General features: G+C 49.1%; 2 protein-coding genes and 1 long non-coding RNA gene across 3 annotated transcripts; 2 read left to right on the top strand and 1 right to left on the bottom strand.

Moving 5' to 3' along the window:
- Window positions 1–19,433: 19,433 nt before the first annotated feature.
- On the top strand, window positions 19,434–64,922 carry MRPS6 (mitochondrial ribosomal protein S6). The gene is made up of 3 exons (XM_021546342.3): window positions 19,434–19,539; window positions 49,348–49,487; window positions 64,295–64,922. The coding sequence occupies exons 1-3, from the start codon at window positions 19,495–19,497 to the stop codon at window positions 64,473–64,475; spliced, it is 366 nt and encodes a 121-aa protein (XP_021402017.1). The 5' UTR covers window positions 19,434–19,494; the 3' UTR covers window positions 64,476–64,922.
- On the top strand, window positions 33,074–41,109 carry SLC5A3 (solute carrier family 5 member 3). The gene has a single exon (XM_031505831.2). It carries the CDS (start codon window positions 33,089–33,091, stop codon window positions 35,234–35,236), a length of 2,148 nt encoding a protein of 715 aa, XP_031361691.2. The 5' UTR covers window positions 33,074–33,088; the 3' UTR covers window positions 35,237–41,109.
- LOC110479229 (uncharacterized) lies at window positions 55,283–59,160 on the bottom strand. Its single transcript, XR_002466892.3, has 2 exons — window positions 58,547–59,160; window positions 55,283–55,805 (listed from the first exon to the last, which is right to left on the bottom strand). It is a non-coding gene; the product is annotated as an uncharacterized LOC110479229 (long non-coding RNA).
- Window positions 64,923–69,596: the final 4,674 nt, after the last annotated feature.

Here is a 69,596-nt window from a genome sequence, read left to right as displayed (position 1 = left end):
CACCGAATCCAGCTGGAATCTCTCTGGGGGTGTCACAGCCCAGGTGCTCCAGGCCTGGAGATGGCAGATCCAGAGTGGAAAATCCGTGTGATGCTCAGCCAGCCTCCCTCCCCTCTCCTAGTGCCCCCATTCCTTTCCATAGACGAGCTGGTGGAGAGGAGAAAAAAAATAAATATTTTGGGCTAAGGCTGCTGAGTCATTAACCATGTGATGGAAACAATTCCTGCAGTTCTCACCGCCAGCTCCACCTCCAGCCTCCCAGGAGCTGGGGGCTGCTGCAGTGCTGTCCCTCCTCCTCCTCCTCCCAGCCTTTTGTGTTCCCAGTGCTCTGTCCACAGGCAGCAATGGGAATCTGCTCCATGACTCATCCCTGGGCACTCTGATAACGCTCCCTGCTCAGACCTTTCACATCTAACACAGTTGGGAGAGCCTGAAATAAGGATTTGGGGCAGGGGAGAGAGATTAGCTCCCAATGGCTTCTCTTTAGTGCATTTAAATCTATAAAAATATAAATATAAAATATGTATTTAAATGAGGAGCTGAAAACTAACTTTGAATGAACGGACCTCAGCTTGGCCTCTACAATTGCAAATGTGAATTTTCCATCTCTCCCTGCCCTTGCACCATCCTGGATAGAGGTGGGGACATCCTGCAGAGGTGGTTTGCATAGAGAAAGGCTGTTTGTGCACTTCAGGAGGTGCAGGAAGAGCTTTTGTGCATGCAAACCACCAGCTCCATTTGGCAAATGTGTCATTAAGTGGTGGTTTGTCACAGCTTTTTTGCCTCCCTCCCTTCCAAATGCCTGTGTACACAGGATTGAAATGCTCTGAGAGCTGCTGGGTGGAACAGGATTTTCAGATTCTCCAGAAATTTATATTTACTTCCATCTAACAATGAAAATTGCTTACAGTGCACAACTTCCAGCCTATTATGGATTAAAATGCATTTTGGAAATCTCTCCAGATTCCTGGCACATTTATTACGACAACTCCAAAGTACAGAGCGTTTGGAATCTTTAATCTTCCCATTCCTGTAATAAGAAAAGTTGTATAATCCATCTCTGAAGGACAAATCCATATGAAAATACTGGGAGTGAGTCCTGAGAGCAGGATTTCTCCCTCTGAAACCTCTCATACTTATCCAGCCAGGAAAAGCCTCTCATTTTCTCCCATTATCACATTTGCTTGCTCGTGCAAAAGCCCTCATGGAATTCAGAAGTCTCTTCCATTTTCCTTTTCCACAGCCCTTTTTCCTTCCTTTTTCCTTTGGGGTGGGCAGAGACGTGGTGGGGATGAGGAGCTGGGGCTGCCCCTGGATCCCTGGCAGTGCCCAAGGCCAGGCTGGACACTGGGGCTGGAGCAGCCTGGCACAGTGGGAGGTGTCCCCATGGCAGGGCTGGGCTGAAATGAACTTTTAGGTCCCTCCCAACCCAAATGGGTTTGGGATTCCATGATTCTATGAAAATGCCATTAAACTTTAGAAGTTTGGGATGGAAAGGGCTCTGCCAGAGAAAGGTTCCTCCTGCTGGGACCACAGTAAGTTCAGCAAACAGGGAAGAGGAGGAAACTCCATTCTTCAACTCTGCCTTTCCACCAGCTTGTCCATCCCTGGGCTTCAGCTCTCCCCCCTCTCCCAGGTCATGAATCATGGAGTGCTTTGGGTGGGATGGGACCTCAAATCCCACCCAGTGCCACCCCTGCCACGGCAGGGACACCTCCCACTGTCCCAGGCTGCTCCAGCCCCAGTGTCCAACCTGGCCTTGGGCACTGCCAGGGATCCAGGGGAATCTGGGAATTCCATCCCAGCCCTGCCCACCCTGCCAGGGAACAATTCCCAATTCCCAATCTCCCAGCCAGCCCTGCCCTCTGGCAGTGGGAGCCATTCCCTGGCTCCTGTCCCTCCATCCTTGTCCCCAGTCCCTCTGCAGCTCTCCTGGAGCCCCTCCAGGCCCTGGCAGGGCTCTGAGCTCTCCCTGGAGCTTCTCCTCTCCAGGCTGAACATTCCCAGCTCTCCCAGCCTGGCTCCAGAGGGGCTCCAGCCCTGGAGCAGCCCCGGGGCTCCTCTGGGCTGTCTGCAGCTCCTGCTGTGCTGGGGCAGCTCTGCAGGTGAGCTCTCACCTGAGCAGGGCAGAATTCCCTCCCTTGTCCTGCTCCAGCCCAGGATCCCTTTGCCCTGCTGGGCTGTCAGAATTTATTGCCTCTTTTCCAGCTCACCTCCAAGAACTTGGCCCCTGCAAATCCGACAAATGCGCGGAGGAAAATTCCACTGAACAAAGGGGTTTTCGCTTTCTCCTCGCTCCAAACGCTGCTCTCAGAGCAGGTGGTGCCAAGTTACATAATTACAAATATTGGTCCTCCTTCTCCCATTCCTGGGTCCTGCACAAAAGGGATTTGTGGTGTGGAAGGGCAGCTGGAGAGCAAGAAACTCAAGGATCGTTCTCCAGGGGGGAGAACAGCTGGAGCCGGGCTGGGGACAAAGAGAAAACAGTATTTTCTGGAGAAAACAGTATTTTCTGGAGAGGTGGGTTGTTCCAGGATCATCTGTGGAGGGATCTTTGGATGTGACACAACATAAAAAATGTGCAGCTTGGATTCTCCCAGGCTTCAGCCATTGTGTGTTGCCCACTAAATTTGGGAAATCAAAGGGAATCTGCTGAAACTGGAACAGTTTCCCCTGGGTGAGGTGATATTATGGAAAAAACAAAACAAAACAAAACAAAGAAACAAACCTGGGATTGAGCCTTGCAGGACTTCAAAACTTGGAGTGCCCTTTGCTGTGTGATATTTGTGTTTATAATTTTATCTCGAGATAGAGCCAGAGCTGTTTCTCTCCCTGCCAAAGGAAACGATAGATATAAGTCATCCACCAAAAAGTGAGGCCTGGGGCCGTTGTTTATGTGATATGGAACAATTTCATTATTGTTAATTATTTATTTTGGCAGGGCTACAAAGTGGTAAAAGCCCTTTTTTTTTAAAAAAAAAAAAAAAGGCTAGATAGCAAACTTCAAGCATTCCAGTTTCTTTGGCATTTTCACACTGGTCAGTGTTCAGATTTCATGTGACAAGCCCAGGAATGGAAGCTGAAAAAGGACAAATTTTATCTTAGCCCTCTGCTAAAGGGCATTTGTTGCTTCCTGTGGATTTCTAAGGGCAATTTTCCTGCTGTTTCCAGTGTGACTCTCAGAGCCCATCAGCAAACAGGCCAGAGCTGCTGCTTCTTGCAGGAAATGAAATTCTGATTTCTTCGTTGCTGTTACACTGTGTGCTCATCACCTGCAGCATCCTGACCACCCTTGCAGCAGGTGGAACACGGCTCCACCTCAGTTCAAGCCACCAAAAACCAAAATTCCCGTGGTGCTGCAGTCCCACAGGTGATGCTGATGCTGCCACCAAAGCTGTGGCAGCTCCTGGTCTGTGCTGCTCCTTCACCCTCTTCTCATTCCACCCATCCCTGCTTGGTCCTGAAAATGAAATAAGGCCCAGAACTCCTCCAGGAACACAGAATCTTGGAATAGCTTGAGGAAATAAGGACTTGGGGCAGGGGGGAGGGATTAGCTCCCAATGGTTTCTCTTTAATACATTTAAATTTATAAAATGGTCCCCCCTACAAGGCACTTGCAGGATCATCAATCCCAGCCCAGACCCCACCAACCCCACCCTGGGCATCCCTGGCAGCACTGGCCAAAGGCTCCTGCAGCTCTGGCAGCCTCGGGGCCGTGCCCATTCCCTGGGCAGTGCCAGCACCTCTGGGGAAGAGACTTTCCCTAAAACCCACCCTAAATCCCTCCAGGCCTAGCTCCTGTCAGCTCCCAGGGAGCAGAGATGGGAGCTGGCCCTCAGGAGGAGCTGCAGCCCCTGCTGGGTCTCCCTCTGCTCCAGCTGGACAATCCAAGCTCCCTCAGCTGCTCCTTGTTGGCTCTTCCAGGCCCTTCCCCATCTTTGTGGCCTCTCCAAGGCCTCTCCCTGTGTGTGCCAGCACAGCTGTGCCACATCTGCCTGGAAGTGACGGCACAGATCCCCCCCAGGCTGCAGCCCTGTCAGAATCTGGGGTATTGATGATTCCAGAATTTAGGAAGTCTCTGTCTGTCAGCCCCACTGCCAAAGCAGAAGCCATAATTGGTCTGTGCTGGTTTCCAGGTTGTTTATTCTGTTTATCTCTCACATGTTCTGCTGCCCTGCCCAGCTCTGTCCTGCAGGGCAGCGTGTGGGGCTCTGCCCTCAGTGGGATGTGACAAACATTCAATACCAGAAACTCCCTGGGCTGCATTTACAAGAACGTGCCAATATCTGTCACCTACGTTGTACAGTGTGTCCCCAGCCTGAACCAACAGAAAAATGCCAACACCACAGTGAGACATGGAGGGCATGAAGGAGGAGAAAAAGGACAAGGCACACCCAATTTCCTCCATCTTGTCCCCTTTGGACCCCTTATCTAGAATCCTCAAATTTTACTTTTGCACTTGTGCCACACTTAATTATTACTGATATCAAACACTCAGAGCTGGTAATTAATCCTGTGAGATTGCAAACTCTTTTCCATGGCCAGAGATCACAGCCAGTGTCTCTGGGGGCTCTGTCCAGGGGGTTCTGACCCCTGCCAGGGTCCCAGGGCAGCCAGAGGGAAGCTCTGGATTCCCACCCAGCCCCAGTCACCCGTGCACAAAGGGTCTGGCCTGTGTCTCGCTGCCTCTTCCCGGAGCTCCTGGCACAGCCGGTGGCATTGCCACGGAAATGCCCGCGGCCAGCCCCGACAGCGCTGCCACTCCATCCCCTGGCACCTCCTGCATCCCTGTGCCGGCAGCCAGGGACGTGGCAATTGTCACCAGCCACGTGTGGGCACGGGGACCTGGGCAGGTGAGGGGTGAGGGGCTGGGGCAGCACAGACAGCGAGTCCTGGCAGGGTTGTGGCACCGCGGGGACGTCGCCCGCTGCCCGTCCCGTGCCCCAGCCCCGGGCTTGGTGTGGCCACCCCTCCATGGCTGAGGAGACAAGGTGTGGGCTCTCAGTGCCCAGGCTGGTGGTGCCAAGGGAAAGGTGCCAGCCTTGCCAGCTGCTGCAGCGTTGCCAGGGGTTAATCCTGGGCTTTGCTGCCCCAGGAACGGGAGGGAGGTGTTGGGGACTTTCTGTTTTCTCTGGGGTTGCCATGAGAACTTGGGAACGGGGCACGTTAGGGAGGCACCAGCAAAAGAAGTGATGCTGGGAATTGCTGATGGTGGGAGATCCTCCAGCTCGGGACAGGGAGGGAACTGTGCAGAGTCCCCAAACGCAGGAAGGAGTTGCTGTTACTCCCCGAGTTCTTCTGCTGAGGAAAGCACGAGTTGTTCTGCCTGGCAGCCTTGGAAGTGCTTATTACACAACACAGAGGGTTCCACATCCCATAAAGCAATGCCACAGGTCATTGTTTCACTTTTTGTATCTCATTTCAACATGGGAACTACTAAAATATTCTCTTTTTTTTTTTTTTGGTGTATCAGCACTCACACCATCTCTGCAAGGGGGTCTCTGACTTCCTGCTTCCCTGCAAATGTTGCTGTATTTTCCACAGGTTGTTTTGCAGATGTATTTCCTGCAGGAATGGTTCTCTGTTTTATTTAATTTGGGAGATAAATCCCCACATTTGGAACACACAGAGTTTTGTTCTGCTTCACCTCAATTTCGGTAGCATGGAGACCACAACTGCCCTGAACTCATTGCAAGTGCCAGTGTCAGGTGGATCAGCTTCCACTAAAATAAAAATGTTTGGATGTTTTCCAGACATTGTAGCCACTGAAACAAGTCAGGAAAATCTGTATTTTAATATTTTAACAGGATGCACTGCTGAGGATCATTGTGGTACCTCGTAAAGGGAATTATAGCAGCAGGAATATCCTGCAAGGGACCCTCAGGACCATCCTGCCCTGCACAGACACCCCAAAACTTCCAGGCTGTGCCTGCTGAGGGACAGTCCCCTGCCATTGTCCCCTGCTGGGCAGCGCAGTGGGAGTGTTTGGGCACACAAGGACACGCCTGGCAGAGCTGGGCTTTGCTGCCAGGCTGGGACTTGCTTCCCTTGGTGAGCCAGGCTCAGCACCCCCTGCTCCTGCCAGGCCTGCTGGGCTGGGCAATTGGCTGTGAAATGGCCCAGCAGGGCCAGCAGGGCTGCAAATGGAAAGGGAATCCTGATTTTCTTGGAAGTTAAGGAGTGAGAGGTGCTGGATGTGGGATGGTGTCAATAGGAAATGATGTTGGCAATTGTTTTCATCTGTGGGAATTGTACAGTCATGGAATGGGTTGGGTTGGAAGGACTTTAAATTCTACCCAGTGCCACCCTCACCATGGCAGGGACACCTCCCACTGTCCCAGGCTGCTCCAGCCGCAGTGTCCAACCTGGCCTTGGGCACTGCCAGGGATCCAGGGGAATCTGGGAATTCCATCCCAGCCCTGCCCACCCTGCCAGGGAACAATCCCTAATTCCCAATACTCCATCAGATCCTACTCTGAAGCCATTCCCTGTGTCCTGTCCCTTTATCCCTTGTCCCCAGTCCCTCTCCAGCTCTTCTGGGGTCCATTTAGGCCCTGGAAGGGGCTGAGCTCTCCATTGTTGGCTGTATAATTTTTGGTGGGTATTTTTTTTTTTTTTTTTTTTTTTTTAAGGTTGAGATCCTGAGAGAGGTTTCTGAGTTTTTATTTGGAGTGTGGCAGAAAGAGCTGAGCCTCTGGCCCTGGCACAGGTGCCCAGAGCAGCTGGGGATGCCCCTGGATCCCTGGCAGTGCCCAGGGCCAGGCTGGACACTGGGGCTGGACACAGGGACAGTGGGAGGTGTCCCTGCCGTGGCAGGGGTGGCACTGGATGATCTTTAAGGTGGCACTGGGTGGGATTTGAGCTCCTCCCAACCCAAATTGTCCTGTGGTTCTGTGAAGCTGATTTTTACCCACTCACATTTGCCTGCTGCATTTTTCCTTTGTTGCTTCCCAGTGAATAAAAACTCCAGGCTGAGCTGGAGCTTTCTCCCTCTTCCAGATGAGCCAGAGCTCATCCTGCACTGCCCTGGAGAAACTTTTCTGCAAATTCCTGGGAAAGCTCAGGTGCCATCAGGGCACTGAGGCTGGAGAGGCCCCTTGGGAGGAGCTGCAGCCCATGGTGAGCTCTGACCTCAGTCCTGAACCCCAAAACTCCCAAATCTTTCATATCTGGGAGGGGGGTTCAGCACAATCTCCTGCCTTTTACTTTCAGCTTGGAAGCCTGGCTGAGTGGGGGGGTTGAAGCACTCTCAAAAAGATATTTTACTACTCAATTCCCATCCAGGCAGGAACAGAAATTACCAGAAATTTTGGAATGGTTTGAGAACAACTGTGATTAAGTTCTCCAAGCTGCTCGAATTGCCAGGTGATTTAATCCCCCAGGTCGATGATATCAGTGACATCCAACACCTGAGCTCCTGATCTTTGTAAAGCAGAGTATCTTTGCACAAATGTTAGCTGGAGGAATTAACACCTGCATTAATCACCAGCACAAACTGAGTTGGAGGCTTCTGATGATATTCTGTGGCATCTGCTGCAGGTTGAACATGCAGGGGTAAATGGATTATCCACAAGATTTTAAATTATTCACTTTGCACCAAACAGTTTCCTTAATATACTGTTGCAAGGACTAAATTCCTTTGGAATGTGACTCCAGTGAGCTCTGTCCACTGACTTGGGGAAAAACATGGGATCCTGTTTGTCACTTGAAATTTTAAATTTTGAATTGTCACCGTGTAATAAAGAAACCAAAAGTAACAGCAAGGCCTTTTGTTGGCCCCAGGATGATTTTTTTCTGCCTGGCAGCAGCAAAGGAGATGCTCAATGAATCCACTTTATGTCATTCCAAGAGAGAATTCCTGAATCTTGTGGAATCAATGATGTGGGATCTGCAACTCTTCTCCAGCTGGGTAGTGCTGGGCGGACTGGATGATCCTGAAGTTCTCTTCCAATTTTGTGTTTCCAGGATTTCTCATCTATTATTTCCACCATCTCTACACTGACCTGTGGAGGTTTCTTTTGCTTTTTTTTTTCTGGGGATTTCTTGGACAAAACCACTTGAGGGTGTTCTGGATCATGGAATATTTAAATGGAATTGGTCTTCAAATGAAAATCCAAACATTTCCTGTTCCATCAGAAGTCCTGCACAAGGGGTGAACTCTTGGAAGCACCAGGCTCACTGTGCCTGGAGCATGGAGGGACCTGCAGGTGGGCAGCAGCTCCATGAGAGCTGGAGCATAGACACAACTCCAGATGGATTTTCCAAGACCTGAAAATGCTGAAGAAATGCCTGAAATCTGCATTTTCTGCCCAGACACACTTTTTGAATGTAAAAAGAATTTTTGAATGAAAAAAAGAATGAATGTTCAGGAAAACCTGCTGCAGAAATTGTCTCTGTAAAAAGAAAGGAGAGACAGAGCCTGGGTGAATATTCACCACTTCAATAAACTGGAATTTGGGAAGAGCCACCATGATCAGGGAAGCAGAAGCCAGGTGGGATCCACTGGAACAAGGGAGAAATAATTTTTCTTGATTTTTTTTTCTTTTCTCATGTATTTCCCACATTCTGAGCATTTCTGCTGGATATCAGCACTATGAACAGCAACATGGCTTTTGCATGTGTGATTTTCTAAGGGTGAAAGGATCAAACCTCCTCACTTTTCCAAATTAATCTGGGCTAGGGATTCCTCAGAGAAAATGTAGGTTTAAACTTGATTAAATTGGATCAGTTGATTCATGATCTTCTATTTGCACAAGACAATTTATGAGCAGCAAATTCCTGCCCAGAGAAGAGGACAAACAGCTGGAAAAGCAGAGAGAGGCTTCTGGGGGAGGCGTCATTTTAATTGCAGGAATTCCATTATCACATCCCCAGCACGGGGAGGATTGCTCAGCATGACCTCAGAGCCCTCTGGAAGGAGCTGCAGTGGCAACTCAGCCAAATTCCCAGAATCCCAGAATCCCAAATCCCTGGGGCTGGCAAAGCCCTCCCAGCCCAGGGAGTCCCAGCTGGGCCCCATGCCCACCTTGTCCCCAGCCCAGAGCACTCAGTGCCACCTCCAGGGGACACCTGCAGGGATGGGCACTGCAAAGCTCCCTGGGCAGCCCCTGCCAGGGCCTGAGCACCCTTTCCATGGGGAAATTGCTGCTGCTGTCCCAGCTGAGCCTGCCCTGGCCCAGCCTGAGGCCGTTCCCTCTCCTCCTGTCCCTGTTCCTGGAGCAGAGCCCGACCCCCCGGCTGTCCCCTCCTGGCAGGAGCTGTGAGAGCCACAAGGTCCCCCTGAGCCTCCTTTGCTCCAGCTCAGCCCCTTCCCAGCTCCCTCAGGAACTCTCCAGCCCCTTCCCAGCTCCCTCAGCCCCTCCTGGGGCTCCAGCCCCTTCCCCAGCTCCTTGTACCTCTGCTGCTTTTCCTTGCCTTGGCTCTTTTACCTCCTAAATATCTGCAGAGGGATCCAACCAACGCCATTCCTCAGGTTCCTGACCAAACCTCTCGTTCCCTGGCAGAGCTGCAGTGCCAGTCCCTGGTTGTCTCCCAGGTGATGGGATTGCAGGCTGCTCTTGCCAGAAATGCACAGGATGCAGCCTGCCTTGGTTTAGTTATTTATTTCTCTGTCTTTTTTTTTTATTTTTGCACAAGGCACCAACACAGCTTAACATCTTTTTTCTCACCTGCAGCAGGAAAGCACTGAAGCAGAAATTCAGCCATTCTGGCACCGTCTGTGTCTGTTTGCAATCACAGAAATTATCTGGGACTCAGAAACCTTTCAATGCTTGCATCTTAGAGCTGAATTTTCTCTTTTTTTCCTGCGTTGGGGTTGCTGGAAAGAACTTCCTGGGAGCTGAGGGATGCTTCACCCATGGACAGCACCCTCAGGATGTCTCCAGCTCCAGATATCACCTGAGCTTTTCAAATCTATTTCTGCAGCTTTTTAGGTACATTTGTCTCAAAGCTTCTTCCCTCAGGGCTTCCCCAACACACCAATAATCTGTGGTGCTTTTTCCAGCTGCATTTAATGCCCTCAATGCCTTCAAGGCTTCCTTAACTCCCTAACTAGGAAGTTTTCCCTTAAATCCAGCAGAAACTCTAATTCTGGATATTTAAGCTCCCTGCTCCCCTCCAAGCATTGAGATTTCCTGCTGCCTTCTACCTGTTACATATTTGAAGACTCTTCTCATGTTTCTTCTCTGTCCTATTTTCTCTTGATTAAAACAACCAAACCCAGAGCTTTGAGATTGCCCTCCAGGGTCAGCGTTTTTACAGACTTTCAGCACCTTTTTGTCACTCAGGGCTTTCCCTAATTGGCCTGGTGAGGAAGTTGGAGACCAGAATGGGGTTTCTCGAGTTCAGTGACCAAAGGGAATTGTTCATTTTTCACTTTCAGGCCTCCCCAGGGCTGAGTGGGAGTGCAGGGATTACTCCACACGTCCCAGCCAGCCTGTTTAGACATTTCAGGACAATCCTTGCTTTCCCACATCGTCATTAATTCCCAGGGAGCTCAAGCTCTTCCAAAATCCCCACAGATTTTTGTCCAGGTTTTTTGCGTTGTTGGCTCCTTCCACTAGGAGATTTATTCTTATCTAAAACTGAGTTTACGCCTGCACTGAATCCTGCTGTTTTTCTTCAAGGAAAATTCTTCAATTCTTCAAGGATCAAGATGTTAATTCTGGAAGAACTTCCCCACTCAATCCTTCATCCTCCAAAAAACAAGGAAAACGGGGTATGGCACAAAGCCAGTGCAGGGCATCTGCAAGAATTCCTTCCATCCTTTTTCCACACCAACAGCAATCCCTCTTGGAGGGTTTTTGATGTTTCAAACAGCTGAGTTCACCTTACAATGGTTTCATTTTAGTTCCCTCAGCGGAGGCTGTGCTGAAAGCCTCGCTCCAGTCAAGATATGCAATATCTATTGTCCATAAGAGCTGCTACTTGTCAGGGGAGGAAATGAGCCTGGCTGGGCAGGATTTGTTCCTGGCAAATCATTCTTGGCCTCCACTTATCATTTCATTATTTCCCAGGCACAAAAGAAAACTTTGTTTCATTATTTATTTCCAGAAATTTCCAGGAATTCAAGTTGGGCTGTTTTCTCCTCCGACATTCCCCAAGCTTTTTTTTTTTTTTCCACTCTGCAGCACCTGTCCCTGCTCCTCTTCCCTTTTCCAGGTGTGGGAAGGGATTCCTTGTGGATTCCTCTAGGATTCAGTCAGTCCTCCATGTCCTCTCAGCTGGTTTCTGCCAGGTCTGGCTGACTGGAAAAACCCCAACTCGCCGAAATGTTCTGCTCTGCTCTCTCTGTTCTTCGTGGTTACTCAATGGACCATTGTTCATTCTCCTTGCTGAGGAGTGAGGAGAAAAAGCCATCAATCATTTTGGCATTCCCTGTCTCACCTCTTCCCATCCTGGAGGAAGAGCACATCTGTTTCTCACAATTTTCTTGCTTCAGCTCCTAAAGAACAGCCACACCTACCTGGAATTCTCTCTTCCCTTTCCTAATTACATCTATTTTATTAGTTTTCACTCTTACAGGCTTCTGCTTTTATTGCTGTTCCCAGTTTGCTGGAGTGCCTGCTCACACTGGAGGTAATGAGCCACTGATTGGGATTTAATTGAGTTGTGGCCTGAAGATGGGACACAGGAACCAAAGGTGTGCCTGGGGTGGCCCTGCAGCTTCTCCCAGTCTCCCTTTGCCTAGAGCTGTTCCCTCATCAGGGAACAATGGAATGGTTTGGGTTGGAGGGATCTTCAAGTTCATCCAACCCCGTGTCACAACAACTTTCCCAACCATGCTGGGTTTAGGTTTTTTTGGGCAGGACACTTATGGGATATCAGGATAAACAGCAGGAAGGTGCCCCTTCCTCCCCTTTCCATGGAAAAGAACCATCAGCCATAAACAGGTTTTGTTTCCTCCTGGGTGTGATGGGTTTGAGATGGGCTGAAATTACCTGCAGTTGAAGATTCTGGTTCCTGAGTTTGAGACAGTGAAGAGTTCAAGTGAATATTTCAAGAAACTGCTGCATTCCTCATTCAGAGCACTTCACAAGTGTAGCACCAATTGAATTTATTCCATCTGGGATCATTCAGCACTTCTGCAAATGAGACCACAAAATGTCAATTCAGACACTCAGAAACTGGGAGGGTGAAATTCAAGGCCACCTGCAAGAAGTGTGGTTTAACTGACTCGTGCAGCCCCACCCGAGTAAGGAAGGAGGGATTCAATCCCTTCCTAAAACACATCCCAGCTGGTTTAAACCCAAGAGCTCATCCTTTTCCACATAATCCCCTGCAAATTCACTGCTCATCTTCTGTCTGCTGAAACAAATGTGGAAAAACTTCTGGAGACAGCAGCCTCCTCCACTATGTCATCCTGACACAGCTCCAGAGCGGCTCCACCCTGAAAAATAAATGTGGCACAGAGCCCATGGAAAAGAAAAGTGGGCAATTATCTACTTTGCATATGCAGATGCAAAGGAGAGGAAGGAGAAATAACGCTCCTCATTATGTGGTATTGATTTTGCAACCTAGTCCTCATTTAAAGCAGATTGGATGTGTGCAATTATGCAGCTTTTTAAAAGTAAACAGCGAAAAGAATCCAAACTCCTTCCATCGTGTGCAAGCATCACATTGTGGCAGATGGACACAGAGCTGCTGGAGCAATTCCAGAGGAGGCACCAGGAGGAGCAGAGGGATGGAGGAAAGGCTGGGAGAGCTGGGATTGTTCACCTGGAGAGGAGAAGCTTTGGGGTGACCAAAGGGAAATGCCTGAAGGGAGGCGACAAGATCCATGGAATGTTTGGGCTGGAGGGACCTCAAATCCCACCCAGTGCCACCCCTGCCATGGCAGGGACACCTCCCACTGTCCCAGGCTGCTCCAGCCCCAGTGTCCAACCTGGCCTTGGGCACTGCCAGAGATCCAGGGACAGCCCCAGCTGCTCTGGGAATTCCATCCCAGCCCCTCACTTCCATTACAGGGAACAATTCCTTCGTAATATCCAAAATAAGCCTTACTTCTCTCAGTGTGAAGCCATTCCCTGTGTGCTGTCCCTCCATCCCTGGAAATTGTCTCTCTCCAGCTTTCCTGGGGCTCCTCCAGGCCCTGCCAGGCCACCCTGAGCTCAGCCCAAAGCTTCTCCTGTGCAGGTGAACAATCCCAGCTGTGCCAGCCTTTCCTGCCAGCAGAGCTGCTCCATCCCTCTGCTCATCCTGGAGCCTCCTCTGGACACACAAATCCATGATTCTTCCTGTTCTCTTTTAGCTCATTCATCTTTCCCTGTCCTAATATTTCCCAAATCTAACCTTTCTTCATCCCAGTCTTTTTCCCTCTCTTCTCCTCCCTTTCCTTTTCCCCTCTCTTTCACATCCTCTCACTAGACCCTGAATCCTAAACCCATCTGAAATGGGTGGTGTTTAAGGGAAAAATTCCTGGAGAAGTGAGGAAACAGCAGGGAGAACAGGCCTGCACCTGTCCCACACCCCTGCCCACAGCCAGGCAAACAAAACCTCACCCAGCAGTGCAATTCCTCTTTCCACAGGCAATTCCTGTTTCCTACCAGCACCTCCAAATATCTCTCCTGACCTGGGGCTAGAGATAACCAGCGTCCTAGCCCTAAACCTGTGATAAATTTTGATTTTATTTTGATATTGAGTGATGTGCCATAGGTGGAAATTAAAGTTTTCAATCAGAGAATTGGCTTTCTGTGGTGTAGAAAGGCCCTGGTGCAAAATGAGATTTTGTACAGTGTAGTCAGGAGACTGCTAAAACCAAAAATAGCTGTGGTTAGAGAAGTTCTGAATGGTGATTTTGAGCTCCTAGAAGTGCCAACTTTTGTCTTTCATTTTCACCCTTAACTACCATGCTGAGCCAGCTTCTTTGTCAGGAGCCTCTGAGATACTGCAGGACATATTTCCATGGAATCTCAGAATTACTGAGGTTGGAAATGCCCTCCCAGATGATCGAGTCCAAGCTGTGAGCCCCTTCCAGGGCCTGAGCACCCTTTCCATGGGGAAATTGCTCCTGGTGTCCCAGCTGAGCCTGCCCTGGCACAACCTGAGGACATTTCCCCTTGTCCTGTCCCTGTTCCCTGGGAGCAGAGCCCCACTTTGCTACAAGCCTCAAACATTCCCAACATCTTTCCCAAAGAAAACCTTGGCATGTGCATATGGAAGGCACGAGGACGTATTTTTATCTTGTGCATTATTACAAAGGGTGATGTATTAAGGGTGGAATTTCATCCATGCTCTCTGTGCTGCTCTTTGGGATAGGGATGGATGGGATAGACACCAGGATGCAGAGAGGGTGGCTGGCCCAAATTGCAGCACGAAAAAGCCAGGACATTTTGCATGACACTTATTACTTAAATAAAGTAAATAAAATCTCTGTTAGGGGAGTTTTTATTTCCTTATTGAGTATTCGGGGCACAGTCACGACTCGTTGTTCAGACCATCCTCTCTAACCTTGTGCTTTTAAATATTAAATATTACATTTCCTACAGTCTTTGGATGCTTTTGGAGGAAAAACCAAGCTTGTGAGATTCAAGGGAGCTCGGAGATGGTGGACACCTTGGATTGGTGGGGAAAGATCTGGGGATCATCCTGAGCTTCCATAAAGGGATGGAAGGGCTGGAATGTGTCCAGGGAAGGGACTGGAAAACTCCTGAGGGAGCTGTGGGGGCTCAGCTTGAGAAAAGGAGGCTCAGGAGGGACTTCACTGCTCTGCACAGCTCCTGACAGGAGGGGCAGTGAGGGGGTCGGGCTCTGCTGCCGTGTCCCAAGGGAAAGGAGGAGAGGAAATGACCTCAAATGGCACCAGGGGAGGCTCAGGTTGGAAATTGGGAAAGAAAATTTCCCTGGCAGAGTGGCCAGGCCTTGGGATGAGCTGCCCAGGGAGGTTTGGAGTCACTGGAATTGTCCCCGAGGAGTCTGGATGTGGCCTTGGGGACAGGGTTGGGGTGATGCTGGTGGGGCACTGGATGGTCCTGAAGAGCTCTTCCCACATTCCTGGTGATTCTAGGATTCTGGGATGCTCCATGAGGTGCCCACACACGTGTGACAGACAGGTGTAGTCACTACCTGTTTTGCTGATGTGCACAAGAGACCCTCAGACACCCAGATCTCATTCCAGGGATATCAAACACCCACCTGGGAATGGGTTTATGAGGTCTCAGAATCAAATGTTTCTGCTGGGAGAAAATCCCATCACGGACAAAAATGGACTTGGGCTCAGGCTGATACTTGGGGAGTCTTGAGACAGCTTTAAATACAGCTGGGGGGAGATTCCCAAAAAGGGGAGGAGTTGTTCATGCAGATGTGTATTTAGGGAGATTCCATGTGGAATGGAGTCAGGAGTGAGACTGAACAGAAACTGTAAATTTACATCCTACTGGGAATCCCATATTGGCATTTGAAAGCAGCACTGAGAGGATGACAGGGACAGGGATTGAATGTTCCCTTTTCTTCTGCCAGAGGAGTGTTTGAAGGAGGTGGAGCATTGGAATAACTGGGAATTAGAGCTCCCCCCACTCCTTCCTGCCCCTGGCCAAAATGTGACAGCTCCAAATGTGACAAAGAGAAGATCACAGGTCACCTGTGGCTGCAGAAGGAGCACCTGGAGGGTGGGAATGGCTGATGTGGGAGCAGCAGGGATACCTGGGCATTCCCACCTCACCTGGATTTCCTCCTGAGCTTGCCAGGCACATGTTCAGAATAAGGAAGAAGCTCAGGCCAGACAGCAGTGTACTAGAAACCAAACAGGGAAGCAAAGTAAAGGGAAGCAAACCCAGGGAGGGTTTGCATTGTGAACACCAACAGGCAGTAAATTCTCCCTGTCAGCTGCCTGGCAATTACTGCCTGAGCACGGAGGGCTGGGAGCTTGGGAATACCTGTAAACACTTCTGCACGGGCAATTTGTCTTGTAGCAGTACCCAAAACAGCTCCCAGGACTCGCACAGCCCTCGTGCCTGGAGGGCACAGGATGCCTGGGGAACCACGGGGAGCTCACACCTGCCTGAGATGAGGAAGGCCCACAGCAGCACCAGGGCTGGCTGAGCTGCAAGTCCTGCTGAAAAGCGCTGGGAGGAGTTTTCCACTTCCATTCCTGCCCTCGGGATCCGTGGCACCGACTGTGGCAGCCTCCCCGTGCAGGCAGAGCAGAATTCTGCAAACATCCCTGGCGATGGAAAGGGCACAGCTGTGTCACCCAGGGAAGGTGTTGAGGCCTCTCTGGGTGGGCTGGGGCTGGGAATCCGGTGATATTTCATTAAAATTGTTTAATTTGAAGATCTGTTGCTTTCTCTGCTTCCCCTTGGGCACGGTGGGGCCACGCTCTCATCCCTCTTTCCTGAGGATGGGATCGAGCAGTGAGTGCTTCAACAGCTTGGGCAGAAACTCGATTGTTTCCGAGTGCTAAGGGCTGTGCCAAAGCCAGCTCGTTGGGCATCGGTGCGAGGGAAGGGAGGGACAAATCTGTGCTGTGGGCAAGACAAAGAGCGTTCAAACAAAGCCCCAGGCCCCTCAAAAATGTTCTTTAGTGGGAGCAAGTGGTGCAGCCTCCAGCACAGGGATCTGTGTCACTGACCTTGGTGGCTGCACATGAGCACCGGGCCAGGGGCGCGTGCCAGGCTGGAAATGCGTGTCCAGAACCTCCCTCGCGGGGAGGACTCGGGCACCAAGGCCAGACATGGAGCTTCTCCTTCATCCTGCAGCTCCTCGGGCCTCCTCACCCTGGCACATCCACCCGAGAGCCGCTCACCCCATGGCTGTGACTGCAGGTGTCCTGAGGATGGGTCCTGGGTGCCCTGAGGATGGGGCAGGAGCTGGGGGTGACCTGAGGATGGGCAAGGTCCTGGGTGCCCTGAGGATGGGAAAGGTCCTGGAAGTGCTCTGAGAATGGGGCAGGAGCTGGGGGTGCCCTGAGGATGGGGGAGGTCCTGGAAGTGTCCCAAGAATGGGGCAGGAGCTGGGGGTGTCCTCAGGTTCTGTGAGGATGGGAAAGGACCTCATGGTGCCTTCAGAATGGGGAATGTCCTGGCTGTGCATTGGGGAGTTCTGAGGATGGGGGAGGTCCTGGGGGTGCCCTGAGAACGGGGAAGGTCCTGGATGAGGACTGAGGTGCACTGAGGAGCTGGGAACGGGCATGTCCTGGGGGCGCAGAGGTGCCCTGAGCATGAGGAAGGTTCTGGAAGGTGCCAGGTTGGCCGCAGCCTGACGTAACCTGGCCCCGTGGAAGGTGTCTGTGCCCACGGCAGCGGGTTGAACGGGGTGATTCTGCATGTCCTGTCCCACCTGAGCCTTTCAGAGCGGCGGTGACATGGGTGGGGTGTCCCACTTGTGTGAAGTGTCCCAGTGACATGAGTGGGGTGTCCCACAGGTGCAGGGTGTCCCACATGAGTGGGGTGTCCCAGTGACACGGGTAGGGTGTCCCGGTGACATGAGTGGGGTGTCCCACATGTGTGAAGTGTCCTGGTGACACGGGTGGGGTATCCCACACGCATGAGGTGTCCCGGTGACACAGGTGGAGTGTCCCACATGTTCAGGGTGTCCTGGTGACACAGGTGGGGTGTCCCACAGGTGCAGGGTGTCCCAGTGACACGGGTGGGTGTCCCAGTGATGACCCGGGTCCTGCTAACACGGGTGAGTGTCCCGGTGACCTGGGTGGGTGTCCCGGTGCTGACCCGGGTCCCACTGACTGACCCGGGTGGGTGTCCCGGTGACCCGGGTGGGTATCCCTGTGACCCGGGTGGGTGTCCCGGTGCTGACCCGGTCTCGGTGACCCAGGTCGGTGTCCCAGTGTCCCGGGTGGGCGTCCCACTGTCCCGGGTGGGTGTCCCACTGTCCCGGGTGGGTGTCCCTGTGACCTGGGTGGGTGTCCCGGTGCTGACCCGGGTCCCGGTGACACGGGTGTGTGTCCCGGTGCTGACCCGGGTGGGTGTCCCGGTGCTGACCCGGGTCCCGGTGACCCGGGTGAGTGTCCCGGTGCTGACCTGGGTGGGTGTCCTGGTGCTGTCCCGGGTCCCGGTGACACGGGTGGGTGTCCCGGTGCCGACCCGGGTGTGTGTCCCTGTGACCCGGGTGTGTGTCCCGGTGCTGTCCCGGGTGCGTGTCCCGGTGCTGTCCCGGGTGCGTGTCCCACTGTCCCGGGTGTGTGTCCCACTGTCCCGGGTGTGTGTCCCGGTGACCCGGGTGTGTGTCCTGGTGCCGACCCGGGTCCCGGTGCCGTCCCGGGTGGGTGTCCCGGTGACACGGGTGTGTGTCCCGGTGTCCCGGGTGTGTGTCCCGGTGCTGACCCGGGTGTGTGTCCCGGTGCTGTCCCGGGTGTGTGTCCCGGTGACACGGGTGTGTGTCCCGGTGCTGTCCCGGGTCCCGGTGCTGTCCCGGGTGTGTGTCCCGGTGCTGACCCGGGTGGGTATCCCAGTGACCCGGGTGTGTGTCCCGGTGCTGTCCCGGGTCCCGGTGCCGTCCCGGGTGTGTGTCCCGGTGACACGGGTGTGTGTCCCGGTGCTGACCCGGGTCCCGGTGCTGTCCCGGGTGTGTGTCCCGGTGCCGACCCGGGTGTGTGTGTCCCTGTGACCCGGGTGTGTGTCCCGATGCTGTGCCGGGTGTGTGTCCCGGTGCTGACCCGGGTGGGTGTCCCACTGTCCCGGGTGTGTGTCCCGGCGCTGTCCCGGGTGTGTGTCCCGGTGCTGTCCCGGGTCCCGGTGCTGTCCCGGGTGTGTGTCCCGGTGTCCCGGGTGTGTCCCGGCGCTGTCCCGGGTGTGTGTCCCTGTGACCCGGGTGTGTGTCCCGGTGCTGTCCCGGGTCCCGGTGCCGTCCCGGGTGTGTGTCCCGGTGTCCCGGGTGGTGTGTCCCGGTGTCCCGGGTGTGTGTCCCGGTGCTGACCCGGGTCCCGGTGCTGACCCGGGTGTGTGTCCCTGTGACCCGGGTGTGTGTCCCGGTCCGACCCGCTCCCGCCGCTGCTCTCCCTCAGCGCGGCGCGGCCCGAGCCGCCCCGCCGCGCGCGGCCCCCCCGCGCCGCTCCGCGCGCGGCCCCGGCCGGCAGTGAGCGCGGCCCGCCCGGGCGGGGGGGCGGCGCAGTGGAAATTTCCACTCCCTGCAGCAGCAGCGGCGGCGGCCGCGGCCGCTCGGGCGGCTCGGCGGGGCCGGGGGCGGCGCCGGCCGCGGGGGCAGCGCGGGGAGGGCCCGGCCGCGGCCGCGCGGGGGTCCCGGCCCTCAGGCCGCGGTGCGGGGCAGCCCCGGCGCGGCGGGGGCGGCGCTTGGCGCGGGCAGGGCCGGCGCGGCCGAGCGTGCGCAGCTCCTGCGCCCTTTAAGCCGCGCCGCCCCTGCCCGTACGGGCGTCTGAGCCGCGGGAGCCGCGCGGGAAGGAGCCGCCACAGCGCCGGGACGCGCCTTCCTCCACCTCCTCATCCTCATCCTCCTCCTGTCCCCCCCGCTCCTCCTCTCCGGCCTCGCCGCAGCCCCCCTCCTCCCCACCCGTGCCCCGCTCCTCCCGCCACTGCCAGCTCTGAGATGCCCCGCTATGAACTGGCTTTGATCCTGAAAGCCATGCAGAGGGTGAGTGAGGGAGAGGAGACGGGAGGAAGGGAGGGAGGCAGGTGGGACTGGCAGACCCCCGCCCGATCCCAGCCTCGCCCCGTGCCGTGGCCGCGCTGTCCCCGCGGTGGCCCGGCCGGCCCCGGCCCCGCAGTGCCGCAGCGCGTCCCGGGCTCCGCGGGGCTCGCCCATCGCCGCGTCCCTGCCCTCGCAGCCTCGGCTGAGCCGCTGCCCCCGAGCCGCAGTCCCCTCTCCCCCTCCCCTCCGCTCCGCAGGTAAGCAGATCCCACGCTCTCCGAGCGGCAGCGATGCGGTTTTGCTCGCCCGTCCCCTCCCTCCGTGCCCGGAGCAGGTGAAGCCGGCCCTTGCCGTGCCCCTGCCGCCGCATCCCCCTCTCCCTCTGCAGCACCAGCGCTCTCCATCCCCCTCCCCGCACCTGCGCTGGTGCGCACCTCCTCGGCCGCCCTGGGCTCCGCGAAGCCTCGGGGCGAGGGGCAAGCGGAGGATTCGCTCCGGCCAGCTCCCAGCCGCGGGGTGCCACCTTCCCCCCCGTGTGCCAGGGCAGTGCCAAGGATGGGGTTGTGCCCGCAGCAGTTGAGCGGGGCCGATAGGCCGGGGCCGTATCGCCCCCGGGAAGGGGCGCTGGGGGTGGCAGCAGCCGTTGCCGCTGTTTTTTGGCAGCGCGGTGATAACGGAGCTCGGTTAAATGATGCTCTTCCCATTCGGCAGGAGCTGAGTCAATACGTGGGGGAAGGGGGGGTGGTGGGAAATGGGGGATGTGTGTGCGTAAAAATAATAATAAAATAAGGCCATCTCCGTGTGGATGGGAGGTTTATTTGGTAAATAACAGCTGATACTGGCCCTTCTCTAGTACCTTCTATAGCCTTTGTTTATCTGCTACTTTCCAGCTTAATATGCGGTGCTGGTGTTGGAATGTAGCAGCATTTACGCTGGGCTGGAGCCCTCTGATCCAGCCCGGCGTGGATACTCTGCTTGGATTTACCCTTCATTCCCACCAGCACCATTTCCCACCGGGCAGCAGCTCAGCAGCGTGGCCGTGGTTTTTTGGGAATTACGGAGCACGTCTGGTGTGCTGCATGCACTAGTACATTTCCATTCATTTTACATGGACCATCCACATGTCGGGGCTGGCTTTTTTTCTTTTTTTTTTTTAATATATTTTTCCCCGTGGTTTAGCTGCAGAAGCTGTAGTAGAGACATCTCACCTGGGTCCTCTAGTGGAGAAACGCAGCAGCAGGGAGAAAGCCGAGTGACATTGCTGCACCAGCTCACCCGGGCACAAAATACGCTGCTTTTCCACTTGCTTGTCAGCGTATCATTTCTGTCCGATTTTTAATTTTTTGTTCCTTTCCACACCTCTCCCCTTGGGTGGATGAGGCAGAGATGCTTTTTGTAGCCGTGCTGTTGATGGGGGAGATGCTTTAAGCCAGGCGGGCACTCGCAATGCAGGACAGGACAGCAAGCGTAGCAAATCTGCCATAATACTGATGCAGGAATAAACTGACTTCTCTGAAAGGATGCCATGGAGTGCTCTCTGCTGGAAAGGCTCTCTGGTTTCTAGGATCTGGCCACGGAGATGCAGGGATAAGCTTTTAGCTGTAAGATGCTTCTAATGAACATCAGTGCACTCAGGATTTAACATCTGCAACCTTTGCCTCTTTGAAGTTGGACTCTCCAGCATGTTCTTTCCACATGGATGTACCTTTAAAGGGTTTTTTTTTTTAGCTCTGTGATTATGTCTAAACGTTTCAGTTTGTGCTGGTGTTTTTAACCCACCCTTGTTGTAAGTCTAAAATTTAGAGTCTGTCTGTAGGTGCTGCTATTTTCATGCTGTTTTCAGCACACCGGGTCTGGGTGCTTTTTCATTTCCCAGTATTTTGCTGCTCCTGCCTTTCTTGTGCCCTGAGAACACTTGGAAATATTTTCTCGAGTGGTTTTATACTCCATGGTGCTGCTGGACCTTGGCTGGGGGGTGCTCTAATGACCCCTGTAAGCTGTGCATAATCCTGGCTGTAATACTGAATTAAATGAGGCAAAATATAAGGATCATAAGCCAGTCTGAAATAGTGGAATGAGTCCGTAACTCATTCCTGTAGAAGAATAAACATTTCTTTTCCACACTGGTGACAGCACCTGGGCAGGTGTTCCCTGTCAGTCCCTCTGCATGTCCTGGTGCTATCTGAGCAAGTCCTGACTCTTCTTTTGGTGTCTGTGATGTCCTTCCTCACCTGTGGCAGGTCCCCTGTCCTCCAAAAAGAACCCCAAACCCTTGTCACTTGGCTTTCCTGTGCCTTAGGGCTTGTCCTGAACTTCTCGGAGCTCTCTGCCGTGCAAACCTCAGCCTGGAGGCTTTGCTGCCTCTCTTCAGAGGCAAACTTGGTGCTTCTGTAGGGTTTCCCCCACCTACAACTTTCTTTTAATAGTTCCCTTGGCATTCTCAGGGATCCAGAATAACTCCCTCCAGTTTATTTTTGTTACTTTAAGCCCTGTTGTGCCCAGCCCTGCTCGTGTCCAAGTCAGGGATCCTTTCCTGTTCTTCTCCTCCGTGTGGCATCTGTTGGGAGGGTCCCAGGGCAGCACACCCCATCCATCCTGCCTGATGCTCTCCTCAGGCTTGGCAGGCTCCAGAGCCTCTTCAGTTCTCCTTTTGTGCCTTAAAAATGCAGCACCCAAGAGCTTTGGGGATGGGAAAACTTTCACTTTGCGCTGGTTCCACTTACCAGCCTTTGTCTCTGGTTGTCTGCATGGACTTGCCACAAAAAGTCAGGATTTTATTCTAAAGTCAAAGCTGGGCAGCTCTTCTTTGTCCTGATTTGTGAGACAATGGAATTGGACTAAAATCACTGTATTTTTATATACGAAAACACAGGATATTTTATATACTCTTTATATATAATTTTTCATCAACAGAGCCTCCAGGTAGTGACTCTTAGGAAAAGAACAATAAAAGCCCTAAAAGCCACCCTAAAATAAACAAATCTCCTTTCTCTGTGGTGTATTTGGAGGGTGAGGGGTTTGTGTTGCTGCTTGTGAGTTCGAGGAGGAGATGCTTTGGGCAGAGCAAGGTGTGAGCACACGGAGGTGAAATGATTCATTTTGCCCATTGTGTTGCTTTCCACACTGCAGCACAGAAAGAACAAATGCTGGGGGGAGCTTGGTGGCAGATTTGTTATCAGCAGTGTTGTCCAGGTGTTTGCAAACCAAACCTTTACCTGCCCACAGCAGCCCCAGCCAAGCCCTGCAGCTGTGCTGGAGGGGAAGGTGCAAAATGAAGACACAGCTGTCCATGGCCTGAATTCCCTGTTCATAACCAAAACTGAGTTTTTAAGAATTCCTGATTTTCTCCCGTCTTCGGCTCTGAGTGGGGGATTGTGGTGGAGCAGCACCTTCAGGAGGGAAGGGCAGTGAATCCCCAGGAGTGAATCTGCAGGAATTCTCACTGGCTGGAAGAGCAGGGCTCTGCAGGGAGCTCTGAAACTCCCTGGGAAGGAAGGAAGAGCTGGAAATGGTTTCCTGCTGCTCCAAGGCTGTTCGTGCAGCGTGACTGTTGGGTGGCAGTGCCAGACCTCCAAGGAGGCTGGGACACAAGAGTGGGAATCCCACAGTCCTTGAGCTTGGAAAAGACTTCCAGGATGGAGTCCAGCCTTTGACTGATCCCCACCTTGTCACCCAGAGCAGAGCACAGGGACACCCGTCCTCAGCAGCACCCCTTTGTAACTGGAACTGATGGGCACTTTGTAAATAGCTCACGAGTATTTCACTAAAAACTAGGAAATTCATCAATATTTTATTAGCAGTGTGCTCATCTTCACCTATGACGAAGTTCAAACACAGAGTCATAATCTAAAACCTAACCACTTGTTTTTCAGCAAATACCTGGACTAGGAGACCCATCCACCCACTTCTGGAATCCCAGAGTGGTTTGGGTTGGAAGGGGTCTTAAAAATCACCTTGTTCCACATGGCAGGGACACCTTTCACTATCCCAGGTCACGGCAAGCCCTGTCCAACCTGGCCTTGGACACTTCCAAATAATAATAATAATAATAATAATCCTGCAGTGAATGTGTGCTCTCATTTCTCCAGCCATGTTCTCACAACACAGCTTGTCTTCAGCAGCTGTTTGTTGCTTTTGGAGTGGGTTGCCGTGTTTCCAAAATTCCCTACCTGCCGTGTGGAGATTGTTGGCTATTTTGGGAAGGCCAAAGTAAATGGGCAGTAGTGTTGCTTGACATCTTGACTATTCCACTTAATTGCTGTGTAGGCAGCTGCAGCAACTGGGCTTTTGATGTCTCAGTTGCCAGGAAGGAGGGGGAGAGAAGGAAGCAGGAAGATACTGGGTTTATTTTATTTCCTTTCCTTTCTGGTGAACCACCTGCTCTTCCAATGGAATTGTGCATCTTCCCCACCCCTCTTCCTAGATGAGCAAGTTAAAATGACAGACACAAAAGTTTTTTCCTCTGTTCCCACTGGCATTTTCAGTAGGCTGGAACAGGCTCTTGAGCCTGGCAGGGAGGGATCCTGGAGCTGGGGGTGGTGCTGGGAAGGAGACCAAAGCCTTGGAACTAAAATCCAGGATCAGAAAGCAGCAAGATCCAGCACTGCCTCTGCTGGAGGAGTCACCTTTTTGTTTTCTGCCTTGAACATTCCATAACAAGAACTGGGTTTTGGAGAGTGTGGTGTAGACAGCTTTTGGGAACGATACCCTCTTGCCTGATATTTGACATTTTCAGTCTTGGAAGAGCTGGAATTTTTGCCAAGTGTGGCATACGTGCCTGGGACTGCAGAATAGTTGAAGCCTAATTTCAGTTTCTTGCAGGCCCCTGGTGGGATTTCAGTGGGGTTTGGCCAGTCCCTCTTCAGGGGACAGCAGTGGGGGTTAAACCTTTGACTTGAAACTTCTCTGGGCTGCCCCTGGTTGCTCCTCAGCAGTGAACTCTTTGCTCCTGGTTGGGTTTGGTTCCTGCTGTGAACAGGGAGGTGTTGGTAACTTCAGCGTGAGCAGACTGTGTCCCTGAACTCTTGGGAGAACCCTTTGTGCTGAGCAGCATTAATCTCTGATTGTTGGAAAGCCCTGAGACGTGACCGACTCCTGGAAAAGTTGTCCATTGTAGCACTGAGGAGAAACTGCTCCTTCAGCTCACATGTGTCTGTGTTTTCTGTCTCCTAACTTCATCAGTTCCATGCTTTGGAATGATGGAAGCTCTGCTTTTCTCCATGTGTTCTTTCAGGAGCTGATTTCTCCAGTTCCCTTATCCCAGAACCATCATTGCCACACAAAAACTGCTTTGGCAGTTGTTAAGTTGTTGGTTGTTGGCAAGTAATTTATCTTCCTTTTTTTTTTTTTTTTTTTTTTTTTTTTTTTTTTTTTTTTCTTTGCCCAGAGAAGCTGTGGCTGCCCCTGAATCCCTGGAAATGTCCAAAGTCAGGTTGGAGCAGCCTGGGACAGTGGAAGGTGTCCCTGCCATGGCAGAGGTGGCACTGGATGGACTTTAAGGTCTTTCCGACCCAAACCATTCCATGATTTTATGATTTGTCAGGCTCCATCTATGGCAGGCTGATATCTCCTGGAGCCACAGCCACCCACACCTCCCTGATTGCAAATGTGGGATGAAGGAAGAGCTGTTTGTGTGGAAGCAGTTGCTTGGTAGAGCTTCATGTCCCACCCTCTGTGTCATCTGAGGGCAGCAGGAACCTCTGGGCACCAGGTTATTCTCTGGAAAAATTCCTGCCCTGTGGAGCAGCAGCAGTATTCCCAGTGGGCATGGTGGAGCTGATTAAAAAGGTGAATGCAGGGAAAACTAAAAATACAGAAAGAGATGCAAAATATGACTAGTTATGGAGAAGTGGAACAGGAAATATTGGAAATAAATATGTGGAAAGTAAGGCAAGATGTGAAGACCTGTCCTTCCTGTGGAGCACTGGTGCAAATATGGGTGCTGAAAATTAGATTGTAGAGAAAATTCATCACCCTGGTGAGGAGAAGGGCAGGAAGGAAGTGGATGGTGTAAAGGGAGGGTCGTGAACCCAAGAAATAGCATGGAGGAACTGCAGAAATACTGTTGTTCTGCTATTTTTTACTCCTGGTTTGTCCACTTGCAAGGCAATCCTTGTGTTCAGTCCGGCAAATATCTAAGGAATAATTAAAAGCCAGGTCCATGCAGAGGAGGGAATGAGTTCAGTGGAGTTGGTGTTTTTGAAAAAGAAACCAGTGTTCAGTAGCTTTTAATAGATATATTCTGCATCAAGCTTTGTAATTAGCATTAATTGTTTTAGAACCAACAGAATTTTATTGAACTCTGGTTTTGGTGTCTTGAAATCTCTTAAGAAGGATCACAAGTCTTGAAACAGCACCCAGCTGACTGGGAAGCGTGGAGAGCCTCAAATTCTTGGCCTATGTATGTTCCTGAACTTCTGTCTCACCTATCAATAATCCTGGGGGTGCTTTATATTCTTCCAAAGATTGTGGGCAGCCAGAAATGTGATGGGAATTTGGGGAAGTCTTAAAGAAGCTTAATGAGTCTGGGTTTTTTTGGGTGGTGGTGGTGTTTTTTTTTGTGTGTGTGGTTTTTTTTTTTTTCTTCCTAGAAATTTGAAGAAGAATTTCTTCCTGGTATCTTGCCCAGTTTCATGAGGACTGACACTTCTCCTTTCTCATTTCCCAAGTAACTTCTGCACTGTCCCAGCCAAAATCCTCCTCAAATGGGATGAACCAGCACATTTTTTAGGCTGGGATTATCCAGCTCCTGCTGAGTGATGATCACCACCAGCTGCATCACAGCATTGAGCTTCCAGCTGAAGGAAAGGGCATCCTCAGTAGTGGCAGAGATTTTGCAGCATTTCTGATATTTGCTTCTGAAAAGGTGATAACCTTGTCCAGAGAACTGAAGTGGTCCCAGTTCCACTCCTGAAATCAAATTCTTGGCTGTTGAGCCTTGTCTGACCCATTCTCTTGCTGCTGCTCTGGTGACCAAGTCTTCATCTCCTTCATCCCTGCCATGGCAGTGAAATGTTTGTGCTGCTGCGTTTTGGGTTGCCAAAAAAACAGGATTTGAGCCTTGGCACTCAGAGTCTTGCTGCACCTTCCACTGCAGTGTGACCTGGCAGGGAAATCTTGCCTGCTGCTGTGTGATGCCAGAACCTTCCAGTTTTTGCCAGCCCCTTCCCACTTCCTTGGAAATGTTTGGCTTTTTGCCCTCTGGTGCCCTTGGTTTTGCTGTTGTCCACGTGGCTTCTGGGTTGTCTCTGCCCCTTTTGCTTTCAGTTCCTGTGGAAAAGAACTGTGTCCTGTGGAGGGGGATGTCACCTCTCTGTGGTTTCCTTGCTGGGCTGGGCTTTGTGGTGACAAACTGAGCTCAGGAGGGCCCTGCTGGAGCTGCAGCCGAGGCAGGAGAGGTTCTGCAAGGCCAATTCCTTGGCAGCTTCTGCTCCCTTCGCAGAATTCCAGAGCTTGGAAAAGCCCTCTGAGACCATGGAGTCCCAGCTGTGCCCCATGCCCACCTTGTCCCCAGCCCAGAGCACTCAGTGCCACCTCCAGGCCTTCCTTGGGGACTCCAAACCTCCCTGGACAGCCCCTGCCAGTTCCTTTCCATGAAGAAATTCCTCCAGATAACATTTGTCACCCATGGAAACATAAACCAATTCTTTGGGCAGACAAGGGGCAAAGGAAGGTATTAACTTCTTATTTTCTTTAAATTGATAATTGATGGATTAATCTCCTGGGTATGATGGTTATCCTGTCTAGGTAGGTCTGGAGAAGACAGAATTTCTCTCTGGTATCTCTGTATTTTAATAGATAAAAAGGGACTTTTTGTCTCCTTCCCTCTGTCCCCAGCTTACCCCCCTTGCCCTGTAGGTGTTTGGAGTTCTGGGAAAAACAGTGGAAGCAAATCAGTTCCTTATTCCTGCTGGAGTGCTGGGGACTGGCTCTTGGCAAAGGGAACCAGCCAAGTGTGAATGTCACAGGCAGTGGCACGAAGTGGCTCGGGGAGGGTGATGCAGATTCTGCAAACATCCATTTTCTCTTGCTTTGCAAGGCTGGAGCTTTTCTTGTGTCCACTGACTGCTGGAGTGTCCTTCCTGTGCCTTCTCCCCCTCCTTCATTTGTGACTTGGTAGGACACTGAAATAGGTGCATTTTTTTGGGATGAGGGGGGGAAATGGTTTAAAAAACCCCAAGGATGACAACTAAATGATGTCCTGCTCTAACAGTGTCAGTCCCAATGCCCTTGAGCTCCAGTTGGCCTCGCATCACTCCAGGTCCTGCTCTGTAATTGTCCACTGCACACCCCATTTCTGACTGGCACTCAGTTCTCTGTGTCTCTTGCTCTGGGGTTATTTATTTCTCTCATGTCTCCCTCAGCAGTTGTGTAGAAAAGAATCCAGAAGAATTTATGCTGGAACAAGCTGCTTTTTTGTGCTGCTGCAGTAAAACGAAGACCAGAGCTGGAGTGATTCCTGACCAAAACAAAAGTTCCTTGCGTGTTCGTAACAGCTCCTTTGAGTGAGTGACTTGTTCCTTGCACCTCAAATTGGATTGTTTTCATAGTGGTGATTTTTGGAGTTGGTTCCTGAGTTCTCCAGACCAGCAGGAGGTCCATGTGGTGGTGATGCAGAGTGTGACCAACAGGTTCAGCCAGGTGGGCTCAGGGAACCTGGAAATGTGGCCCTTCCCTGCTGCAGCCTCTGGAGTTCAGGGCTGGCCTGGCATCCCCAGCAGCTCCAGTTATTTATTGGGTGCTCCAGGTCAACTTCTGCCTTCCCTGTCTGCCCCAGGGGGGTTCCTGGCACATTCCTCTGCCCCAGCTCCTGATTTTCAGGGAAAAGCCTAGAACTGCTGCCCTGGATGCTGAGGGCTCTGTTGAGCAGCTGCCAAGGATAGCCCCTGCTTCCTCAAGGGCATGTGCTACATAATTTATGTATCACTTACTCCATGAAGAGCTTCAGTGCTCCTTTTTTTGTGTTCTGGAGTGCTGCAGTAAATGGAACAAAGCTTTTCCTCCTTTTTTTTTTTTTTTTTTTTTTTTTCCCCTAAGAGATGTTTTTCCTTCTGTTTACTGTGGAGCAGTGGATAAGTAAGAACTCACTGGTGTGTCCATGGCCAGAGGTGTGAGGAGCCTGGAAAACACACTCAGGGGGTTGCACATGGTACAGACCCCACTCAAGGCACGAGACTTCAGGTATTTATTAATTTTTCTGTGGCAGAGGTAATATTTTCCACCATCCTGGCAATCTGGTCAGATTTCTTCCACACAGCAGAGCTGTTCAGTAGGTGAAGTGCTGCAGACCTGATTTCGAATACTCTTGCTGGGAGGTGGAGAGGGAAAATGTTGGTCCCAAGAAATAATCTGAAAACTGTGAGCAAAGCACTTAATTTGCTAACAGTGGACACTCCTGTGGGATAGGTGGGCATCTGCATCCCTAAATTAACCCTTAAAACACCAGGATTGGTGAGGAGAAAAGGAAAGTCAGCTCAGACACTTCCCATCTGCCAAAAAGCCAAGAGAACTGAGAAGAAATAGTGGCTTCAGAGCTGGAGCAGTTGGATCCTGGCATGTTTTAATCACCCATTTTATTAGAAAAGCACTGTGGAGAAAGTTTTCCTTTAGAACAATCGTACAAATTTCTCCTCAAAATCCCACCCTGGGTCTGCTTCACATTATGAAATCTCTCTTCAGGGACTTGCTTGGGATTTTTTTTTTCCCTTAAGGAACAGGCTGGGTGTTGGAGAGACATATGCATTGTTTCACCAGAGCTGCAGCCTCTATTTCCAGACAAGAGGGAAGCACATTGTTTTGTGTCTTTGATATGATCCAGCCAGAAAACAGCCTCAGGGAAGAAAATTCCCAGTCCTTGGCAGCAGCACTGTCTTTCTGCCTTTTTTTTTTCCCTCCCTCTGTCAGTGCCACAATGTTCACTGTTCTAATAACTCAAGACTAAACTCACATGGGGCATCTCAAAAGTCCTTTGTAAGACTTGAGGTCAGAACTTGCTGAAAGTTCAGAGGGACGAGTCTCATTTTCCTAATGAAGAAAAGTTCCAGGGTTATTTTGGAATTAGGTCTGAGAAACTGGTACAAGAAGCTACTTCAGTGCTGTAATTTAGTGACAGTGCAGCAGATTTGTGGTGGCTGCTGAAAACTTTTCACCTTCCAGCTCAGGCAAACTGAGCCCTGCAAAAAAACCCCTCAGGTGTTGGTGACAAAGGGCAGGGTTCAGCTCTCTGAAATTTGATTATTTCAGGTGCATGGTCTGGCTGTATCATCCTATGGAAGACACTCCAGGAACTTCACTTCTGGTTTATTTTGGTTGGAATGAGCCCCCTGGAGCTGAAGTGACTTTATTGAGGAATGTCACAGTTTATTTGAGGGCAGCTGCATCTAATGCTGACACACTTCTCAGAGAGTCTGGATGCTGGAATTACAGAAGGTTTGGATTCCCAGGGACCTCAAAGCCCATCCAGTCCCACCCCCAGGGCAGGGACACCTTCCATTAGCCCATCCAGCCTAGCCTTGGACATTCCCAAGGATCCAGGGCAGCCACATCTTCCCTGTTAATATCCTGTTTATAGAAACACTCTGGATACTTCTGGTATGAAACTGAATTGATTTTAACAGATATTTTTGTGATTTTTTCCATATTGCTCTGTAGGATATTTGTGACAGGTCACTGATGAACCTTCAGGGAAGATGGTGGGGCGTGAGCTCAAGTTAAAATCAAATATTTTTTAGTAACGAGAAGGACAACAGAACATTAAAAATATTAATTATTACAATTTCCTTATCTGGCTGCTCTTCTGGTTTTCTGTATAGCGGATTTTCTTTTTTGTCAAATCTCTTCTTCCCTTTGTCTTAAAATATTTATAGTTTTGGTATAAACATAACGTAGTTGAAAAATTAGCTGAATATAGCAAAAGACACAACACTATTAAAGTGTTGCTCCAAAGTGCTTAAAACTAAGAATAGTCCATTAAACTTGGCTCTGGTTGCATCATCTGATGTGAAGTGTTTATAATTTTGGGTTGGATTAAGCTATTAGACCATTTAACTACTCCTGTATTTGCGGGTGGGGAGAAATGTGAATTATTCTGTGGAAGAATTGAAAATACATCTGTGGTTTGAGGCTTCTAAGGAATGATAAATTTAGCCCAGTGCTGTAATCAGTCCGTTTTGTGCCATTCTCCTTAGTCTCTCATTATTGGCTGTAATTCCAGCAGAAGGAATATCTCTATTCTCAAGTGGGTTTGTGGTGCTGGGGGGGAGCCCTTATTTTTATTTTTTTAAGTTTTTCTCCTGAAAACCAGCTGAACCATACAAACGACACAGTGGTGGATTTCTCCTTAAGTTTGAAGGTTGAAGTTGTGTCTTGCTGGGAGCTATTTTTACAATCTGTGAGGACTTGCACGTTTTTACCTCAGCACCGTTGCTGCCTTTAACACAACATGTGCATTTTCAACCTTAACTGTCTTGGAATCTGAAATGGTTTTATTGACCCTTTAAACAAACCCAATATATGGCAGGGATACTAAATATAAATATCCCTAACAAAGAAACCAACCAAACATTAGAATATGCTATCAGGCTGTTTGTATTAATGATTAATTAATGGGGGAATGGGAGCTTCAGCCTCGTGCCAGAGAGTGAACTGGAAAGGGGATGCCTGGAGCTGATGCTTGTAGGATTTGTGAGATTTTATGGCCAGAGAAAAAACCCAGTGTTGGTTTTCTTGTGCTTTAACCAGTGTGTGGGAAAGAGGAGTGGAGTCGGACCCTGTTCCTCACCTTCTGTAGTAATCTCATTATTGCTACTAAAGGTTTGTGTTCTCATCTTTAGACTGACCCTGTTTTTTTGCTTTGGTCTTCCCTTCCCATAGCCCTTGGGTGTAGGAAATGGAAGAATCCCATGTCCAGCTCTCTCTAAACCCATTGGAAGCCTCTGGGTTGGTAGAGGGCACTGAAGCCCTGGCACAGGTGCCCAGAGCAGCTGGGGCTGCCCTGGATCCCTGGCAGTGCCCAAGGCCAGGTTGGACACTGGGGCTGGAGCAGCCTGGCACAGTGGGAGGTGTCCCTGCCATGGCAGGGGTGGCACTGGGTGGGATTTGAGGTCCCTCCATCCCAAACCATTCCATGATTCTGTGGTACGTCCCAAGGCGTAAACAAGAGCTGGGAGCACATCCCAAATCCATGAGGGAGCCACCATGCAGCTCCTCAGTGCCCCTTCCTCTGCCACCAAGTTTTCATTTTCCCCTTCCCTCCACTTCCAGCATTTTGGTCCTGCTTGCCAAAATGTTTCCTGATGTGTTTGGGAGCTGACAGGTGGGATTGGGAATTCGGGAAGAGCGCGACAGGGAAGGTTTTGCCTCCATATCTTCCAGCTCTCTATGATGGGATGGGAATGGATGCTGGAAGGGCATTTCCTGGCATCCTTCCAGCTGCCAGAACCCACCCAGTGTTCCCTCCTGTGCCTCTGGTGCTTCCACAAAACCCCAGGTGTGGGTGTCCAAAGGCACTGGCCCTAAAGTGGGATGTCAGGTGGAGTTTTGCTTCTGCCACTTGCTGGAATGGGATGTTTTCTCCCCTTGGATCACGTGGATGTGTATGGAGATCTTTCCAAGTGAAAAATAACCCTGTGATTATCTGTACCCCAGACAGGAGCAAATGCACCTCAAAACCTGCAGAATAACCCTGGTTCTCCAGCTGATTTAAAATGGATGTTGGTTTTTGACAGTGCTGTGACCTCACTTTGATTTTTCTAGCAGCCTGCTGGTGTCTCAGGTGCTTTCCTGTGGTGCCAGGATCTCCCAGGACTTGGGGGGTGCAGTGCAGGAAATGCTGAGCCAGGTTTGGGCTCCATAGCCATTCTCATTTGTTTGGTTATTTTAATTTTATTTTCCTAAGATTGCTGGAAAGAGGAAGATCTGGTTAGTGGCTTGAGAAGGATACTTGTGAGACACCAGAGTAAAGAAAAAGAAAATGTGTTTTTGTTGCTTGCTGTGTTCTGGGGAATTTGGGTCACTCAATCCTCCCGAATCGCTGCGTCTCTGAAGGTACCTGTAACCATTGAAGTTAACTTGTGAAAGGCTTTTACCACTTTAGCCCTACAAATATTGAATGATGTCTGTTATGGATTGCAGGAAATATAAAGGGGGAAAAATCTGTGGTGTTCAGTGATTTGTTTTACTACACTTCAAATTTTTTCTCATTACTTCATGAAATTCCTCTCTAATTCAATCTTTGTCTTTTGTCTTTGCTGCCTTGCAGGGTTGGTACAGTAGGCCTCACTAAACTTAGCTGCAACTAAGAATTTCTCCTACATCAACTGAGTTAAGGCTGATGCTCTTGTGGAATGTGGATTAAAAGTGCGTGCTAAGTTCCCAAATTTGAGAAGCGGAGAAAAGTAAATGTACCACTGCCACCAGCATCAGGACAGCAAACCAAGGGACAAAGAATTTGACCCGCTGTGTTGATTTTGGTTAAAACTGGTTCACGTGGTGCTTAAGAGACGTTGGCTGGGGGGCGAGAAGTGGACGTCAGCGAAGGCTTTTTGGTTACAAAATGAGGGCTTCTTTGGAGCCAGCAGACATTGCCATTGTGGCCCTGTACTTCGTGCTTGTAATGTGCATAGGTTTCTTTGCCATGTGGAAAAACAATCGGAGCACCGTGAGTGGCTACTTTTTGGCAGGGCGTTCTATGACCTGGGTAGCTATCGGGGCCTCGTTGTTTGTGAGCAATATTGGAAGTGAACATTTCATTGGGCTCGCAGGATCTGGAGCGGCGAGCGGATTCGCCGTAGGCGCGTGGGAGTTCAACGCCTTAATGCTTTTGCAGCTTTTGGGATGGGTCTTCGTGCCAGTCTACATCCGGTCGGGAGTGTACACCATGCCCGAATACTTGTCCAAGCGGTTCGGAGGGCATAGGATTCAAATCTATTTTGCAGCGTTGTCTCTACTTCTTTATATCTTCACCAAACTCTCGGTTGACTTGTATTCAGGGGCGCTTTTTATCCAAGAGTCCCTAGGGTGGAACCTCTACCTGTCGGTGATCCTGCTGATCGGAATGACGGCGCTGCTGACTGTGACCGGAGGGCTGGTGGCCGTCATCTACACGGACACCCTCCAAGCGCTGCTTATGATCATCGGGGCCCTCACACTCATGATCATAAGCCTCATGGAGGTCGGTGGGTTTGAAGAAGTGAAAAGGAGGTACATGTTGGCGTCACCAAACATCACCTCCATCCTCCTAACCTACAACATCTCCAACACCAACTCCTGCAACGTCAGCCCAAAGCCCGACTCCCTCAAAATGCTGCGCGAGCCGACGGACGAAGACATTCCCTGGCCTGGATTTCTGCTGGGACAGACCCCGGCCTCAGTGTGGTACTGGTGCGCCGACCAAGTCATAGTGCAGAGAGTTCTGGCTGCCAAAAACATCGCTCACGCCAAAGGCTCCACCCTCATGGCCGGCTTCTTGAAGCTGCTGCCCATGTTCATCATCGTGGTGCCGGGGATGATCTCCCGCATCCTGTTTGTGGACGACATCGCCTGCATCAACCCCGAGCACTGCTTCCAGGTGTGCGGGAGCAGGGCCGGCTGCTCCAACATCGCCTACCCGCGCCTGGTGATGAACCTGGTGCCCGTGGGGCTGCGCGGGCTCATGATGGCCGTGATGATCGCCGCCCTGATGAGCGACCTGGACTCCATCTTCAACAGCGCCAGCACCATCTTCACGCTCGATGTCTACAAGCTCATCCGGAAGAGCGCGACCTCCCGGGAGCTCATGATCGTGGGCAGGGTCTTCGTGGCCTTCATGGTGGTGATCAGCATCGCCTGGGTGCCCATCATCGTGGAGATGCAGGGCGGGCAGATGTACCTGTACATCCAGGAGGTGGCGGATTACCTGACCCCGCCGGTGGCCGCCCTGTTCCTCATGGCCATCTTCTGGAAGCGTTGCAACGAGCAGGGCGCTTTCTACGGCGGCATGGCCGGGTTCGTCCTGGGCGCCATCCGGCTGATCCTGGCCTTCTTCTACCGCGCTCCCGAGTGCGACCAGCCGGACAGCAGGCCCGGCTTCATCAAGAACATCCATTACATGTACGTGGCCACGGCCCTGTTCTGGATCACCGGGGCCGTGACGGTCGTGGTGAGCCTGCTCACGCCGCCGCCCACCAAGGAGCAGGTGAGGACCACCACCTTCTGGGCCCTGTGGAAGCGCGGCGCGCCGGAGAGCGCCGGCAAGGGGGAGCTGTACCAGGCGCAGGAGAAGAGCATCCTCAAGTGCAACGAGAACGCCATCCACATCATTCCCAACGGGAAGTCGGAGGAGAACATTAAAAACGTGAAGCCGGAGGACATCAACCTCCTGGTGACGTGCAGGGATGACAGCAACCCGGTGATCTCGGTGAGCCACTCCGAGGTGGAGACGCCCGTGGATTGTTATTCCAACGGACAGGCGGCCCTGATGGGGGAGAAAAAGCACGAGGAGGAGGAGGGGACTGACAACAGGGCGAGACATTTGAAATTCATAGATTGGTTCTGTGGCTTTAAAAGTAAAAACGTAAACAAGAGAGTGGTTCGGGAGGTCGAGGAGGAGACTGTTTGTTTACAAATGCTGGAAGAGACTCCAAAAGTTAAACTATTACTAAATACTGGACTGGTCTGTGTCTGTTCGCTTGGAATCTTCATGTTTGTCTACTTCTCTTTGTGAGTGAATAGTGAACTTTTAAGGGTATGGCTTAAACATACAGAAGTTGATACAGGTCTCTGGAGATTTTTGGTTTTTCCTTTCTTTTCTTTTCAAACAACATAACCACAACCCAGGCATTGTTTACGCTATAATTGTAAGATCAACTCAGCTTTAGCCTATTTTGAGACCATTTGAGATGTGTTGTCCTCCCTCTGCTGAAAGCAGAACCTGTCCTGTGGTGGCTTTTTCTTTTTTCCCTTTTGTGTTGTTTCTTTTTTTTGTTTTTTCCATTTGCAGCACTAACCTTTTGTTTTTCTGTGTATAAATATACCAAAGGCAGGCAGGTGGCTGTGTTTGAAGTCAGGCAGTTACAGCTCAGTCAGCATTAAGTGAAGATAACAGGTAATCAGTTACCAGTGTGTAAAATCTGAGTGATTAAAGCTGTGTCAAAAGATTTTTAGATGCAGAGCTGTGATGCACATTTATAAAATCATTGTATTACCTTGGCCAACTTAGCACTTCTTAATTGCACTCACTGCTTTCTTTTCTTTTTTCAGTTTCTCATTTTTCTTCTGGCAACAACAGGAAGCTGTTTTGTCTCATTTTACAGCACTTAAAACATGATAGCTCTTAGCAGCTTTCTGCCTTTTTTTTTTATTCTTTGTAAGGAAATTTTGTCTTTTCATTTTTATCCACTGTAAATTCCACTGCTGAAAAGTTTCTGTATTAAAAAAAAAAAAAAGAAAAAAGAGAAAAATCTAAAACAAAAATAAGCCTGGAGATGACAAACTGTCAATAGAGGAGGACAAAACAGAAATACTCTTTCTGTGGGGTTTTGTAGTATATTGAAATTGAAGAATCACAGAATTCTTGGGGTGGATTTGGGATGTCCCTGGGCAGCTGTTCCAGGGCTCTGGAACAGCTCTTTCCACCTCCAGGAAAGAAATTTTTCCTCAGGTTTGGATAGAATTTCTTGAGGTCCAGTAAATGTCCAAAAAAATTCATTCAGCCTCTCCAGCCTCTGAACCTTTAGGATGTTTGGATTAGCTTCTTTTTAGGGAAAAATCTGTTTGTAGGTTCTACCATATGGGAAATAAAGAACCATGAGGCTTTGCATGTCTTGAAAAACCGTTTTTCACCCTGCAGAAGCATTTTCCTCTGCTGTAGATGGGAGGAATCCCAGAGGAGGAAGAGGAGGAAGCCCCAGTGCTGCAGGGGGAGAACAGCTGTGAAGGGGAGGAAGGGGAAATGGGGGAGAGAGGTGAAAGTGCTCCTTGTTTTCCAGAGTCCTTTTGCCCCATGTCTTCTCCCACTTCCCCTTTCACCCTGTCAAACTTCCTTTCTGTTTTTTGAGGAATCCCAGAATCCCTGAGCTTGGAAAAAGCCCTCAGTGATCATTGGGTTCCAGCTGTGCCCAATCCCCACCTCGTCACCTAGCCCGGAGTGCCGCGTTCCTCGGACACCTCCAGGGCTGGGCACTCCAGCAGCTCCCTGGGCAGCCCCTTCCCATGAGTGACCTTTGTGTGAAGACATTTCCTCCTTCCCTCCCTCCTCAGAGCCATCCCGAGGGATTCGGTGTCGGGAGACAGGGAGCGCGTGCAACCACAAATCTGTGTCGGCAATTGAGGTCTGTCCTGTCCTCAGGATTTTTCCAAAAGCCTGAATTCCTCCCAGGCAGTCACAGCTATTTGTAGGTCTCCAGATCCAGAGGATGTTTCTTCCAGATGGACGGATGGATGGATGCCCAGGCAGGGATGAGCAGTTCCCAGGTGGGGAGGATGTGTGTGCAGCAGGTTGGTGCTCCCATCCTTCCCCAAGCCGAGCGGGGTCCTGGTTTTGGGAGCAGAGCCCACCAGTATTAAACTCCTTCCCTCTCCAGGACAGTGGTCATATCCAGGCTTTCCATGGAAATAATTCCTCCAGTTCTCTTTGCTCCTGAACCTGAGCTCATTCAGGAGAGCACAGACTAGCTGGGCCAAAATCGGGCTGAGGGACCATTGTGAGCGTTCACCAAAACCAGTTCAGGGGTCCAGCACCGTTTCCTTGGCACACAAACGAGAACCAATTCCCGTGGGGGAAACCATTTTGTAGAGATGAAATTTGGGCCAATCCTGCCTTTGACTGCTGGAGAAAGTTTGCTTTTCCAGTGGTGCCATCCACACGGCTCCTAGTAGATAATTTCCAATATGTATTTTCAGATAAAAAGATTCACTTCTGTTTTTGGGGTGGTTTTGTTTGTTTTGGTGGTGTTTTAATATCAGTTGAATCTCATTCATTCCAAAACCTTTACCAGAGGCTGAGCTGCTCCACTTTTCTCCACTTGGTTTAGTTGTTGCTGCTGGGAAGTAAAATTACTCCAAAGTGGAAAACTTGGAGTGTTGTTGCAATATATGTAGAGAGGAGTCAGCATACGTGGTGTTGATGTTGCTGCCAATGGGACAAAACACATTTTCTTATGATTTGTGTGGCCACAGCTTAATTTGGGAAAACATTTAAAATCCTTAAATGTGGTGTGTGAAATTAACGGCATCTCAAGTTTTGCTTCCTTAGTGGGCTGAGCTGTGAAGGATGGTTTGATGTAAAAGCAGGGAATTGTTTCCATACGGGATAAAATCACTTAGGGCAATGTTTGATCGTAGTGGGATGAAGAATAACTTGTCGAAGGTAAAGAAAATTCTCTCTTGAGAAGGTTGGGATGTGGCTCAGACGCCTGGTTTTGACCCATGTCCGCTGGGAGCTCGGCACGATTTTGGAGCAGCGGCTGGCACTGGGATTTTCTAGGCTGCTCCTCGCTGTCCAGCGCCGTGCCAGCGCCTGGGAAGCCAGCTTAGCTCAGGGACCCTTTGGCCGGGCTCCATCGCCCCCCGCGCTGTCCCCAGGGTGCCTTACGCGGGTGCGGCTGGAGAGGCGCCGCCGGCGCTTCTTCCAACGCCTTCTCCCTGCTGCTTCCACCCCTCCGCCCCTCCCGGGCCCTGTGCTCCTCCGAGAGGACCCTTGGAAGGGTTGGCAGGTGGAATTCCATCCTGCTCGTGTGGTTGGATCCACGAGGAGCTGGTCCTTGGCCGCGCGAGGGAGTCCAGTCCTTCAGGACTGCGCCGCGGAGCCCGAGGTGCTCCATCTCCCACCTCCTTTATTCTCCCTTCTGCTGCACTAACGAGCTGCCCCGTTAATCACGCTGCTAATTGGCAGGCAGGATCATCGTGGGGTATTAATCTGCCTCCCCGCCCCATCTTTGGACCTGGAATTGTGAAGCTTTTTAAGCAAATTCTTTCTCCAGTGCTTTTTCTCTTCAGGTGTTTCCGAGGTGTTTCGTGCGCTCCTCTTCAGCCTCATTGTGTCGTAGAGATCCTGGAAGTTGCTGATGCTCTTTGCTGCGTAAAACCACTTAATAAAAGGCCTTTATTATTAAATAAAGATATTTCTAAGGTTCCAAACAAGCTGCCTGCTGGCGAGAAGGACCTTGTGTAGGAGAAGGGATTTTTTATAGCGTAAACAAGCCTTTGCTGAAGGGGAAAGTTGATGATTTTGGGGTTAAACACCCATTTTTTGGTCCAGCAGAACCACAGAGTGGACAGTCAGTTCCATGATTTTTTTTTTTTGCCTGGCCCCCTCCTCCTGGGTGGGGCTGGTTGTGCTTCTGTCTTGCAGCAATGGGTTTATTTATTATTGCCTTGAGCTTAGGATGACAAATCTTGGAAAACTGAGTTTGGAATGACAGCTTTTTTTCTTCTTGTTATTTCCCTTAACTTATTTTTTCTGGAAAGATATTTGAATTTTGCTCCTGGAAATGGTAGAAGCCTTTTATTAAAAAAATTAATAAAAAAAAAAAAAAAAGAAGAGGCTTCTTGAGAGTGTAATAGTGAATTTTTGGAGACTGTTTTTATTTAAGTTTTTTTAAATGGCTGATTTGATGCTACTCTCTGCCAAAGTTTAGAGCTTTTTTTTCTTGTTGTTGTTTAATTTTTTAAAAAATAATTTTTCCTGTTTAGCTTTTAGGGAAAGGAAACAGTGCGAGACTGTAAGAAATAAAAATGGCCTTCAGTATATTCCTTATATTGTGTATTTTTTACTTCTCCACTTGTGTGTTCCCTGATCCCAGAAGGGCCAGGATGAGACTTCTGTTGAGAGTCATGAGCCCTGTAACCAAGCAGAGAAAAGGATTTATTTCCACGAGGTTACAGTGGAGGGGGCAGAGCCACCCAGGGAGCTCTGCCAGCACTTAAAAGATGCTTACAACTTTAAAACAGCTTTATTTTTTTTATATATCTATTTTTTTAAATCCTGAGATATAGGAGGTGTTGGGAATTGCTCCCTTTCAGAGGACAGAGACATGGAAGAAGCTGGAGTTGCCAAGCTCCAGCTTTCTCAAGGAAATCTTTGGATTTAGCATGTACAGAGAAGCAAAATTACTCATCTGTTAATTTGGTATTCTGTATGTTCTGTGCCCTTAAGTGTAATTGTTTTGAAAATAAAACTAACCTTGTTACGTGATGTTAAAAAGCAGACTTCTGTGCAATGTTTTAATTTTTTTGGTTTTTTTAAAGAAAATGTTTGTATATAATTAAATGGTTTAATGTGCTTTAATTGGCCTAAGGTAAAGAGTAGTCCTAGAATGTAAAACATATATAATTAGAATTTCTGATTTCACTGTGAGATCTCTGAACTCTTGTTTTTTTGTTTTGTGTTTTTTTTTTTATTTTATTTTATTTTATTTTTGCAAAGTGGTTTTGTTTTGTTTACAAAACACTTTCTCTTTGATTTCTTTCCTGGTGTTGGTTTCAAGGCATTTGCTTCACTTCTGTTCCAATCTTGAACTCATGGTATAGTGACATCTGGTGACACTTGGCATTCTCAGTTCCACTGTGTAAAGTCAGACACTTTGAGCAAAACTGGCGGTGAAATGACAATTCTGTGTCTAGGAATTCACGCTTTTAAAATGAGGTGGTTATAAAAATAGTTGCTGTGCAAAATGTTAGTAGTCTTCTTCAAGAAGAAAGCAAAATTTTCTAATCTCACTCGAGCAGTCTCTTCATTCATCATCTTCTTTTTTAAAGCACAGTGTCAAAGTGATGCTGCTTTACCTTGTATCTCTGAGAAAAATGTTTTTTTAGATATCTGTGAAGTATTTTTGGGTTTTGTTGCTGTTGTATTTTTCTGCAGATTTTATATAAAATACCAGTTAATAAACTGCCTTTTTTCTGTTGGTTTTTTTTAACTCTCTAAAATACATTTCAGACCAAAACCAAATGATATCATATAGCATTTGAAACCTGCCTTTTTCCTTGTCCCTTGGTTGTTTTTTTGGAAATAAGCCAAATGGGCATGTAGATAAGATCACTATAATGGAACCAGGTCTCTTTTGGTAAAGTGTTATTTAAAGGTCTGTTAAGATCTTATAAGACAATATACTGAAAAAAAAAAAAAAACCTTTACTGTAGTAGGAATATAGATTTAGAAGTGTTAATGAGATTAATACAGCTTAATTATATTGTAAGTTGCTACTGTCCTTAATGACAAGCTTTTTGTCATAGAAACGATGTATGATAAATTAATTTTGGTCTAGTGTATAGAATTATCATATTGCTATCAATCTTTGAAGTAAATCTGATGCAAAATTTTCATAGTTTGCATTGCTGGCCCTGTGTATACTGTTCTTTGTATACTGTATGCATTTTATTTTGCCTCCTGCATTAGTCTTCAAACTAAAACTCTTATTAGAGAGTATTTGGATACTTTCAGACTGTGTTTCTTGCAGTTTACATTCCTTTACCATGGCATTTTGTCCTGTCTCAAAGTATTGTATGGAAATGTTTCAAACTTCTGTACAAAGTTTCAATAAAAATAGAGAAAAAAAAAAAAATCCAAAAAAAACCAAACCGACCAAGCCACCAGAACAGAGATTTTTGGAGTATTTTACTCTCAGTAAGCCCTGCGTCCCTGTAGGTAAAGATGATTCCTGCTTCTCCTGGTTATTCCAAAGGCAAAGCCAAACTGGGTTCTTGGAGACTGCAAGGAGAACTTGGGGATCCCAAATCCTGAGTTTGGCCACTGGTTTTGGGAGGTGGGGCTGGGCTCAGGGCACAAAACAGGAGTGAACCCCCCTTTAGCAGAGGAATCTGCTTGGATATTGTGAAAAATTCCTTTTTTTGTTTGTTTTATCTTTAAATATCCTGTTCGATTTCTGCTTAAGCAATTCTTGAGTGGGAGCAGCAGCTTCTTACTGACTCTGGGGTTAAAACATCAGCACATTTTGTGAGCAGAGCCCTGAATCTCCCACTTCCTTCTCCTCATCCCTGTCCCCCCATAAATCCATGATGAACATGCTGGGAATCATAAATTTCTTGTCCAGTGTTGGTGGTTCAGCAAGGAGATGGGCAGGCCTGGTGTTAAATTAGGGATTAATCTTCCTTTGGAGATGGGTGCAGGCTGTTAAACCCAGAATTTGAGCTGCAGACAAAACAAATTAAACCAGATTTTTCATTCATTCTCTTCTGCTGCTGTGAAGTAAAAGAAAAATGGAAATTTTGCTCTTGTTTTGTTTCAAGGGGTGGATAAGAAACATTTTTTGACAGGAAAATTTGGGTTTGGGATGAAAAATAAGCATTTTCCTGCCTTACAGGCTTGGTTTGGATTTGCGTTTTCCGGGAGGGAGCGTTTTCATGAGTTAACTATTAATTAACCGGTTCCATAATTAGTTGATTAGGTGTTTACTCAGTGAGCAGCTTTCCAGGTCAGTGATTCTCAAAGAGGATCAAGCAGCCTCTTTGTCACCAGCTGGTTCTGTTTGTGTTGGCCAAACCTCGCTCCCCAGTTTCCTGCTCTTTGGGGTTTTGGGTGTGAGGGCTTGGCCCAGGTGGGTTCTGGGCAGGATTTGTGTAGAAAATCCCACAGAGATGGTGGCAATGAGGTCTTTTCCTGCAGGGCATTCCCTTCCTGGGGTGTGGCTGCCTCAGTTTCCCTGTGGATGTTGTGGTGCTGGGAAAGGGAACGAGCCAGGAGGTTTCACCCCTGGCCCTTCTCTTTTCACTTCAGTCAGGTTGTGCTCAGGGATTTGGTTTTTTGGGTGTTTTGGGCTTTATTTTTGAGGTGTTGGTGGAGTGATAGACGAGAATTTATAACCCTTTGTCAGCTGTGATTCTTATATTGACCTGACTCCTGTTGTGAGATAGTTTTGTGTATCCCGGGATTTATCTGACAGAATTTGAGCAAGATTCCCTCTTCGATTGGTGAAAACATTGTGACTTCCACCTTAAACCTTTTTCTGCTCCAGAGCCAAGCATGTTTGTGTTCTGCAAAAGAAGGAGGATTTAAAAATTACAGCTGTGGTCCTCAAAAAATGCTGTGGAGGGTTTTTTACTCACTGTGTTCAGCTTTGTCCTGGGGCAGCGGTGAGGATCTGCAGGATGGGCACAAGAGCTGCATGTCCAGAGCCAGCTCTGATCCCTGAAAATCCCTCTCCTGGAAGGGACAGGTGGCTCAGACCAGTCTGGGTGGGACAAGAGGCCGCTGGCAGCTGGGCTGGATGAGGAATTGTGTGTCCAGCAGGAGCAGGGCAGGGATTGTCCCTCTGGGCTGGCTCGGAGAGGCCCCTCCAGGGCTGTGCCCAGTTCTGGTCCTGCAGGAGAGACCTGGAGGGGCTGGAGCGTGTCCAGGGCAGGGAACGGAGCTGGGAAGGGGCTGGAGAATCCCTGAGGGAGCTGGGAAGGGACTGGAGAGTTCCTGAGGGAGCTGGGAAGGGGCTGGAGAGTTCCTGAGGGAGCTGGGAAGGGAATGGAGAGTTCCTGAGGAGCTGGGAAGGGGCTGGAGAGTTCCTGAGGGAGCTGGGAAGGGGCTGGAGAGTTCCTGAGGGAGCTGGGAAGGGGCTGGAGAGTTCCTGAGGGAGCTGGGAAGGGGCTGAGCCTGGAGCAAAGGAGGCTCAGGGGGACCTTGTGGCTCTCACAGCTCCTGCCAGGAGGGGACAGCCGGGGGGTCGGGCTCTGCTCCAGGAACAGGGACAGGAGGAGAGGGAACGGCCTCAGGCTGGGCCAGGGCAGGCTCAGCTGGGACAGCAGCAGCAATTTCCCCATGGAAAGGGTGCTCAGGCCCTGGCAGGGGCTGCCCAGGGAGCTTTGCAGTGCCCATCCCTGCAGGTGTCCCCTGGAGGTGGCACTGAGTGCTCTGGGTGGGGACAAGGTGGGCATGGGGCCCAGCTGGGACTCCCTGGGCTGGGAGGGCTTTGCCAGCCCCAGGGATTTGGGGATTCTCTAATTCTGGGAATTTGGCTGATTTTCCACTCCAGCTCTTTCCAGAGCTGGGACAGGGACCCCAACTGACCATGGGGACATCCCAGCCCCTGTGGTGTCGTGCCCAGTCTGTAAAACTGGGGAACAATGAGGATAAAGGGGAGATATTCCCTCCATGCCTTTTTTTTTTGTTTTGTTTGGATTTCATTATTTTTCCATTCCACTCTTAATTAAGCTTAATGAACGTACAAAGTAAATTGATGAAATATATTCACATCAAAAAGTCATGGCTGGAACACATCTTGGAGTTCCTGGGGAGCTCTTCCTCAGCAGGTTCCTGATAAGGAGAATTTTGCAGTGTTGCTTCGAAGCCCTTAATAGAATGTGGTATGGTTGGAAGAAGAGTTGGAGTTTCTGGAGTTTCAGTGAAGGTGTTTAATTAATTCTGGGGTTTAATTGATTCTGCCTGGAAGGTTGAGGGCTCTCCATCCCTGGAGAGGAACCCTGCCAAGGCCAGGTTGGACCTGGGACTGTGGAAAGTGTCCCTGCCATGGCACTGGATGATCCCAAATCCCTTCTGACCCAAACCCTTCTGAGACATTGTGGCCAATTGTTGATTTAACTGTTCCCAGTAATAAACCATTGAAACCCTAAATCATGGAGGATTTGGTCACTGTTTATTTCAGATTTAAAAGGCACCTTTTTAGGCTTCTTTTTAGAAATTCTTAAGAATTTCACCTCTCTGAAATGAATTAAATTCAGTGGTGGGATTGCTATTTTAACTATGAGTTGGTATTTATAGAGTACTTGTATTCCTTAGATTTTAATTTAATTTCTTCTGTAACTTCCTTTGATCTTAAAAGATGAGTTAAAAACTTGAAAAATCCATCATGGAATTCAGATTCTTTGAAGAAGAAAGGTGGATTTGGGAACAGAAGAGTTCAGGCATCACTTTGAGTTTAAAAGTTGCTGCTTCCTCTTCATCCAGGTCCATGTGCTTTGTATTCACATCTGGTTCTTTGCCTTACACACCATCCAAATGCTAATTAAAATCTGCTTGGAGGATGGGGTGTTCATTTTAACTCAGAATTAATATTGATCACTTCCCCCCAAGTTATTTTTGGTGACGTGCCTGCTGTAACTTTCTAGTTGCCATTTCTGGAATGGTCTCTCCTGCTCCTGTGTTCACCCAGCGTGGGCTGGGAGCATGGAAAGCTTCTCAGGAGCACCTGGGCTTTCCCATTTGTCATTTATTCTGTCTTGGGAAAGTTGTTCTGTTGTAGATACAGAACCCTCTGTCCCTGCATCCTGCTGTCCCTGAAGTGATCCAGGTCTGGAGCTCCAAGAAAGGTGTGGGAATTTGGGATGAGCCAGGCTGGGAGAGCTGGGAATGTTCAAGCTGGAGAGGAGAAGCTCCAGGGAGAGCTCAGAGCCCTGCCAGGGCCTGGAGGGGCTCCAGGAGAGCTGCAGAGGGACTGGGGACAAGGATGGAGGGACAGGAGCCAGGGAATGGCTCCCACTGCCAGAGGGCAGGGCTGGGTGGGAGATTGGGAATTGGGAATTGTTCTCTGGCAGGGTGGGCAGGGCTGGGTGGGAGATTGGGAATTGGGAATTGTTCCCTGGCAGGGTGGGCAGGGCTGGGATGGAATTCCCAGATTCCCCTGGATCCCTGGCAGTACCCCAGGCCAGGTTGGACACTGGGGCTGGAGCAGCCTGGGACAGTGGGAGGTGTCCCTGCCAGGGCAGGGATGGCACTGGGTGGGATTTGGGGTCCCTCCCAACCCAATCCAGTCTGGGATCTCTCCCAGCCCTGAACTTCCGGCAGGTTTTGAGAGTCCTCCCATTCCCCTGCTCCATTGCCAGCCAGCCTGCTCCAGCACATCCCAATTTTCCCAGGGCTTCGGCACAGCTCCCACATCTGTTTCCTTGGGATGCTGCATTTTTCTGGATTTTAACCTTTCCTGACTGCCCTGAGTGGTTGTGCTTGACCCGGGGCTGCTACTCTGGTTTGTTGATGCTTTTACAGTAATTGCAGAGTTTTTAATCATTTTCACTAATAATTTCTAATGTTTTATTAAGTAGTAAATGACAGCAATGAAATGGTTTTTTCCTCTTAGTTTTGCTGCTTGGAATTGGATTTTACCTTCTTTGATTTCCACCTCAGTAAATAATCCCAGACCAACCTTTTGTAACTGCTGAGCAACCAAAAAAAAGACATCATTTTATCCTGCTGTTACTACATTGAAGGGATAATCAAGCAATTGGGATGGAGTTATTCCTGATTATAATTTGGGATGTGCCCACTGACTTTAAATGCTTCCTGTTGGACTGAGCAAGTGGCCAGAAGAACTTGAGAGCTGTCCTAGCCCTAAAACTACTGAGGATTTGGTGTTTGCTTCCTTTTCTCTCTCCAAAGACTCTTCTTGGAGGAGGTTTTGGTGGTTGACAAAGCTTTTTTTGTAGCCAGTGCTGGATTTTCTATCCCTTGGACATTTCTGGAGGCAATGAGATGGAAAAAGGAGCAGTGGAGCCGAGTCCTTTCACACAGCCCTGGTTCCAGGCGGGTGGCTCCTCGTTTATTGGGAGGCAGCAGCATTCCAAGGGCTTTGTTTCCATGTTTGGTTTGTCTCCAAGCTGCTCTCTGAGCTTCATGGCTGATGGTCATGCCTGAAGCCACTTTGCCACCAGGGAATTCCCATTTTTTCCTGATTTTCCTTCCTTTATGCCCTTCCTGGTTGCCAGGTGACACCTGTGGGACTGATAGAACCCAAAATGGGAGCATTTTTGTTCCCTCTGATACACAATGTCCCCTCAGGACAAGGTGGTTGGTGCTGCTTTGATGGTTCTTTAGGGGAATTTGTGGCTTTAATCCTGGGGAGAAGGGATGGGGCACCCCCAGCTGTGCATGGAACAGCTCCCTGCTCTTGGGTGGCATTGTGCTGAGCTGACAGACCATGAGGAGAGAGGGAGAGGCCAGAATCACACAGCTGCTGAGGCTGGAGAAGAACCTTTAAGAAGATCCAGTCCAGCCATGGACCAGCCCCAGTGGTGTGCTCACCTTTAAACCACATCCTCAGGGGCCACAACCCCAAATTTCTGGGACACCTGCAGGGATGGGCACTGCAAAGCTCCCTGGGCAGCCCCTGCCAGGGCCTGAGCACCCTTTCCATGGGGAAATTGCTGCTGCTGTCCCAGCTGAGCCTGCCCTGGCCCAGCCTGAGGCCGTTCCCTCTCCTCCTGTCCCTGTTCCTGGAGCAGAGCCCGACCCCCCGGCTGTCCCCTCCTGGCAGGAGCTGTGAGAGCCACAAGGTCCCCCTGAGCCTCCTTTGCTCCAGGCTCAGCCCCTTCCCAGCTCCCTCAGGAACTCTCCAGCCCCTTCAGCTCCCTCAGGAACTCTCCAGCTCCTTCCCAGCTCCTCAGGAACTCTCCATTCCCTTCCCAGCTCCCTCAGGGGCTCTCCAGCCCCTTCCCAGCTCCCTCAGGAACTCTCCAGCCCCTTCCCAGCTCCCTCAGGAACTCTCCAGCCCCTTCCCAGCTCCCTCAGGAACTCTCCAGCCCCTTCCCAGCTCCCTCAGGAACTCTCCAGCCCCTCCAGGTATCTCCTGCAGGACCAGAACTGGGCACAGGCTTTGAGATGGGGCCAACTGAGGACAAAGTGCTCAGGGTATCCCCTCACCTGTGGCTGGTGTGACACCTGGGGCTGTGTTTGCCTTGGTGGCAACTGTGGAGTCAACAGGTTTCTTCTGGGCATCTCCAAAATATGTGGGGGTGGAGGGGTGGGGAGCTCAGAGACAGAAGTGCTTTGGTTTCTTCTTCCAGGAGCCTTCAGCCCTGGGTGTCCCTGTGTGTCCCAGTCTGTCCCAGTCTGTCCCTGTGTCCCTGTGTGTCCCAGTCTGTCCCTGTGTGTCCCTGTCTGTCTATCCCAGTCTGTCCCTGTGTGTCCCAGTCTGTCCCTGTGTGTCCCAGTCTGTCCCAGTCTGTCCCTGTGTCCCTGTGTGTCCCTGTGTGTCTCTGTGTGTCCCTGTGTGTCCCAGTCTGTCCCTGTCTGTGTGTCCCAGTCTGTCCCAGTCTGTCCCTGTGTGTCCCTGTGTGCAGGAGGTCAGAGCAGCCCCAGAGCCCCGGGCAGGGGCTGAGCCCAGCAATTCCCTGCACAGGAGGCACAACTCCTGCCCTGGGCAGGGACCGAGCTGGAACAGAGCCAGAGAGGGGCTGGAGGCTCCTCCCTGGGACATTCCCAAATATCCTCAATCCATGCCCTGGGCTCGGGGGTGATCCCAGGTGAGCTCTGTGGGCCCTCCCAGGGTTCTGCACCTTTCCAGAGCAAGGTGGCAACTTGTGACCCGCTGATGTGGCCCGAGGTCACTGCCAAAGTTCCCCAGGGCTGAGAGCAGCTGGGAGTGGCTCTGGTTTGCCCGTGGGGGCAGGAGGGTGTCCAGAGCTGGAATTCCAAACCAGCCCATCCGTGCTCTTGGGAGCTCTTCCTTGTCCCCTCTGGAGCAGCAGCTCCCATTGTCTCCTCTTCCCTCCCCACGGCTGTGGGGCTGGAATTAGAGCTGGGATGTGGGGCTGGAATTAGAGCTGGGATGTGGGGCTGGAATTAGAGCTGGGATGTGGGGCTGGAATTAGAGCTGGGATGTGGAGCTGGAATTAGAGCTGGGATGTGGGGCTGGAATTAGAGCTGGGATGTGGGGCTGGAATTAGAGCTGGGCTGTGGGCTGGAATTAGTGTTGGATATTCAGGAAAAAAATGCTGTGGCTCCCAAACTGGGAGCCAGGCAGGCCCATTTCCTCTGTCCCAAATTGGGCTGGCTCTGAGGCAGACCAAGGAACCTGTGTCTGTGGATCTCTGAGTTAGCAGAGTTCAGCTTATTTTTAGTTTGGGTGATGGCTTTAGGCAAGCCAGGACAAACCATGGCAATTTTGGGAGAGGGAGAATGAGAGGGATTATAGTGACAAGCTTTCCAACCCAACAATTAGTTGATGTTTTCAGAGTACGGCCACAAGTGGGGAAGGTTGCAAATTTTACAATCCTGAATGTAGAAATCTGTGGCTTGCTTTTCTTGTTCTTTCTCCCTGGTTTTGTTTTTAAATACATGGGGCTCAAATCCTTGGCCTCGCTGTGTTCAGGAGCTGCACCTCACGTTGGCTTTGCAGCCACTCAGGGAATGTGCTGATCCCTGGGCGTGTGGAGCAGAGACAAAAAGCTTCTGTGCCACTTGTGGGTGAGGGATGGAGGGCAGGGAGTTTACCCAGCAACGTTTCATTGAATTTAAATCTGCATGGAGGTTAGGAAGGGTTTGTCACTGCTCTCCACAACTCCCTGGAATGAGTTTTGGAAGGGCTGCCAGAGCTCCAGGAGCATTTGGACCCTGTGCCAGGGGTTGCTGGATCAGTGATCCCTGTGGGTCCCTTCCAGCCCAGAGTATCCTGTGGTTCCCTAAGTGTTACACAGGTGCTGTGCAAATAAGGATGTAAATAATAGGTATAATTTATATATAATGCTGTTGATTGTTGTCTCCATATCAAGCCATGGATCTGTGTTTTCCCCACACTGATCACTTGAATTATTAATGAACAACAACGGTGCAAGGACCCCAAAATTGTTCCAAATCCATAATTTTCCTTTGCTAGGAATATTGACTTGTGCAAGGCACAGACCCAGCGATTCCAGGTGAGTCAAATCCATGAACTCATCTTCTTTTTGCTGGAGCCTGAGTTGGAAATGACAGGAAATTTTGCTGAGGAATTGCCTGGTCCTAAAAATTCTCTCCCCAAATGCTTCCACTTTGTCTTCTTGGGTTTTGCAGCACCCCTCTCCACGTGCTGAGCCGTGCAAGTGCAGCTGTCCTTCCCAGCACATAAAATAGCCAGATTCCTAGGAATTTCTCACTTTTCTTTCTTTCTTTTCAAGCCTGAGACAGCTGCCGTGCTCAAACGCACCGTTGAGGCTCTGATGGAGAGAGGAGCCATCGTGAGGAACCTGGAAAACCTGGGGGAGAGGTCTCTGCCTTACAAAATCTCCAAGCACAAGGAGCGCCACAAGAGAGGAGGGTACGTGGTGATGCCTTCCCCTTAAATCCTGGCAGTGCTGCTCCTGCAAAATGGACATCAGGATCTGCCCTTTGGTCTTCCTGCTGCTTTTTTGGGTTGCAGGTGGGACCTGGGAGGCCTCTCAGCAAGGTGCTGGGTGGTTGTTGGGGGTGTGTGTGTCCTGTGTGTTTTATTTGGGTGTTTTATTCTGAGTGCTGTCAGTTTTGAGGTGGTGTTTGCACTGCAGAACTTCCCCCAACATAAACAACACTATTATTTTTTAAATAACTATTTTTAGGCTGTTTTCTGATAAAGCTCAAATTAATCTGCTAGTTGGCAGGATGGGTTCCTTTCCTCCAGTGTTAATAATTAACATGGGAAGAAAATGCCCTGTAAGTGTTTCTTGTAGTGTGTAAAGTGCCCTTGGCTGTGATTCTGACACAGTTTTGGGGTTTGATGAAGTCCAGAATCATGGAATGGATTGAGCTGGGAGGGATTTTAGGGATCATCCCATCCCACCCCTGCCATGGCAGGGACACCTCCCACTGTGCCAGGCTGCTCCAGCCCCAGTGTCCAACCTGGCCTTGGGCACTGCCAGGGATCCTGGTTCAAAGGGTATTTCTGAGTACCCGTTGGCTTTGATGAAAATCCTGATTTTAAAATCTGTTATGGTTGTGCAGGGGTCAAAAAAATGGCTCAGTTTTTAATTCTGTACTTTAGAATTTGAAAATGATGGTGTTGCCCACACAACAGGCTAAAACAAAAGGTCACGGAATCCTGGAATGGTTTGGGTTGGAAGACACCTCAAAGATAATCCAATTCCAACCCTCCACCATGGCTGCTCCAGCCCCAGTGTCCAACCTGGCCTTGGGCACTGCCAGGGATCCAGGGGAATCTGGGAATTCCATCCCAGCCCTGCCCACCCTGCCAGGGAACAATTCCCAATTCCCAATCTCCCACCCAGCCCTGCCCTCTGGCAGTGGGAGCCATTCCCTGGCTCCTGTCCCTCCATCCTTGTCCCCAGTCCCTCTGCAGCTCTCCTGGAGCCCCTCCAGGCCCTGGCAGGGCTCTGAGCTCTCCCTGGAGCTTCTCCTCTCCAGGTTGAACATTCCCAGCTCTCCCAGCCCCTCACTTAAGGGTATTTAGAGGGAATAATCCTGTGTTTTATGGAAACACCCTAAGTGGGAAGGAGCACTGGGCTGCCCCACAGTGCACAGGGAGGTGCTGCAGGCTCCATCCCCTGCCCAGGGTGGTTTTTTGCTCCTTGAGGCCACCCATGAAATGGCTGCTGCCTCTCCCAAGATGTTGCTAAGCAACTCCCACTGCTGGGGCTGCCTCCTCCAAATACCAATTAACCATCTCCTCCCGATGCTGCAGAGCTTGGCCAGCCCCGCTCCTCCTCGAGGGGCTCTGGGGAAGCTCAGGGGGCTCCAGAGCTGCAAATTCCTCCTTGGAGCAGCTCTCTAGGGGTGACTCCTGGTTTCTTTCCCTCTTCTGAGCACCTTGTGGTGCTCCTGCCAAGTGGGAATGGTGAGGGCTGCCAGGGGAAGGGGGGATCTCCACGTCACTCCTGTTCATCAGCCTGGGCAAGAGGAACTTCAGGGAGAACTCAGAGCCCTTCCAGAACCTTAAGGTGCCACACTGCGACACAAAAAAACTCACACACTCACTCAAGATGCAAAAGAAGGATACGAGGAAGTTTTATTTCTGACTTCACAATATATAAAATTCCAAAAGTGGCAGTGGATTGGAGGGTGAAACTGCCACCTCTCCAACCACACTGATCAAACCAACAGCCCATCAATTCTCTCACAAAGAAGAATGCAAAACAATCATTATTTACATGAACAGCGTGTGAGAATTCCAGTAGAAATATGTAAATATCAGAAGGTATAGAAAACTTCTGACAGAACTTTAAAACTTTTAAAAGGGCAGGGTGACATTAAGGAATGCTTTAAAAAGGAGGAAAGGGGAATTTCTCTGAGAACATGTAGTGGCAGATGGGGGAATGGCTCCCCACTGCCAGGGGGCAGGGCTGGATGGGATACTGGAGAGGATTCCTCCCTGTGGAGGTGATGAGGCCCTGGCACAGATTCCCTGGAGAAATGGCTTCTCTTCATCTCTTCTCCAAAGTTCTGGAGATGCTGGCTCCTGTCTTCTCTTGAGGAACCCAAAACCTGACCTGCAGAAGTGCTGCCACCCAAGCCAAGAACTCTCATCCAACCTCTCCCTTTCAGCACCCAAAATCAGTGGAATTTCATCCCTCTTCCTTAGTTCCCCACTGCACAAGGAGAGGAACACCACCTTGTATTGTGCCCTTGGAAAAGGCTTTAATGTTTATGAAATGCTTCTGCTCCCAGCAGGATGAGGTAATCACTAATTCTGTCCTGAGACCAGAATTTCTCAGCTCCCATGGGCATTCAACAGGATTTCATCCTGCATTGCAAAACTGGCAGGGTCAGGCCATGGTTTGAAAAAAAAAAACCTATATGGAGCAGGAGAGCAAAACAGGCATGGGCACAATGGCAGTGCCTGAAGTGGAGTCAGGGTTGGGTTTGGAGGGACCTTAAAATTCACCCAGTGCCACCCATGCCATGGCAGGGACACCTCCCACTGTCCCAGGCTGCTCCAGCCCCAGTGTCCAACCTGGCCTTGGGCACTGCCAGGGATCCAGGGGCAGCCCCAGCTGCTCTGGGAATTCCATCCCAGCCCCTCACTTCCATTACAGGGAACAATTCCTTCCTAATATCCAATATAAACCTTCCTTCTCTCACTTTGAAGCCATTCCCTGTGTGCTGTCCCTCCATCCCTGGAAATTGTCTCTCTCCAGCTTTCCTGGGGCTCCTCCAGGCCCTGCCAGGCCACCCTGAGCTCAGCCCAAAGCTTCTCCTGTGCAGGTGAACAATCCCAGCTGTGCCAGCCTTTCCTGCCAGCAGAGCTGCTCCATCCCTCTGCTCATCCTGGAGCCTCCCCTGGGCTCTCTGCAGCAGCTCCAGCTCCTCCTGGGCTGGGGCAGGGCTGGGACAGGGCTGGGACAGCTCGGCAGGTGGGCTCAGGGGCACAATCCCAATCCCAGTCCCAATCCCAACCCCAGTCCCTCTCCTAATGCCCAGCAGAGCTCAGGAGTCTCTGGGATGGAACAGATCCAGCTCTCACCCCTCAGCACTTCCAAACCCTCCCAGAAATCCTCCCAAACCCCTCCTTGTGTGCAGGGCCCTCAGAGCAGGTGGATTTGATGTGCTGAGTAAAACAAGGTTTTAGTAACCAATAATTGCAGCCTTCAACCACCAGATCAAAGCCACCTCCTCTGCTCCTCCTCCTCCTCCTCCCAGGTCAGGTGTCCCCAAATATTTCTCAGTCTCTTCCTGCCCTCCCAGGATGTTGGAATCTGAGCTATTGATGACTCCGAGATTGTAGAAAGTCTCTGAGCCCTGCAGCCAAAAAATAAGTTGTAATTATTCTGTGCTGGTTTCCAGGTTGTTTATTCTGTTGATCTCTCACATGTTCTGCTGCCCTGCCCAGCTCTGTCCTGCAGGGCAGCGTGTGGGGCTCTGCCCTCAGTGGGATGTGACAAACATTCAATACCAGAAACTCCCTGGGCTGCATTTACAAGAACGTGCCAATATCTGTCACCTACGTTGGACAGTGTGTCCCCAGCCTGAACCAACAGAAAAATGCCAACACCACAGTGAGACATGGAGGGCATGAAGAAGGAGAAAAAGGACAAGGCACACCCAATTTCCTCCAGCTTGTCCCTTTGGACCCCTCATCTAGAATCCTAAAATTTTACTTTTGCACCTGTGCCACACTTAATTATTACTGATATCAAACCCTCAGAGCTGGTAGTTGATCCTGTAAGATTGAAAACTCTTTTCCATGGCCAGAGATCACAGCCAGTGTCTCTGGGGGCTCTGTCCAGGGGGGTTCCTGAGCCCTGCCAGGGTCCCAGGGCAGCCAGGGGGATGCTCTGGATTCCCACAGACAGGAACCCCCCCCAGATGCTCTGGATTGCTGAGAGGAGAAGGAATTGGGATTAGTGCTCCAGGAAATCCTTTGTGAGCCTTTCTTTGGGATCCCGAACTCCAGACACAGCATGGGGAGGCTGTTGGTCAGTACCTGGGAATTCCAGAGATTGGATTCCTGGAGGTTTTCCTGTGGAATTTGCAGCTCCATGGACAGGCAGGGTGGATTCCTGCTGGGCCATCCATTGAGTTTTGGGGAGTTGATCAGGAATTCTCACCCAGGAATTTCCATTTGGAGAATTAATCAGGAATTCTCACCCAGGAATTCCCATTTTGGGGAGTTTATCTCCACACGTGCCTGGGAGATTTTCTGCAGGAGGAGAATTCCAGGGTCCCTGAGGATCGAGGGGCACACAAAAGCATCCAAGGGGTCAGGAGGCAGAAATTCCAGGATTTTCCAAAACATTCAGGAAATCAAACATTATCCATCAATAGGAAATAATAAATCGGTTTTTGTGCCACCTTATAAAATCAGCCAGTTTTTACAGCAGCTGTAAAAAATAATATTTTTTTTTTTTAATAGACAAAGTTAAATAGAAAATAAACAACTTTTACAAAACCTCCCCAAGCTCCTGGACTTTCTCTGAAATCCTGGAATCTTTTCTCCCTCCCATCCAATTTCTAATTCTCCTCTGTCCCTTTTAGAGCAGGTTGGTGTGGAGTGGGACATTGGATAATCCAGAATATTCCACTTTTCCTTAGTCTTGGTTTATTTCAAATTAATTTAAGAGGCCTCTGTGAGAATTCAAATGAGTGTCTGGGGGGAGCATCTTGAATCTTCCAAAGCTTTTAATTTTTTGCTTGTTTGAGGTTTTAAATTTTTTTTTTATTTTATTTTCCTGACTCTTAGAGCTTTAACTGATTTATTTTCATATAGCATGTAGTTAGTTGGAGATTTGGGATGGACACTCAATTCTTGGACCTCCTGGCTGGTAAATTATATGAAAATGAATTTAATTATATTAAAATTATATAAATTATATTTAAGTAATTATAATTTTAATATATAATTTATATTAGTTTATGTAATTTAATTGTATCAATTATATATAATTATATAAAAATCAATGGAATGGGGCTTGGACTCAGCTGGGCTGCTGGAAGGTTCCCTGCCCATGGAATGATCTTTAACTTCCCTCCCAACCCAAACCATTCTGTGATTTTCTGGGCAAAGCTTGTGCAGGTTTTGGTGGTGATTTCAGATGTAGGGAAAGAGTTGAAATAGAAAATACAAATGGATAAATCAGCAGGGGGGATGGTTTGCCCTTAAAAAAGGGCTTTTTTCCTTGAGCTCTGGGGTGCTCCAGCATCATCTGGGGTATTGGGGATATAAAGTGAATAAAGGCATGTTACAAATTTAACATATCCAGGAGGCTTCACAGAGAAAAGGAATTTTCTGGCAATTGCTGTGTAAAAGAGATTTCTCCAAGCCTGCCAAGGGGGATTTTGGCTCTCAGCTGTCACTGGCTGGAGCAGTTTTACTCTCCTGAAGCCCTCAAACCCTACAAACGATGGAATTATCCTCCAAACAATGGGATAACCCCACAAACAATGGGATTATTCCCTCTCAGGAGATCCTGCTCATTGAGGAGGTGTTAAAATTTAGGTTTTTCTCTTAAATGCATCTCTTTGGGCATCCTGCTCCTTTTGTTTTATTTTTTTTTTTTAAGACCTAATATTGGCAGGTTTTGCCTGTAGGTCATTATGAAAATGAGTTTTGGGAGTTGTGTGGATTCATTAAAGAATCAAGACTTTTCAATCCCTGATTTACTGATCTTTAAACTGAATCAGCCACACATTCACATTCATTTTATTCATAGTGGAACACGAGTATTTTGGTTTTTAAGTATTTCAGTGAGCGATTTGAAATGGTAACAATTCAGGTATGGAAATTTAGGTGAGACTTTGAGCCTGACTTGCCCAGAATGCGAAAAACTGGGGGAAAAATGTATTTAAATAAAGATTCCCAACCTTGGTGCCAAGTATTTCTTTCCCTCACCACTACTTGTTATTAATGAGCTGCATTTCACTCTCTTTTAAGGTGTTTTTTTTGGTCCCAGAGGTGTTTCTGTCTGGCACAAACAGAAGCAAACTGATTTAAATAAGGTGTGTGCCAGGCTGTGAATGCAAGGAATGTTCAGCTCAGGCTCTGCTTGAGATGCTCCAGGAGCTCTCCAGGCTGGGGCTGGCTGAGGACAGCAGAGCAGATCCGGTCAGGCCTGAGCTGGAGCAGATTCCAACTGGTTGTAAAGTGATAGGAGCACACTGAGGGGGGAGTTTCACCTTGGGGATGATCCAAAGGCAGCTCCAAAACAACCTGGGGAAAAAAAAAAAAATGGGATTCACACATTCCTTTGGGAAGGTGATGGCCCCAGGGATTTGCAGGTCAGGAATTTGTGAAGCTGCAGGAGTTGGGATGGGGCATTGGGAGAGGAACTTGGAATGCTGGGGCTTGGAATGAAGAGTTTTTGGTGATTTTTAGCCTTCCTCCAGTGCCATTTCCATTCTTAACTCTGGAGCAAAGGTGATGGAGCTCAGCCTGCTCAGGGTTTGGGAACTGATGGAGCACCAGGGACTTTCCTCCTCCTTGGTTTTGGGATGTGTGGGATTCCCTCTGTTACATCTGCCTGGGACACAGGAATGTTTTCACCTCACAACATTTTCATCATTTCATTCACTTTATTGATTGAGTTGCACATTGATTTCTGTGGAATTGCCCAAGGCCAGGTTGGACACTGGGCTTGGAGCAGCCTGGGACAGTGGGAGGTGTCCCTGCCATGGCACTGGATGAGTTTAAATTCCCTTCCAACCCAACCCATTCAATGACTTACGAGTTCTCCAGCAAAACTCTGATTATCCATGACAATTTCCATGTTCTATTTGCCAGTTTTTCATTGCCTTGTTGTTTTTTTTTTTTTCCCTTGCTTTCAAATTTGATTTTGAAAAGATGGCAATTTTCTTTTGTTATTTGCTTGCTTTGCCTCTTCATCTTTTTGTTTTGCTCCTCACTCACAGTTGTCTCCTCAGCCCCCATGTTCTCTGAAATAGCAAACCCAGGGCTTGCTTTTGTTCTTGCTGAACTGCATTTTGGGAATTTATCAGGAATTGTCACCCAGGAATTGCCACCCAGGAATTGCATTTTGGGGAGTTGATCAGGAATGATCACCCAGGAATTCCATTTGGAGACTTGATCAGGAATTCTTATCCAGGAATTGCATATTGGGGAGTTTATCAGGAACTGTATTTTGGGAGTTGATCAGGAATTCTCATCCAAAAATTGCATTTTTGGGCGGTTGATCAGGAATTCTCACTCAGGAATTGCATTTTGGGGAGTTTATCTTGGGGGATTTTCTGCAGGAGGAGAATTCCAGGGTCCCTGAGGATCGAGGGGTGCAGAACAGCATCCAAGGGGTCAGAAGGAGGCAGAAATTCCAGATGGCTTTTCCAAAGCAGCTGCCAGGACAGGCTCTTGTTTCCAGAACCCAAACCAGCAGGAATGGATGGTTATTGAGAGGAATAATTCAATAAGTGACCAAGGAGTCATGGGATGTTCGGGCTGGAAGGGATCCTGGAGACCATCCCATTCCACCCCAACACCTTCCCCTCTCCCAGGCTGCTCCAAGCCCCATCCAACCTGGACATTTCCAGGCATGAGGAATCCCCAACCTCTCTGGACACCCCCTTTTATTTTTTTTTTTTTTTACTCTTGTGGAAACATTTCCATGTAAATTTTCTGACATGTTCAGGCTTTGCCTCTCCCCACAAAGCAGCCGAGCTTTGGGAGTTGCACAATTCCTTTTTAAACCCGGTGCTTGTGGCAGGATGAAATTTTCCACGTGGATGGGAGAGGTTGAAGTGCCCTCTGATCATCCCCACCGCCTGGCTGTAATTTGATTGCCTGGATTTGCAGGACTGAAATAATGGTTACCTGCCAGAAATGTTCTCTGGAGCGTTCACAGGTTTGAACAACCCTCTCCCCACCCTTTATCGAACCCAAATTATGCAGAGTTAATATTTTTTCTTTATTCTCCCAACGTGTTTGGCCTTGCTCTCGAGTCGAGCCTCTTGATGCTTTTCATGGCTCTTGAAGACCAAAGAGAGCAAAACAAAAACAGATAAAAGGAGCTGCAATTTTCCCTTACTTAACCTCCCCCCAAAATAAATTCAAACTGAGTGCCCGACCCAACTTGTTGCAGTTTGGATTTTAGAACATCTTGAGCTGTTTGGGCACAAAGGTGTCTTGGCTCTGCAGTGCACTTGGGTGAGAATAAAAGCAGCTGGAATATTTGTGGATTTAAGGGCATTTGAAGTGTTTTCTGCTCAGCTGATTGTCTTCTTCCACTAGATGGGGCTTTCTTCATTGATGAGTCCAACCACCACTGAGTCTTCATCCTTTTCCCCACGGAAGCCTGGATGTGCCTCAAGGCTCAAAGCCCTGGAATGTTTGGGATGTTTTTCCCTTTCCACCTTACCTGTGGAGGTGCCCTTTGGAATTTTGGTGCTTTTTAGAGGCCTGGAGCAAAGCTGGTGATGTGGAGGCACCAGAATCCACCAAATCCTTGTGCAAGCTCCTTAACTGAGTGTGGTGGCCACTGGACTTGGTGGGGTGGAAACCAGCCACCATTTGGGGAGGGTTGACTTTAATTTTTTTTTCCCTTAATTATCTTTAAATTAATGAAACATCTTTCCATGGTTCAATTAGCTGAACAACAGGTGCCTGTGGATGGAATTTGGGAAATGCCATTCCTGGGGCTGTGGATGCATCCCTCCCCAAACTCTCTGTGGATCATTCCCATCATTGCTGTGGCACAGTTTGGTGATGAAAATCCAATTTTTGGTTTTCATCTGGTCCTTCCCAGATTTTCAAGGAGCTTCCACTGCCATACTTTTAAAAGCTAAAGGCAACACTTGTCCTGGTCCTTCTGACAGTCCTGATCGTGAGCTTGCCCTGCTGAGGAGGGGCAAAGCAAATTCCCCCATTTCCATGGTCCTAAAAATGAACATTCAGGTAGCAAAAAAAGAAAAATTAAAAAAATAAAATTATTTTTGTGTAATTACCTTAATGAGGCCAACGTGGAACTCCTCCTGCTCCTGCTGTGGTTTCCTCCAGGTGTTTTCTGCTCCTTTTCACCTCTGCTGTTCCTCAGAACATTTTCTTTCCCTTGGATCTTCCACCTTCACACAAGGGAGACATTTTGGGGCCAAAACCTTGGGACCCCACAGCCTCTTCCAAGGCCACCATACCTTCACTGTTCCCCTTGGCTCAGAGCTCTATTCCTGGAGGGCTTCAAAGGGAATTTTCATCCAGCATCCTTGAAATCCTACCCTGGCCATCTGAAAGCAACAGATCTGAGCATCCTTAGGACTCAAGCTTCAAACAATTTCTGCTTGAATATGGTAAATTCCAGAAATGAAACCTGGCTCTTTGTTTTGTCCTCTTTTTTTAAAAAAAAATTTTTATTTTCCTCATATACAAAGGCACGTCCTCTTTTATTTGAGACCATCTTATATTTTAATTTCTTTTGGAGTTAATGCATTGTTTTAACGTGTTCCAGTCTGCTCCCCTGCATTTAAATCATCCTTGTGTTTGCAGTCAAGCAGGAGGACAAAAATAACTGTGGGCTCATGGTGAATCAGTGGAATTTTCCTGCATTTCTCCCCTGGTGACTCCTAGAGAGCACAAATGCTTTTTGCATTTCTGTCTGCAAGAACGAGGTGGTTTCCCTGCTGCATTCCTGTATTTTTCCCTGGCTTTGTCTCTCTGGGATTTGGGGTTGTTTACTCCACAAACAGCAGCGTTGTGGGGTCACAGATCACTGCCTGCAGTGAAGGTTTGAGGGTTTAAAAACCCCCTGGCAGCTGATTTTAGTGTGGACATTTGAGGGGAAGGGGTTCACATCTCCTCAGGGATGTCATTGTCCATTGTGCTGCTCATTGTTTTTCCAGCCCTTCTTTCTTTCCTGAAGAAATCAAAATTATTTTTTTTTCATGGTGCTTCTTTCTCCCTTCTCTCTCTTTTTTGTTGGTTTTTTTTTGTTTTGTTGTGGCAGAGAGAAGCAACCTTGCTCACGCTGGAGAGAGGTGGTTGTTTTTGAAACCCCACGTTTTTCCCAGTGCCTGCAATTTTGATAAAATACCTTTTCCTGAGAGGAGTCAGAAAGATCTGCTGGAACAGCTCATCCTCCCTTCCCCCCCCTTCTCCTTGGCTTATCAACAGTGCGTCAGTGGAAATTTCCACCCTTTGCTAATGGCAGAGAAAGCAAAAGTTGCAAAGCAGCCTTTGGAGGGAAGGAGGGGAAAATAAAAATAAAAATAAAAAAATACAAAACCCAAAACAAACCCAAAAAAAACCCAACCCTCTTGCCATTTTAGGAGCACAATGAAGATGAGAGCTGGGCAGAAATGGAATTAAATTCTGGCTGCAGAGTGGGATCAGCTGGAATTGCTCCCCCATCCTCCCTGCTGCTAGGTGAGAGGATTTGGAAGGCTGCTTCCCAGGGAGGAGAGTTCAAGTGTCATCTGCTGAATTCACCAGTGGGCTCTAATGGCTTTACCAGAGAACCCCACAATCCCAGATTTTGGTGCTGGGGGTGCATCCTTCGATCCTGCTGGGCTGCACTTCCATCAAATTGGCTGGAAAATGGTTCCTGTCCCTAAACTCCAACCCTGGTGGCATCTCTGCATTGTGGAGCCACGGGGCAGTGGGCAGCCCAAAAGCCAGATTTTGTTGCTGTGGGGATTTGTGAGGAGGAGCGAGCCCAGCAGAATTCCTCCAAATCCCTGGGACATTCCTGCAGGCCGGGCTCCCTGGAATGCTGGGCTGGCATGGGCTGGCACTGGGACACAGCCCATTCCAGCTGGGCACCTCTCCTGCCTCGGCATTGGGGGTGTCAGGTGGCATTTTTACCATGCCACCCCTCCCGTAAGGAATTCTGGACTTTCTGGAAAGGATTTGGGGATGAGTTGAGGCTGTGACGTGGATGCTGCTGTGACATCAGGGTGCTGGCTGAGGAAAAGTGTTGTTCCCATGTTTTCCAGGCGTGGATTCTGCAATCCAGCAGTGCTGCCTGAGTCATTCCTGGCCCCATGGGGCTCTTGGGGTGCAAGATTTGGGATGTGATGCAAAAACCAAACCCAGTGCAGCCTGAAGGGCACAAGCAGGGCTTGTTCTCTATTTCCCCTTCAGATTCCCAGTTCCCTTCCGACCTTGGGACTTTCCAGGATTTCCTTTGTGAACATGGGATGCTCCTGCTGTAGTTGACTAAGGAGGAATCCAAAATTCCTGCAGAGCAAAGTCCTCTCTGTCAGGGGCAGTTTTGAGATGAAATTGGGGTGTCTGGTCCTGGTTGGACAATGTGTCTTCATTTAAAGGATGTCACTTTTGGGTTCTGTGGTGCTCCGTGGGGAGGTGGGCTTGGAGAAATGTGGGATTCTGGAATGGTTTGGGTTGGAAGGGACCTCAAAACCCATCCAAGGAATGGTTTGGGTTGCCAGGGACACCTCCCACTGTCCCAGGTGCTCCAGCCCCAGTGTCCAGCCTGGCCCTGGGCACTGCCAGGGATCCAGGGGCAGCCCCAGCTGCTCTGGGAATTCCATCCCAGCCCTGCCCACCCTGCCAGGGAACAATTCCCAATTCCCAAAAGCTCATCCAGCCCTTCTCCTGTGAACTGTTGTGAATGAACCAGCACTGCCACGAAAGCTGGAACCAGAACTTTGTCATCCCTTTCTCTGGTTTGGAGAGACAATTGCCAAGGGCTGGAGGGACAGGACCCAGGGAATAGCTTCCCACTGCCAGAGGGCAGGACTGGATGGGATTTTGGGAAGGAAGTGATGCACAGGGTCTGTTGTATCCCCTGGAACAGGGCAGGGAGGTGCAGGATACCCCTTTGCTCCCTCCGGTGTGCTGGAGCTGGAAAAACCTCCTGGAAAACTCCAGCTGAGCTCCTGAAGAAGCTGCAGATCTTCAGGAAAGGGATTTATTGCAGAAATAATTTTGGTGATTGAGAGATCAGCAGGGAGCCACGTCCTGCTCCTCGCAGGGTGGTGGTGGCTGTTCCCTCATGGATGTCAGGAGAGCTGGGGGGACACCAAAGGGTTCCCTGGGGATCTGAGACCTGGCACAGGGACAGCACCAGGGAGCAGCTGGGGCTGTGCAGGAGGGATTTAGGGTGGATTTTAGGGAAAGGCTCTTCCCCAGAGGTGCTGGCACTGCCCAGGGAATGGGCACGGCCCCGAGGCTGCCAGAGCTGCAGGAGCCTTTGGGCAGCGCTGCCAGGGATGCCCAGGGTGGGATTTTGGGGGGTCTGGGCAGGGCAGGGCTGGAACTGGGGGGTCCCTGGGGGTTTATTCCCACTCAGGGTATCCCATGGTTCAATTCCCACTCAGGATATTCCATGGTTCAGTTCCCACTCAGGATATTCCATGGTTCAGTTCCCACTCAGATATTCCATGGTTCAGTTCCCACTCAGGATATTCCATGGTTCAGTTCCCACTCAGGATATTCCATGGTTCAATTCCCACTCAGATATTCCATGGTTCAGTTCCCACTCAGGATATTCCATAGCTCAATTCCCACTCAGGATATTCCATGGTTCAGTTCCCACTCAGGATATTCCATAGCTGAATTCCCACTCAGGATTTTCCATGGTTCAATTCCCACTCAGGATTTTCCATAGTTCAATTCCCACTCAGGATTTTCCATGGTTCAATTCCCACTCAGGATTTTCCATGGTTCAATTCCCACTCAGGATATTCCATGAGTCCCACCAAGGTCAGCCCTGCTGGATGCTCAGCTCCTCCAGCAGAGTGAGGATTTAAGCCACGTTCACATCTCAGCTGTGATTTGGGATAAATCCACCTCTTTGCATTTTTTTAATATTTCTTTTTCACATTCCCATTCAGCCCCAGGCAGAACTTTGCAGGAAGGGATCTCTGTGTGTGTGGATGAGCTTGAGGTGGCTCCCACTGGGATCTGCTCCCCAAAAACCCATCAGGAATTCCAGGAAGGAGCTGCTCCTGCCATCCTGCCTTGTCTTAAAAACTGTCCAGGTCAGGATGTGGGGATGAATGGAAGAGGGAAAAGCAAAGTCCTCAACAGCTGTAAGGATCTGAAATACAAACAATTATCAAAACTGTAAGCCAAAGCTTAGAATTAAACATAAGATTTGATCTAAGGCCTTAGAAAAACCTTCCAAACTTAAGCTGAAAGTGAGATTGTAAATTTATAGTTTAAAACAGAAACACATTAAACTAACAAAAACAAATTTTAGAGTTTTGGAGTTTAAAATATTTTTTAAAAGCTACAAAAATAAACAGAGACATTAGAATACAGTACTATAAGTTTCTAATAAGTTTCTGTAAGTTACTAATCATAACATGATTAGCTAAGAAATCTTACACTGTAAAGTAAGTCCATATGAAAAAATATTTAAAGATGAAGTCAAAAACACAAATATCCTTGTTAGCAATATTTTATTAATTAATAAAGCCTTTAAAAATCTCATAACTACAAGTCTTACAGCCTTCTGAACTATACTTCATATATAGTGAGCTGAACTCACCTTTCCTGTCTGTATAGAACATAAAAAAATAACTCACATCACCAACAACAATTCCAAAATCCCATCTCTAACTTCTTCAAAACTCCTTCAAAAGTCCCTATAAATCTCCTTGGGTCAGCAGTGCTGGACAGAGCTCTGGGAGTGTTGGGACAACATTCCCAGGGAAAAAACTGGAATTGTAGAATTGTTGGGGGTCTGGGCAGGGCCTGGATGATCCTGTGGGGCATCTTCCAGCTCAGGATATTCCACGATTCCAACAGAATTCAGCTGAACTTTCCATCACTGAAATCAAACTAATACTGGGCTTTTATTTCAAACAGTCTGGGCACCAAAATGTGAGAAAAAAACTTGGGAATTCTCATTTTATCAAAAACACCACAGGAGCACAAAAAACTCAGGACCTCTCATTTACAAAAAAAAAAAAAAACCAAAGGAGCAGAAAAAAACTTAGGAACTCATTTTAAAAATCCACCAGAAGAGTTCCTTTAATTGCAGCCCAGGTATTTCGGATTTTGTTCCTGCCCAGTTATTTTTTGGTTGATTTTGTTCCTGCCCAGGTACTTTTTGGCTGATTTTGGTCTTGCCCAGATATTTTGGTTGATTTTATTCCTGCCCAGGTATTTTTTTGGTTGATTTTGTTCCTGCCCAGGTACTTTTTGGCTGATTTTGGTCTTGCCCAGATATTTTAGTTGATTTTATTCCTGCCCAGGTATTTTTTTGGTTGATTTTGTCCAGCCCAGGTATATTTTTGGTTGATTTTGTTCCTGCCCAGGTATTTTGGATGATTTTGTCCCTGCCCAGGTATTTTTTTGGTTGGTTTTACTCCTGCCCAGGTACTTTTTGATTGATTTTGTTCTTGCCCAGATATTTTGGTTGATTTGGTCTTGCCCAGGTATTTTTTGGGTTGATTTTATTTTTGCCCAGATATTTTGGTTGGTTTTGTCCAGCCCAGGTATTTTGGTTGATTTTATTCCTGCCCAGTTATTTTTCAGTTGATTTTGTCCAGCCCAGGTATTTGGTTGATTTTATTCCTGCCCAGGTATTTTGGATTTTCCTGCCTAGGTATTTTGTTTGATTTATCCAGCCCAGGTATTTTTTTGCTTGATTTTGTTCCTGCACAAGTATTTTGGTTGAATTTATTTCTGCCAAGGCATTTTAGATTTTTTTTTTTCCTTGCCCAGGAATTTTTGTTGATTTTGTTCCTGCCCAGGTATTTTGGCTGATTTTGGTGTGTTTCTCATTGCAGGTATTTTCTGATAGACCTCGAGGCCCCCCCTTCCCTGGTGTCCCCCATGATGGACCACCTGGGCCGGGACATCGATGTCATCAGGAGAGCTTTCCTCAAACACCCCGTGGCCAAGGCAGAAGAATGCAGTGGCATCCTCCCAGCCAGCCCTGAGGAGAAACTCTCTGCCAGGAAAAACTGAAAATCCCAAATGTTTCAAACCCTTTTTAACACAGTTTTAATTGGAAAAGAATTTTGATAAATCCTATCTATCCAAAAAAAAAAAAAAAATCACTTTTGGGCATGGGGTGTGTGTGGTCTGTCGCAGTATCTTCATTATTGTAACAATTGAGGTTTCTTTTTGTGCAAAATAATTGGGAGAGTTTTAATCTGGGTGCTTATCTTGCTGTTTGACAACTCTGCAAATTGATTTGATTTTCTCTCGGAGCATTACATTGATAATGAAGATTTCTCCAGCAGCAGGATGCTATAAATAGCATTTTTTTTTTCCCAGAGATTACTCCAGAATATGGATATTTACATGAGAGATTAAGAAGTCTGCAGTGTAAATATAGAACTAGAGGATGTGATTTGGTGGGGGTTTGTTTTGGGGGGAAAAAAGGCAATAAACGTGTGGTTAAAAGCAAAACCTGACACTTTTTCTTTTTACATTAAATATTAAAAAATCCCAAAACTTTCACTGCCAAAAAGCCACCTCGTGGTCCTCGAGGTGAGCAATGTTCAAAGCACAGGTAAAAATTCCTTTTTTGGTAAAGCCAGAAAATTCCAGGTGGGAATTAGAGATTCCCCAAGCTTTTGTAGGAGCAGGAGAATCAAAGATGTTTTGTTTTGTGTGTTCATGTGTCTTTTTTGCCTTTCTTGTGTTGAAAACAGGAGGAAAATCAGTGATATTATTGTTATATATAAAGACCTCCTGCTCTCTGATGTAAATCCAGTGGCTGGATCATTCCTAGGGAGGTTTTGTGCTTTTTTTTTCCTTAGATGTGGAATTTTGGAAAGGAAAAAAAAAACAGTTCTTCTGAATATCTTATTTTTTTAAATGCGTTAGGGGAAAAAAATAACATTTTATTTTTCTCTACATCTTCCTTTAAGAGTTATGAATGTCTGGATTTATGGGGTTTGTTTGGAGATATTTTCATCATAGGCTTTTTAAAATTTAAATTTGCTCTTTTTTCTTTACATTCTCTTTTTTTCCCCTATTTTTTTTTCCTTTCTTTTAATTTTCTTTTTTTCTTGGAAAAATACACGAGACACTCCCTGAAGGTGAATTTGTTTTAGAGGTGCTTTTATTGCTGTGCTTGCTGCCTGCTCCAGGCAGAACTTTCCTTATCCAGGATTTTTCCTGGTGGGACAGACCTGCCCCAGGTTTGGCTCCCTGAGCTGCCCTCACTGCTGAAAATTCACATTTTAGGTGTAAAAAGTGCCAGCTGCAAGAATGTGCCTTACTCAGGGGTTTCTCCAAAGGTTTTCTTAAACAAAATGTGGACAGAAAATTGGAGTTTAAAGGGATTTTGCCTCAAACCTGGAATTTGGATTAAGGCATTACACAGAATTTGTATATTCCTGTTTTCCCACAGTAATTGAAGTTGTGAGATAGCAAGGAACTCTCCTGCCAAATTTTGTGGGATTTTCTTTTGAAATTCGCCCCAATAACTTCTTTGAGCTGTTGAACAGCGAAGCAGAATTAATAAGAAATACTCAATTTCCTCCTAAGAAAAGATTCTCTCACACTCTGCATTAACACGCTGCTAGTTTTCAGTGCAGGGCTACAGATTTTTTATATTTTTTTGAAAGTTCAACTCTTCAAAATTCAGTTAAAGCAACCAGATTCTCAATGATTGTACATGTCAAAGTCTCTCCAAGTCCACAGCATTCTTCAATAGGGCTTAAAATTGTTATATAGGGGAAAAAAAGGAATATTTGAGAAGGAAAGGAAAGGAAAGGAAAGGAAAGGAAAGGAAAGGAAAGGAAAGGAAAGGAAAGGAAAGGAAAGGAAAGGAAAGGAAAGGAAAGGAAAGGAAAGGAAAGGAAAGGAAAGGAAAGGAAAGGAAAGGAAAGGAAAGGAAAGGAAAGGAAAGGAAAGGAAAGGAAGAAGAAAGAAAGAAAGAAAGAAAGAAAGAAAGAAAGAAAGAAAGAAAGAAAGAAAGAAAGAAAGAAAGAAAGAAAGAAAGAAAAAGAAAGAAAGAAAAGAAAGAAAGAAAAGAATTTGATTTTGGTATGTAAACCAGGGCTGCTGGGGTCAGAACTTTCTCGTAGGATGTGACCAGGTTATTTCTGCCCAAAGAGTCACCTGGGATGGGTCCAGCACTGCCAGGATCTCCATTCTCTCATGGAATCACAAACTGGTTCGGGTGGGGAGGAATTTTAGGGATTATCCCACCCCACCCCTGCCATGGCAGGGACACCTCCCACTGTCCCAGGCTGCTCCAAGCCCAGTGTCCAACCTGGCCTTGGGCACTGCCAGGGATCCAGGGGCAGCCCCAGCTGCTCTGGGCACCTGTGCCAGGGCCTGCCCACCCTCACAGGAAAGAATTCCTTCCCAAAATCCTATCGAAATCTCCTCCCTGTCAGTTTGAATCAATTCCACTTTTCAGGCTCCTTTCAGCTTCTGGAAAGCTGCAATTTTAAGACAACCCCTCCTCCCCAGCTATTTTCAACTTACAGCCTGGAAGCACAGGCTTAAAACTCATCAGCATTGTTTAAAATATGAGAGGTTTTAATTTGAGATTTTATGATTCACTTCTCTCCAGCTTGGGTGCTGGCAGGATTTTCCTGGAACATCCCACTGAAGAGCCCTTGGAAAAACACAAATTCCAGCAAATGAGAGGATTGCTAAGGAGGCAACACTGAGGGAAGAGGGGGAGCTTGGCACTGATGGATTCCAGGTTCGAGGAAGTTTTCCTGGGAGGGCTTTAATCCCTGCTGGGCTGGGGCTGTGCTTGGGCTGCCAAGTTGGGTGTGTGTGGAGGGTGCTGCTGGCTCAGGAAAATCCTGAGGGGAGTTTTGTGGGATACTGAGATTCCACTGAATCTGTAGGAGGCCCCTGGCTGAGTTTTGTAGGAACAGAGGAGTTGGGGATGCTCAGGGAAGCTGTGGCTGCTCCCTGGAAGTGTCCAAGGTTGGGCTGGATGGGGCTTGGAGCAGCCTGGGCTAGTGGAAGGTGTCAGGGAATGGGATGGGATGATTTAAATTCCCTCCCTACCTAAACCATTCCATAATTCCATGTATCCTGACACTACGATGCACTTTATCCCAAGAGGAATCCCTCAGCCAGCTGAGCAGAGTTGGGAATTCTGCTGGTGAAGACACACGAAGCTTCTCTTGGTGGAGACATCCCACATTCCTTGGGGAATGCCCAGCTCCTGCAGGGCTCTCCAGAGCTGCTGCCTGGGCTGGTGAGCTCAGCTCAGCTCAGCTCAGCTCAGCCTGGTGCTGGGGCAGCAGTGAGGGTCACAGGTAGGGAGGAGAAGGTTTCCAGCTGGGTTCTCCCTCCCCAGTTCCCCTCGGAAGCAGCAGAGGAGCTCGTGGCACGCTCAGGGTCCTTGCAGCCTGGTGATGCCTTCTGAGGGCTGACTTGGAACAGGGACTGGGCAGAGTTAAGGAATGAAGGAGGGATTTAATAAGAGGCTTTAATAGATCTGCCTTGGACAACACAACCCAAAATGGCCCCAAAATGGACAACTGGTCACGGGGGCTCTCCCTGGGATCAGTTCTGCTCCATTGGCACCTTGGAGTTCATTGTCCCATTCCAGCTCCAGCCCATCAGTCCCACCCTGCTTGTTTTTCTCTCTCCAGCCCACGCTGTTTGTGCTCCTGGGCTGAGGTTTGGATCATTTGTCCTTGGTGCCCAGCTGGAGCAGGAATTGTTTTGTCTCTGCTCTGTGCACAGAGCTCAGCATCCCCTATATGAAGCTCAGACCCACACACTGAAGCAGCACAGAATGTGGAAAATAGAAAAGTTGAAACCTGAGGCATCACAGCTGCTCTCTGTTTTTGGGGGACAAGCAGCATGACAACGTCACAGGGTCTGTTCCATGTGTGGCCACTGGGACCTGGCAGAGACAGGAGGCAGCCAGGAGCAGGAGCTCGTTATCCTAAAGATGCACAGGCACCATTCCCACACTTCTGCCCTGGGAATGGCAGGAATGAAATATTCCTTAAGGATGGGAGGACTTCAGGAGTGCTCCTGGCACGGGCAAGAAGGATCCTCCATTTGCCCACTCTGAGGGTAGGATACTCCCAGTTGTCCAAGCCACTGGAAAGAACAGAGAGTTTGCTTTGGTAATCCCTGGAATCCCCTATAAACAATTCCCAGCTCTCTACTGAGAAAAAACAATTCCAGAAGAGCTGTACCCAGCCCAAGGGGAAGAGAAACAAAACCAAAAGTGACCTGGTGCTGCTCAGATCCCTCCCAGCTGCACTGGGAAGTTTGGGATTGCTGCCAGGGAAAGCAGGATGATCACCAGGGAGGCAAAGCTGCAGAATCTTGGGCTGGAAAAAGTTTTCCAAGAAGTTTTCCAAGAAACTCCAGGGCCAAAGGCTTTGTTTGTTGTGCAGGCCATGGCAGGGCTGGAGGGGGGTTGGGTGTGTTGGGTCATGCTCAGCTCCTCATCCCTGGCACTGCCCAGGGCCAGGTTGGACACTGGGGCTGGAGCAGCCTGGCACAGTGGGAGGTGTCCCCATGGCAGGAGTGGAACAAGGTGAGTTTGAGGTTCCTTCCAGCACAAACCATTCCATGATTCCATGACTTTCCCTTCTTTTCTGTCTTCTATCATCTGTCTTTATCTTCCCTTTTTCCAGTTCTCTCTCCATGCCCTGGGAGTGCCCCTGTGCCCTGGTGGGTGCCAGGTTCAACCACGAGGTCCTTGTTGGTGCCCAACGTGGTGCTCCAAGGCTTGAGATCCCAGAATCCCAGGATCCCAGCATGATCAGGTTTGGAAGGGACCTCTAGAGATCACCCAGACAGGGTCACCCTGAGCAGGTGACACAGGGACACATCCAGGTGGGCTTGGGATGGCTCCAGAGCAGGGGAATCCATCACCTCCCTGGGCAGCTGCTCCAGAGCTCCATGGAAAGAGGTTCCTCCTCTGTCTGGGGTGGAATTTATTGTGTTGTAGTTTCATGGCCACTTCTCCTTGTCCTGTCACTGGCACCGCTGGAAATACAACAAAATTCTGACTAGAATGTGCTAAAACGGATTTATTAAGAGTATTTTTTGCATCGGTTTCTCAGTCTCTGGTCACAACAGTGATTTCTTTGCTCTCAGAGCTGTGGTGTTCCCAGAGCTGCTCCAGGTTATTGT

This window comes from Lonchura striata, chromosome 2, assembly GCF_046129695.1.
Source record: "Lonchura striata isolate bLonStr1 chromosome 2, bLonStr1.mat, whole genome shotgun sequence".
Taxonomy (NCBI): domain Eukaryota; kingdom Metazoa; phylum Chordata; class Aves; order Passeriformes; family Estrildidae; genus Lonchura; species Lonchura striata.
Note: the sequence above shows the minus strand (reverse complement) of the source record. Positions and strands in the feature narration are given on the sequence as shown.

Bases quoted from the DNA above. Each gene is read 5' to 3' on its own strand.
- MRPS6 (XM_021546342.3), top strand. From the start codon at position 19,495: ATGCCCCGCTATGAACTGGCTTTGATCCTGAAAGCCATGCAGAGG. The intron at 19,540-49,347 runs GTGAGTGAGGGA...TTTCTTTTCAAG, and splicing joins TCCTGAAAGCCATGCAGAGG to CCTGAGACAGCTGCCGTGCT. The intron at 49,488-64,294 runs GTACGTGGTGAT...TTCTCATTGCAG, and splicing joins GAGCGCCACAAGAGAGGAGG to GTATTTTCTGATAGACCTCG.
- SLC5A3 (XM_031505831.2), top strand. From the start codon at position 33,089: ATGAGGGCTTCTTTGGAGCCAGCAGACATTGCCATTGTGGCCCTGTAC.